This window comes from Primulina tabacum, chromosome 2 (genome assembly GCF_025594145.1).
Source record: "Primulina tabacum isolate GXHZ01 chromosome 2, ASM2559414v2, whole genome shotgun sequence".
Taxonomy (NCBI): domain Eukaryota; kingdom Viridiplantae; phylum Streptophyta; class Magnoliopsida; order Lamiales; family Gesneriaceae; genus Primulina; species Primulina tabacum.
Window position 1 is genome coordinate 4809864 of NC_134551.1, and position 71216 is coordinate 4881079.

Consider the following 71216-nt stretch of genomic DNA (forward strand, 5'->3'; position numbering starts at 1 on the left):
CTAAGCATTGAACTTTTTGAAATACTTAGTTTTACTTGCGAAATACCTAATTTCAGTTTTAAAATACTTAAATTGGTAAATGAGATACTCTGAATGAGTATTAAAATACTAAATATTTGAATATGCAACGTAAGTTCACCAAGTGCTCGTATTTCCATCTAATATCCATTTGGATGACATGTTCATTTCATTTAATTATTTTTTTATTTTTAAAAAAAACAAATTCACAACTAAATATTGAACTTTTTCAAGTACTTAGTTTTACTTGCGAAATATCTAATTTCAGTTTTAAAATAATTGATTTGGTAAATGAGATACTCAGAATGAGTATTAAAATACTGGATATTCTAATATGCAACGCAAGTTCACCAAGTGCTCTTGGATGACTTGTTCATTTCATTTAATTTTTTTAATTAAAAAAAACAAATTCACAACTAAGCATTGAACTTTTTCAAGTACTTAGTTTTACTTGTGAAATACCTAATTTCAGTTTTAAAAAACTTGATTTGGTAAATGAGATACTCAGAATGAGTATTAAAATACTGGATATTCGAATATGCAACGCAAGTTCACCAAGTGCTCGTATTTCCATCCAAGATTCCATTTGGATGACTTGTTCATTTCATTTAATTATTTTTTTATTTTAAAAAAACAAATTCGCAACTAAGCATTGAACTTTTTCAATTACTTAGTTTTACTTGCGAAATACCTAATTTCAGTTTTAAAATACTTGATTTGATAATTGAGATACTCGTAAAAGTTAATAAAATACTGGATATTCTAGTAGGCAATGTAAGTTCACTAAGTGCTCGTATTTCCATTCAAGATGCATTTGGATGACATGTACATTTCATTTAAATATTTTTTTTTATTTTTAAAAGAAAAACAAATTCACAACTAAACATTGAACTTTTTGAATTACTTAGTTTTACTTGCGAAATACCTAATTTCAATTTTAAAATACTTGATTTGGTAAATAAAATACTCAGAATGAGTATTAAAATACTGGATATTAGAATATACAACGTAAGTTCACCAAATGCTCGTATTTCCATCCAAGATGCATTTGGATGATATGTTCATTTCATTTAATTATTTTTTTATTATTAAAAAAAACAAATTCGTAACTAAGCATTAAACATTTTCAAGTACTTAGTTTTACTTGCGAAACACCTAATTTAAAATACTTGATTTGGTAAATGAGCTACTCAGAATGGGTATTAAAATACTGGATATTCGAATATGCAACGTAAGTTCACCAAGTGTTGGTCTTTCCTTGGAAGATGCATTTGGACGACATATTCTTCTCATGTGATATCTATTTTGTAAAAAAAAAAATTCAAATTCTCAACTAAGCAAGAAACTTTTAAAGTATTTAGTTTATTTGATAAGTACCTAATTTCAGTTTCAAAATACTTGATTTCATAAATGAGATACTCAGAATAGGTAATAAAATACTGAATATTTCTAATATGCATTATGATGCAATTTCAATGCAATTGAAATTTTAACAAATACATTGTTCATCACTATCTATGAAATAAAAATAACAATTTATTTCGGTATACAAAGAAAGAACTTACTTTTACTCCAGGACAAGTATGCTACTATATTTTTGTTAAAAGTAAGTGCTTATTTTGATCTACAAACAACTTACTCTTACTTCACGATCAGTAATGAACTGTGTTCATTTCTATAAATGACATGAATAAGTATTCTAATGAATCTTAGTTGGAAAAACCAACCATGACTGAATTTACGTTGCATATTCGAATATCCAGTATTCTATCACATATTATGAGTATCTCACTTACCAAACCAAGTATTTTAAATTAAAATTAGGTATTTCGCAAGTAAAATAAGTACTTCAAAATGTTTCATACTTAGTGATCGAGCAAAACTTTAATTGTAAAATTCTTAGTAAAAATAAATAATATTCAAGCTCGAAATAATCGCAAGTGCACGATGTCAAGTAATAATATAGTGTACAAGAGTACGAGTATCGTTCCTCTAAGGACTGTATTTCTCAATTATTATTCTCAGTTATTCAATTTTTAGCAGTGATACTTCAGATGATTGTTTACTACTACGATTATTAAATAAAAACTCAATGAAATGGTTCAATGATTAAATGATGAAATAAATAAAGCTAGAATGATTGATTAAAGTTCAATGAGAAATGAATTTGTTGAGAATCTCGGTTCATCTACCCTCGCTAATCTTCTTAATTCGTTCGATAATGATCTATGCTTTTGACGAGATTTCCTATCAAGGGTGAATTGCATGTTGTTTTATTAAATCCCCTAGCTTTCGACCTACTGGACTATGACTATCGACATGTATCCGACTTCATATTTATATGTAAACTGTAAATCCATGAATTATGCTACTCGTTCCTATCACGGGCTATTATCTCGAAGAACATTGTCCGAAAATCTTCAAATCTTCGCTCCAAGCCTTTTTTCTCTTTCAAAGCCTTGTGGCTGTTAAAAAGTACTTGGACATGTTATCCAAATGCATCTTGGATGGAAATGCAAGCAGTTGGTGAACTTACGTTACATATTCGAATATCCAGTATTTTAATACTCATTACGAGTATCTCATTTACCAAATAAAGTATTTTAAAACTGAAATTAGGTATTTTGCAAGTAAAACTAAGAACTTGAAAAAGTTCAATGCTCAGTTGCGAATTTGTTTTTTTAACAATAAAAAAGTAATTAAGTGAAATGAACATGTCATCCAAATGTTTCTTGGATAGAAATGCGAGCACTTGATGAACTTACGTTGCATATTCGAATATCCAGTATTTTAATACCCATTCTGAGTATCTCATTTAACAAATCAAGTACTTTAAAATTGAAATTAGGTATTTCGCAAATAAAAGTAAGTACTTCAAAATGTTCTATGCTTAGGTTGCGAATTTGTTTTTTTTAAATAAAGAAAATAATTAAATGAAATGAACATGTCATCCAAATGCATCTCGGATGGAAATGAGAGCACTTGGTGAACTTACGTTGCATATTCGAATATTCAGTATTTTAATACTCATTCTGAGTATTTCATTTACCAAATCAATTATTTTAAAATTGAAATTAGATATTTCGCAAATAAAACTAAGTACTTGAAAAAGTTCAATGCTTAGTTATGAATTTTTTTTTAAATAAAAAAATAATTATATGAAATGAACAAGTCATCCAAATGGATCTTTGATGGAAATACGAGCACTTGGTGAACTTACGTTGCATATTCGAATATCCAATATTTTAATACTCATTCTGAGTATCTCATTTACCAAATCAAGTATTTTAAAATTGAAATTAGGTATTTCGCAAATAAAAGTAAGTACTTCAAAATGTTCTATGCTTAGTTGCGAATTTGTTTTTTTTTTTTTTAAATAAAAAATAATTAAATGAAATGAACAAGTCATCCAAGTGCATTTTGGATGTACATGCGAGCACATGGTGAACTTACGTTGCATATTCGAATATCTAGTATTTTAATACACATTCTGAGTATTTCATTTACCAAGTCAACTATTTTAAAATTTAAATTAGGTACTTCGCAAATAAAACTAATTACTTGAAAAACGTTCAATGCTTAGTTACGAATTTATTTTTTTAACAATAAAAAAAGAATTAAATGAAATGAACATGTCATCCAAATGCATCTTGGATGGAAATGCAAGCATTTGTTGAACTTACGTTGCCTATTCTTTTTTTTTTTTTTGAAAAGTACGTTGCATATTCTAATATCCTGTATTTTAATATTTATTCTGAGTATCTCATTTACCAAATTAAGTATTTTAAAACTGAAATTAGGTATTTCGCAAGTAAAACTAAGTACTTGAAAAAGTTCAATGCTTAGTTGCAAATTTGTTTTTTTTTAAAAATAAAAAAAAATAAATGAAATGAACAAGTCTTCCAAATGGATCTTGGATGGAAATACGAGCACTTGGTGAATTTGCATTGCATATTCGAATATCCAGTATTTTAATTCTCATTCTGAGTATCTCATTTACCAAATCAAGTATTTTAAAATTGAAATTAGGTATTTCGCAAGTAAAACTAATTACTTGAAAAGTTCAATGCTTAGTTGCGAATTTGTTTTTTTAAAAACAAAAAAATAATTAAATGAAATAAACATGTCATCCAAATGGATCTTGGATGGAAATACGAACACTTGGTGAACTTTCGTTACATATTCGAATATCCAGTGTTTTAATACATATTTTGAGTATGTTATTTACTGAATCAAGTATTTTAAAATTGAAATTAAGTATTTCGCAAGTAAAACTAAGTATTTCAAAGAGTTCAATGCTTAGTTGTGAATTTTTTTTTTAATAAAAAATATTTAATTCAATGTATATGTCATCCAAATGCATCGAAAATGATGAGTGGAAAGAGAATAGACCAACAAAAATAGAGGTTTATGTACTTTTTTATTTATTAAAAAGGGTAAAAAAGTAAAATGCTTGAAACATGTAGTAAAAACTAAGTTGGTCACTTGTCAGGTATTAAAATACAAAAAAAAATTGTTAGGTACTGAATCTTAAAAAAATGATTGACAGATGTATTTTTCTACAAATTACCCTTGTAATAATTTCTTTTTACAATTTATAAGCTAGCTAGTTAAACTTAAATGCAAAAAAATGTGTGAGACAGTCTCACAGGTCGTATTTTGTGATACGAATCTCTTATTTGAGTCATCCATGAAAAAATTATTATTTTTTATGCTAAAAGTATTACTTTTTATTGTGAATATCGGTATGGTTGACCAATCTCACAGATAAAGATTCGTGAGATCGTCTTACAAGATACTTACTCAAACTTAAAATAAAAGTTGGGTGATCCTAATTTATTTTTAATATATTATCTGAATAAAATTAGACACAAACTTCTTTGAGATCGTGTCACGTCTCAAATTTTGTGAGACAGATATATGATATAACATCATCCATTTATAGATATAAAATAATGAGATTACAAATTTTGAAATATGATAGGCCGTAAAAAGTTTTCTAATTTCAGGAACAAAACAAACTGTCAAACAAAAGCGGGACAGACAGATCATCGTATTACTAAATATTATTTGTATGATAAGATAATTACAGAAATAATTAAATTCCCCCATTGAAGATGCTAGGGTAATTTGTAGAAAAATACATCTGCCAATGATTTTTTTAAGATTCAGTACACAAAAGTTTTTTTTTGTATTTTAATACCTGACAGAAGACAAACTTAGTTTTTACTACATGTTTCATGTATTTTTACCTTGTTACCCTTTTTACTTAATAAAAAATTATATAAATCCCTTTTTTTGTTAGCCGTCTTCTCTTTCCACTCACCATTCCCGATGCATTTGGACCACATATACATTGAATTAAAATATTTTTTTATTTTTAAAAAATAATTCACAACTAAGCATTGAACTTTTTGAAATACTTAATTTTACTTGCGAAATACTTAATTTCAATTTTAAAATACTTGATTTAGTAAATGATATACTCATAATGTGTATTAAAATATTTGATATTCGAATATGAAACGCAAGTTCACCAAATGCTCGTATTTCCTTCCAAGATCCATTTGGATGACATGTTCATTTCATTTAATTATTTTTTTATTTTAAAAAACAAAACAAATTCGCAACTAAGCATTGAACTTTTTCAAGTACTTAGTTTTACTTGCGAAATACCTAATTGCAGTTTTAAAATACTTGATTTGGTAAATGAGATACTCATAATGAGTATTAAAATACTGGATATTCGAATATGCAACGCAAGTTCACCAAGTGCTCGTATTTCCATCCAAAATCTATTTAGATAACTTGTTCATTTCATTTAATTATTTTTTTTATTTTAAAAAAACAAATTCGCAACTAAGCATTGAAATTTTTTCAGTACCTAGTTTTACTTGCGAAATACCTAATTTCAGTTTTAAAATACTTGATTTGGTAAATGAGATACTCATAAAAGTTAATAAAATACTGGATATTCTAGTAGGCAACGTAAGTTCACCAAATGCTCGCATTTTCATCCAAGATGCATTTGGATGACATGTACATTCCATTTAAATATTTTTTATTTTTAAATTCACAACTAAGCATCGAACTTTTTGAAGTACTTAGTTTTACTTACGAAATACTTAATTTCAATTTTAAAATACTTGATTTGATAAATGAAATACTCAAAATGAATATTAAAATACTGGATATTAGAATATGCAACATAAATTCACCAAATTCTCGCATTTCCATCGAAGATGCATTTGGATGACATGTTCATTTTATTTAATTATTTTTTTATTGTTAAAAAAAACAAATTCGTAACTAAGCATTAAACATTTTCAAGTACTTAGTTTTACTTGCGAAACACCTAATTTCAATTTTAAAATACTTGATTTGGTAAATGAGATACTCAGAATATGTATTAAAATACTGGATATTCGAATATGCAAGGTAAGTTCACCAAGTGTTGGTCTTTCCTTAGAAGATGCATTTGGACGACATATTCTTATCGTGTGATATCTATTTTGTAAAAAAATATCAAATTCCTAACTAAACATGAAACTTTTAAAGTACTTAGTTTACTTGATAAGTATCTAATTTCAGTTTCAAAATACTTGATTTCATAAATGAGATACTCAGAATAGGTAATAAAATACTGGATATTTCTAATATGCATTATGATGCAATTTCAAAGCAATTGAAATTTTAACAAATACATTGTTCATCACTCCTCATGAAATAAAAATAACAATTTATTTCGATATACAAAGAAAGAACTTACTTTTACTCCGGAAAAAGTATGCTACTATATTTTTGTTAAAAGTAAGTGATTATTTTGATCTAAAAACAACTTACTCTTACTCCACGATCACTAATGAACTGTGTTCATTTCTTTAAATGACATGAATAAGTATTCTAATGAATCTTAGTTGGAAAACCAACCATGACTGAATTTACGTTGCATATTCGAATATCCAGTATTCTATCACATATTATGAGTATCTCATTTACCAAATCAAGTATTTTAAAATTAAAATTATGTATTTCGCAAGTAAAAGTAAGTATTTCAAAATGTTCTATGCTTAGTGATCGAGCAAAACTTTCATTGTAAAATTCTTAGTAAAAATCAATAATATTCAAGCTCGAAATAATCGCAAGTGCACGATGTCAAGTATTAATATAGTGTAAAAGAGTACGAGTATCGTTCATCTAAGGATTGTATTTCTCAATTATTATTCTCAGTTATTCAATTTTTAGCAGCGATACTTCAGATGATTGTTTACTACTACGATTATTAAATAAAAACTCAATGAAATGGTTCAAGGATTGAATGATGAAATAAATAAGCTAGAATGATTGATTAAAGTTCAATGAGAAATGAATTTGTTGAGAATCTCGGTTCACCTACCCCTCCTTAATCTACTTAATTCGTTCGACAATGATCTATGCTTTCGACGAGATTTCGTATTCAATTGAACATGCCCTCTCAAGCTATGCCAAACTAATTCAACTCAGTGAAGTAATTAAATCTCTTTAATTATTTGTCAAGGGCGAATTGCATGTCGTTTTATTAAATCCCCTAGTTTTCGACCTACTAGACTATGACTATCGACGTGTATCCGACTTCATATTTCTATGTAAATTGTAAATCCACGTATTATGCTACTCGTTCCTATCACGGGTTATTCGCTCGAAAAACATTGTCCGGAAATCTTCAAATCTTCGCTCCAAGCCTTTTTTCTCTTTCAATGCTTTGTGGCTGCTAAAAAGTCCTTGAACATGTCATCCAAATGCATCTTGGATGGAAACACGAGCACTTGGTAAACTTACGTTGCATATTAAAATATCCAGTATTTTAATACTTATTATGAGTATCTCATTTATCAAATCAAAGATTTTAAAACTGAAATTAGGTCTTTCGCAAGTAAAACTAAGTACTTGAAAAAGTTCAATGTTTAGTTGCGAATTTATTTTTTTAACAATAAAAAAACAATTAAATGAAATTAACATGTCATCCAAATGTATCTTAGATAGAAATGCGAGCACTTGGTGAACTTACGTTGCATATTCTAATATCCAGTATTTTAATACCCATTCTGAGTATCTCATTTATCAAATCAAGTATTTTAAAATTGAAATTAGATATTTCGCAAGTAAAAGTAAGTACTTCAAAATGTTCTATACTTAGTTGCGAATTTGTTTTTTTTTAAATAAAGAAAATAATTAAATGAAATGAACATGCCATCCAAATGCATCTTGGATGTAAATACGAGCACTTGGTGAACTTACGTTGCATATTCGAATATCCAGTATTTAATATTCATTCTGAGTATTTCATTTACTAAATCAAGTATTTTAAAATTTAAATTAGGTATTTTGCAAATAAAAGTAAGTACTTGAAAAAGTTCAATGCTTAGTTACGAATTTGTTTTTTAACAATAAAAAAATAATTAAATGAAATGAACATGTCATCCAAATGCATCTTGGATGGAAATGCGAGCATTTGGTGAACTTACGTTGCATATTCTAATATCCAGTATTTTAATACTCATTTTGAGTATCTCATTTACCAAATCAAGTATTTTAAAACTGAAATTAGGTATTTCGCAAGTGAAACTAAGTACTTGAAAAATTTCAATGCTTAGTTGCGAATTTGTTTTTTTAAAAATAAAAAAATAATTAAATGAAATGAACAAGTTATCTAAATAGATTTTGGATGGAAATACGAGCACTTGGTGAACTTGCGTTGCATATTCTTATATCCAGTATTTTAATACTCATTCTGAGTATCTCATTTACCAAATCAAGTATTTTAAAACTGCAATTATGTATTTCGCAAGTAAAACTAAGTACTTGAAAAAGTTCAATGCTTAGTTGCGAATTTGTTTTGTTTTTTAAAATAAAAAAATAATTAAATGAAATGAACATGTCATCCAAATGGAGATATCTTGGAAGGAAATACGAGCACTTGGTGAACTTGCGTTGCATATTCGAATATCAAATATTTTAATACACATTATTAGGTATGTCATTTACTAAATCAAGTATTTTAAAATTGAAATTAAGTATTTCGCAAGTAAAATTAAGTATTTCAAAAAGTTCAATGCTTAGTTGTGAATTGTTTTTTAAAATAAAAAAATATTTTAATTCAATGTATATGTGGTCCGAATGCATCGGGAATGGTGAGTGGAAAGAGAAGATGGCTAACAAAAAAAGGGATTTATATAATTTTTTATTAAGTAAAAAGGGTAAAAAGGTAAAAATACATGAAACATGTGGTAAAAACTAAGTTTGTCTTTTGTCAGGTATTAAAATACAAAAAAAAACTTATGTGTACTGAATCTTAAAAAAATAATTGACAGTTGTATTTTTCTACCGAATTACCGTAATCACCGTATTTGTTGAATTTATTTTAATACAGATTCCATAAATATTTTCCAAAAAACCCGATCTCCGCAGCATCCCACTCTCCTTCTCAAATCTACTCGCGAGAGGCGATCGCCACGTGGAGAAACATTCTCTTAGGAAACACGTGGCACCCATAACCCCGCGAGTGGAGTAGATTTATCGTTACGCGATTGGTGTCCAATTTAAGGAGAAAATCTTCAATTAATTTTGGTCTACAGGGATTAACCAGAGGGGCAGAACGGGAAGAGAAAAAGTGCGTAATTTTGCATGAAGAAGTCGAATACAGAGACAGAGATCAGCCGACGCTTGGCGAATTAGCGTGTTCGGTGCTCTAACCATCTCTCGCCAATTGTTAATATAAATCACTTTTCCGAGAAAAAAAAATCGCCTAAAATTACTCGATAACACGCAGTTGTTCACTCCCATATACGAACAAAAATTGTGTATGGCTCATACGTCACAGGAGGGGAAGGAATAAAAGAGGATCATCATTGAAGAGGCTGAGAGTTGTATATATAATTAGACTGACAAAATTAATGGTCTGGCTGCATAAAAAGTTATTTGCGTAATCGAGATATTGAATCGATTGGATTATGGAGATTTGATCTGGTTTTTGAGGAGGGTTTTTGTGGATTGATTGATGGAGGGAGGGTGTAAGAGGAGAGTGTGTTCATGCTGGAAAACGTCGTCGTCTTCGACGAGGCTCCAGGGTTTTATTCTTCCATTAATGGTTGTTTTGGGGGTGGTGGGTTTAATGGGTTCGAAGTCTTCCAGCTACGATCATCCTTGGGTGCGGAGTTCTCTTTTTCCTGGTTATAGTAGTAAAGGAGCGTTGAGTGTCGAGAAGGTTATTCCGCCGCCTGGAGACGGCGGCGAAGCTTTTGAGGTGTGGCGGACGGTGGTGGGTAGTGAAGAAAAGGAGGAGGCGCTTTCGGCTGACTACAATCTCAACCGCTCCGCGGCACCGCCGCTTGCCGTTGTAGCTACAAGGACCGTGCCACATGTGAGAAATCTTGTTTTATTATTTACTATTATTATTATTTTTCAAGTGTATTTGATTTTAGTATAAATTTTTATTAAAATTCTTGATTCCAAAATATTAAAAATTATTGGATTGCGTAATTTGAATTTAATATGAATTTTTCTCCGGATGAGTTTAGGTCCAAACCTTGTGTGAAATTTTAACATTATATATATATATACACACACACACACACACACACTTCGTTTAATATTTGGGTTGGTTAATGTCTAATTTTGCCATTTAAGATATCGAAAACGAAACCTATTTCCATATACTCTAATTAGCCAACAAATAACATGATTCTGGAAAAATTCCATGTGATAACGTTATATATTCAGAAGCAACTATTTTCTGGTCCCTAGTAGTTCTTTTTTGGAATGGTTGTTAATTATTTTTCTCGCCTTTATTCCGTTTGTGCAATTGTGACATTTCTTGCACTTGTAGGCAAAGAATCTTTAGTATTTTATCAGACAGTTGTTTTCCAAATTAAGGGATGAAAATATTTCAAATTTGACTTTCAGAATTTTTTTCATTCTTGGTTTTACACAAGGGCGATTTGAATATTTGGTTGTTTATCAAAATCATGAAATTAATAACTGATCTTTGGTCTAATATATAATCTTTTAATAATAATTATTATGTAAACAGGTAGAGGAGGGGGAAGAAAGTTCTATAATGTCTAAGAATGGATCTTATATTAATCCGTCATCAAATGAGACTTCCATCCTTTCAACAAGTCCGAGAATAAAAAGAAAGTTCAGCAATTTAGAAACTCTTGAAGCCCGACTCCAACGAGCTCGAGCCTCAATTCGAGATGCGAATAATGGAAATGGAACATATGACTCAGACTACATACCTAAAGGTGCAATCTATCGGAATCCACTGGCTTTTCACCGGTATGTTGCATTTGTTAGCTTTGTGACATGGTGTTATCAAACCCTCATCCTCGGTTTAATTGAAATTTAAAAAGTTTAGCAAATCATTAGATGTAACTTTGTTAATATATGCATGTGCGACTAAAATTTTTGGCAATCCTAACAGCAGTCTTGCTCAATGGGTTCAACAATATGCCTAATGGTCTCGGAATCGACCTTACTCACCTCGTATGAGGTGTCTAGGAATTTATGAAATTTTGTTACTTCGAGTGATGAGGTTCAGTTTTCCGAGTTCCTCTTGAGCTTCGGAGCATGGTGCTGCGTGTGATAGTTCGAGCTTCTGACACTTCTATCTTGCAACATGTAGCGAGATTCAATTTATGTTAATCGATGACAAATATTTCTTCATCCATTAATAATCTTCATTTGGCACATTAGGAGCTATTTGGAGATGGAAAAGCAGTTCAAAGTGTATGTCTATGGAGAAGGAGAGCAACCTATTTTCCACAATGGTCCTTGTGGTAGCATTTATTCCATGGAGGGAAACTTCATATATAAGATGGAAACTACAAAATTTCGGACTAGGGAACTTGAAAATGCGCATGTTTTCTTCCTTCCCTTCAGCGTGGCATCAATAGTCCACTTCATATATAATAAATCTCCAAAAGATCATTGGTTGCCAATGAAACAGACCGTGAAAGACTATGTCGATCTTGTCTCTAAGAAATATCCATATTGGAATCGAAGTCTTGGAGCCGATCATTTCATGCTGGCTTGCCACGATTGGGTAAATACATCTTGTCTTGTGTTTGTTTTTCTGTGTTTTTTGATTTTGTCGCGATGTCAATTTCCGTTACCGCATCAAATTATGGGTATTGTGATTTTTGTTAAAGGTATCGAACTATTGTTCAGGTCTCTTCCTAGAAATCTGAGATGGTTTTGTTTCCGATTGTTTATATTTTCATTGCAGGGGCCCGAGCTTTCTAAATCCGTTCCCTGGCTATTTAACAACTCAATTCGAGCTCTATGCAATGCAAACATGTCAGAAGGATTTCAACCCTCGAAAGACGTCTCCATACCAGAGATCAATCTACCTGGTCGTCATACCAATGGCTTGATCGGTGGTCCATCCCCCTCGAAACGACCGATCCTCGTTTTCTTTGCCGGTGGACTTCACGGTCCCATTAGGCCGATTCTTCTCCAACATTGGGAAAACAAAGACCAAGACGTTCAAGTTCACAAATACCTACGAAAGGATGTCTCTTACTTAGCCATGATGAGGAAAAGCAGGTACTGCATTTGCCCAAGCGGGTACGAAGTCGCGAGTCCAAGAATGGTCGAAGCCCTTTACACCGGTTGTGTTCCCGTGCTCATCAAGGATAACTATGTTCCCCCGTTTAGCGACGTCTTGAACTGGAAGTCGTTTTCTGTCGAAATATCGGTGACAGAGATCCCGAATCTTAAAAACATTTTGACCGGAATCTCTACGAGACAGTACATTACAATGCAGCGACGGGGCGTGCAAGCGAGACGACACTTCGAGGTGAATTTGACTCCTAAGAGGTACGATGTGTTTCATATGACACTTCATTCGATTTGGCTAAGGAGACTTAATGTTAGGCTACATGGGATTGAGGATTCATGACAAAGTTGTTTCACTAGTCCAAGAATCACATTAGGTGATGCGTATCATTGCACTGTAAAAAAATTGTGTTCGCTGTTGAATATTTGTATAAATTTTTGGTGGATTGATACATCAAAAATATGTAATATCATGTATTGGTTTCCAACTCTGTTATTATCATGGAGAATATCTGTAACAGAGACAAATAGTGTTTGGTCTGGTTTTTTTGTCTTTTGTTTTTCTTTTCATTTTGTATTGGATTCATTTAATACATTTCTAAATTTGCCATCACATTCTTCTCTTTTTGACGGAGCCATCATATTCTTTTGGATAAAACGATATGTAAAATATACGAACATGTACACAAATACTTGTATCGATGAGTCGTTGTTGATGAAATTTTTCGAAAATAAAGTTTCGAAATAATTTTTGCATGTTTGTTACATCATTATCTTGTAAATTGGATCTCGCAAGATTAAATTAAGACAAAAACTTGTGTGAGACAGTCTCACGTATCGTATTTTGTGAGACAGATCTTTTATTTGGATCATCAATGAAAAGTATTATTTTTTATGCTAAGAATATTACTTTTTATTGTGAATATCGATATGATTCACTCGTCTCACATAGTAAAAGTTTGTGAAATCAGTTTCACAATATACATGCGCTTAAAGTAACTATGAGATTTAACTTTTGGGGCATGATCAATGTCAATTACAGTGTCTTTTATCTGAAAATGTTTAATTTAATACCCCAAATGATTTATCTATTGTTCTCATTTCTCGACCAGTTGTTTATCTACTTTTAATTTGTAAAGAAAACTATTTCTGAATAAAAACACATGTCCGTATTATAACCATAACGTGGATTAGGTCTGCTTCTGGGTCGGAGGATGAAGTCCGCCGCCTCTCGAGACTTCTACATGTCATCCCAATCTAGCGCCACAGACACGCCACATGGCGTGGCGATGGAGTCCAACGACGCATCCATTTCTACCTGTCAGTCTCTGAAAAATCTAATTAATTTTTAAAGAATCACCTAGCCAGCATATATTCCCCCGCTTGGTGATAAGATCCCATAAATACCAACTAAAAGCTTGTGCCAAGTTAACAGCATTTCATCATATCATCTGTTTCGAGTGTTTTGTTTCAATTTAATAATTTAGTTTAATTCTGCGGTTACTAGAATGGCTTCAAGACAAGAAGAGAGGGCGGAAGCAGGTGCGAAGACAGAGGCGGAGGAGATGAGTGAAGCGATCAGGGAAAAGAGAGATCCGGAAGTTAAAATGGAAGAACAGCCGTGGCATTTAAATCAAACAGGTGGGAAGCAAGACGAGTGGGGGCCCGGGATCATCGAGAACCTGATCAGCACAGTGCAGGAAACAGTAGGGCAGGCTAAGGAAGCCGTACTGGGTAAGTCTCAAGAAGCTGCCGAAAGTACCCGTGAAACTGCGGTCAAGGCTGAAGAGAAAGGGAAGGAAATGAAGGACTCTGCCGCCCGGAAGGCTGAGGAGTACGAGGGCCATACGGCCGAGAAATCTAGAGACATGAAGGATTCTGCGTTAGAGAAGGCTACAGAGACCAAGGATTCTGCAGCAGAGGAGGGCAAAGGGACGAAAGATGCCGTGGAGGGGAAAGTTGGCGAATATAAAGACTATGCTGTGGATAAAGCGCAACAAGCGAAGGATTCAACAATGGATAAAACCAGAGAGACTAAAGATGCAACAATGGAGAAGGCCGGTGAGTACAACGATTATACTACTGCGAAAGCTAGGGAAGGACAGGATACAACTGTGGACAAGATCACCGAATTGAAAGATTCGGCAGCCGGCGCTGCTAGACGAGCTATGGATTACTTGATTGGAAAGAAAGAGGGGTCGAAGCAAGCGGCGGAAGAAACTGGCGAGACCGCGAAACACAAGGCGGGGGAAACAGTAGGGCAGGCTAAGGAAGCCGTACTGGGTAAGTCTCAAGAAGCTGCCGAAAGTACCCATGAGACTGCGGCCAAGGCTGAAGAGAAAGGGAAGGAAATGAAGGACTCTGCCGCCCAGAAGGCTGAGGAGTACGAAGGCCATACGGCCGAGAAATCTAAAGAGATGAAGGATTCTGCGTTAGAGAAGGCTACAGAGACCAAGGATTCTGCAGCGGAGGAGGGCAAAGGGACGAAAGATGCCGTGGAGGGGAAAGTTGGCGAATATAAAGACTATGCTGTGGATAAAGCGCAACAAGCGAAGGATTCAACAATGGATAAAGCCAGAGACACTAAAGATGCAACAATGGAGAAGGCCGGTGAGTACAAGGATTATACTACTGCGAAAGCCAGGGAAGGACAGGATAAAACTGTGGACACGATCACTGAATTGAAAGATTCGGCAGCCGGCGCTGCTAGACGAGCTATGGATTACTTGATTGGAAAGAAAGAGGAGACGAAGCAAGCGGCGGAAGAAACTGGCGAGACCGCGAAACACAAGGCGGGGGAAACTACAGAAGCAGCCAAGGTTAGCAGATTATGAGTTAATTCATTACGGAATATTGTTGGTTGTACTTCTTTGTATCATTTGTTTTCATGGTTCTGGAATAACGAATAAGAAAGATGTGTAATTTCTCGATGGCAAGATGAAATAGAGATCTAGTTTTATCCTAAAATTGAATCTGCCCTCCGGCATTTAATCCGCTGTAAATGTGATGCAGGAGAAATACGAAGAGACAAAGGAAGACGCGAGAAGGAAAATGGAAGAGATGAAGATCGAAGGAGAACGTGAGAAAGATGATGACAAGCAGCAAACAGAGAAAAGAGAGGTTACATATGGAGGCCACGGTGAGCCGAAGCCGGGGCATAGACTGGCGGTGGACAACGAAGGGACGCCGGTGGTGGTACCAGTGGAGGATACGACGGCTGGAAGCACCGCTTCCACCCTGAAAGAGTCGGATCAGCTCGCAGCTCAGACGTTCAACGACGTCGGACCGATGGATGAGGGGGGCGTGTCTCGGATACGTTTGAATCGTTCGGGGAGACGCCACGTGTCTTAAATGAAATATATTTTGTATATATCTGTATGTATTATGGGAATTTGTGTATGTCGGGGATTGTAATCTTTTGCTATTATATAAAATAAAATAAAGATTAATATTGAATCTTGTTTTTTGTTTTGATTCTTAATCTTTAGTTCTTGTTTTAATTTTTAATTTTGTTTAATTAATATTAACCATACTTCACATCTGCAATTACCAGGGGTACTTTTTTTATTACTTGGGCTTGCTGGAAAGTATAATAATATAGTAATTATATTAATGTTTTATTTGCATGAAATATATTAAATAGAAATTTGGTAATCTAAAGTTTAATTTTAATTCTTTTGTCCCTAATCACGTTTTATTTTTGTGCGCTATGCAAATTAGCAAAAGCTATACTTCCGTAGTGGGTCCTAAATCAAATGTACGTTGCTTGATCATCGTGAAACATTTCTTTTTGTAAAGGTGAGACTTTTTTATTATCGGTATCAGTATTAATATTATCATATTAAAGTTTCTTAAAAATTTAGGTTTTCTGTTAAATAATAATATTTAAAATTATATATAATCGAGTATAAATAACTGGAAATTTAGAACAAATTTCAATTTAAAAGAATGACAAATTGTGTGAGATAGTCTTACGAGTTATATTTTGTGAGACGGATCTCTTATTTAGATCATCCATAAAAATTTATCATTTTTTATGTTAAGAATATTATTTTTTATTGTGAGTATCGGTACATGTCTTAAAGATAAAAATTCGTAAAAATATTTCACAAGACGTTTATTCTTTAAAATTTATGAATCGATACGGTGACATTTTGTTAGTTTTCACCGTCTCAACGCAATCTCTGGATAGCACTGTTTTACCCTTGACTCTTGCTGTAGAAGTTGTTCATTTAGTAATTTCTTAATGCAAAATTTAAAAACAGTTCTTTAAAATTGTAAATACTTAATTTTTTAAAAGTCTGTATGGATTTATTGAAAAAGTTTGAAATTATTTAGTTAGAACAAGAAAAATATTAATACAAAAACTTCTATGAAATGTCACTAGTCAATTTCTTATTTAATTTATAAAAAATATAATTTTTTATATCAAAATATTAATTTTTTATCATATATTAAGTCAATCTATATCACGAATGAACAAACATGACAGTACTCAAAAATTGTATCAAAATATTAATTTTTTTATCATATATTAAGTCAATCTATATCACGAATGAACAAACATGACAGTACTCAAAAATTGTAGCACCCGTAATAGTAAGAGGATATTTTAATAAAGAAAAGGTCCATACAACAGAAGCGGGTAAATGAAGTCCAGTTGGTTAAGTGAATTGGGCTGAACATCTGCATTCGAGATTAATGTGTTCATTCAAATTGTCACCACTTTTTTTAGCCCACGAGATTTATGCTTGTAGAGGCTAGCAATAAACTGTCGGCCAAAGTTGGAATAGTTTCTCAAAAACTGGTATCAAAATTGAGGATTTATGATTTGCTTTTAATTCAACAAGGTAGGAATATTATACCAAAGATCTCTTGATCTTTGGTTTCAGTTCCTCTTCTGCCGAAACCGAAACCGGAATCGTCGATTTTCGATCCGTTGAGTTTGGTGGGGATCTTGGCTTAGAAAGGATGCACAACATCTTAGTTGACGAAGCACGACTCCCTGGATGCTGCATTGGGAGTAAATTCCCCGTTGCATTACCCACTTTTTGATGGAACGAAACCTTCGTGCGCTAAGTAAGAACCAAAATGGGACAATCCTATGCAAATTTTGTTTCGAGTCCTCGAAGACTGCCTGATCCACACCGCATCAATCCCCACTCACATGCCTATAATAAATTTAAACATTTTGTGTAATTTTTTTTTTAAAGAAAAGAAGATATCATTTTAGTACTTGTCTAAAAAGTGTGAGTGTCATTTCTAATTGGCTTGTTTTGATATTTCTGGAATGTGCATATTTAGTTTTATTAGTGTTTAATTTCTAATGTTGTTGGTTTAAGCTATTGAAGATATCTTTTGGTCGGTTGTTTTTTGATGATGTGTATAGCTTTATTCTATATTAGTTGAACTGATAAGTTTATATTAAAGACGTGTATAGGTTTGTATTGATAATATTTTAAACTCTTGATTAAATAATGATAAAATGTAATCAAAATTTTATGACAAGATTTCGTGAAGACATAGGCTTGTGTATCACTTGAAGCACACGACTTTTAATTTGGAGAAGAAACTCTAAATTGTTCATTTCGTGTAGTTATTACAAAAAGGTGATGATACTTTATTATTCGGGAGAGGAATTTGAAGTTCTCAGGAGAGAACAATCTGTTGTATCAAAGAGAATTCGATTGAGGCAGATCGTAAAGACGAGTGGTGCTCACCGAGTGAAATGTACTGAATGTGTGTTATAGATGCGTCATTCGAAAAAAGAAAGTTTTTTAGTTTGAATAAGTCCATGTATGATTATAACATTTTATGTTTAGTAGATTCACTTGACATCTGGACATAACCTCATAGAAGTAGGTTTTTGACCGAACTTATTTTATAGAGAGATCAAAATTCACATAGAGATGGAATTTCGAAGGTATAATTGGATGTATAAGTCTTCATTGTTTAGTTTACTAAAAACTCATCTCATTAAAATGGATGAAATTTGAACAGATTTGGATTTTAAAAATAAATTTTGAACAAAAATCCCTTTTTTAATTATGAATATTTCTTTTCTTCTACCTACCTTAAATGTATTTTTTAATTTTTTTTAAAAAAAGAAAGAAATATCGCAAACAATATTAATTTCATCTCGAATATAAATTCTATTGTAATTTCCGCAGGAGAAAGGGTTCTAACGGCCCAGGTCAGATAAATACTTTTTAATTTAAGTCCCCTGAAAAATTAAAATAATAAATACGTGGGTAAAATTTTTTCCCGATGTTAGATATTTATGAAATTTCCCATCAATTATTTTCTTTTTAATCTATTAGATTCATTCATCTGGAAATCGAGGATCATTTCAGGCTTCAGTCACACCAAATAATTACAAGCTTCCAAATTTCGTTTTCAAATAACTTATAATAAATTTATATATCTTTAATATATTGATCCACGTATAAAGTCTCGAAAATATATATAATATAATATAATAAAACAAAAAATATATATAATCTAATGACCTGAAACCAATATGAATCGGATGAAAATCAGTGCAAGATTTGTGAATTTTCTCTCAATCCTAATTTCTCTGCGTCAATGGAAGACCGCACTAGTGAGATTCTAATGAGAGTTTTTATTTTGTCATCAACTTTATTACATTTTTTTTCCTCTTTTACCAAATTTCTCAATTCAATATATTTTGTTCAATATTTTATTTTAAATTCGATTAGTATTTAAAATTACATATATTAAAATAACTAACTAAGATTTGAGGTTACCATGCATTTCCACTTGGTATGTTTTATTTAAATTTAAAAATTCACACACACACATGTTTATCTATACTAATGATATTAATATATAAAGAATGAGTAGGTTTTTCATAAAACGATCTCACGGATCTTTATCCGTGAGACATATCAATTATATCCATATTTACAATAAAAAGTAATATATTTGACATAAAAAGTAATACTTTTTCGTCGGTTGACCCATATAGAATATCTGTTTCACAAAATTGACCCGTGAGACCGTCTTATATGAGTTTTTGTGATAAAGAATTTGTCAAAAATAAAAGCAAAACAAAAGATTACACCAAAATTTTTTAAAAAAATTATCATTATAATTTATTTTTAATATTATATCTATCAAATTTTGCTGTAGTCTCTCTCTAATTTCTACAATTTTGATATGATAAAATAAATAAATTAAAAAAATATTTTACAACTACAAGTTAATATATATAAAAAAGAAAATGTACCACGTGCATTTCATTGTCTTGAAATGTTCATGTGTCTGATCCTCATCCACACCAAAAAAATAACCCAATAAATAGTATACAATTATTATGCCGACTGAATGACTGACTGATTGACGATATTTACCAAATGTATATTTCTATATTAATATAACTACATTTTCATGCCTTCTTATAAATATTTATTCATATATCATTAATTCTCAAATTTTCATTAAATATATTATATATTTTTAAAGATCAGATGTTAATTTTTTCGTTTTAATTACTAAGCATTTTAATATTTATTTTGCTTCAGTTTTTATACTAATGAGACATTTAAGAATATCCTGTCATTTATTAGTTTAAGTTAATGATACTAATCTCCCGACGAAATAAGATTCTCAAGATTCGAAAGTATATATGTTTCCAAAAAACAGAAGATTCCAAAGAATATTTTAAATTTTGTGGACCATTTAAAATTTGCCATGTTCACCGCTGGTAACCTTCATGTTTCCTTTTTCAGTGTCATTTGGAGATTATTTTATTTTATATTTTGAGTATTTATCTGCTTATGATGATATCGGGGTCTTGGAATAGAAGAAAAACCATTCCGGATAAGCATGGGGAGATCGCAGCCACCTTTCTCTCACCTGTAGCATTGGCCATTGGTGCAGCTACCCATATCACATGTGTCGGGGATTACTCCTTTTTTTTCTCTCTGCCTATATAAATCGGACTCCATATTCTATCCAAGTGTAGTGGAAATTTCTACGTTGTTTTATTTCCTGGGTGAAGGTGAAAGGACATGGCCGCGAAGGGGTTGGCTGTGTACTTGTTGACAGGCTTTTCTTTGGCTGTTATCTCTGTACATTTAGTCAACAATAACTCCAATGGCGGCGACAAGGGAAACCCATATCTTCTTTCTGCTTCTAATCCCGATATGTTGTCCAGAAAAGATGGGTCTGAAGATAAAGTTTGGCCGGTGAGTATATGTATTCTCGTTTTGTATTCTGCATGCGTGAGCGAGAATGAATTTTTTTTTTTTTTTTTGAAAACGAGATTTTGTTGTTCTATGACTAAAGATGGGATTTTTTCGGGAACTGGTTTAATTGGTTTGCGGCAGGAATTGAGGTTTAGTTGGAAGATTGTGTTGGCTACGGTGATAGGCTTCTTGGGCTCTGCGTGTGGAACAGTGGGCGGTGTTGGAGGCGGTGGCATTTTTGTCCCTATGCTAACTTTGATAGTTGGCTTCGATACCAAGTCTGCTGCTGCTATCTCCAAGTGTAAGAACTTTAGCAAACAGCAGTTCTTGAACATTTTTGCTTGTTGATTCAAGATTTGGAATGGAGAAATGTTATTATATTATAAGATTTGTAGCTTTTTCTTTTTAAAGTGTAAAGGCCAAGAATTTGTACCTAAAGATGACTGATTTTGAACTTGATCTGTGGTGTAGGCATGATAATGGGGGCTTCAGCATCTTCTGTTTGGTACAATTTAAGAGTTCCTCATCCATGCAGAGAAGTGCCAATAATTGACTATGATTTGGCCCTTTTATTCCAGCCTATGCTTATGCTTGGAATCACAATTGGTGTATCTTTGAGTGTTTTTTTCCCCTATTGGCTTATCACTGTGTTGATCATAATCTTGTTCGTGGGTATGTAGTGGCATAGCACTTCTTTGCAACATTCTTTTGGATTTCATCCTACTTAATGATCAAGAACGCAGATTAGTGTAAAACAATTTAATCGAGAGTTAATTTTTTTTGTCTTGAGTGGGAGATTCATTACTATCTGTACTCATCCTAGGCAATAAATCTTTGATTCGTTAAATTTCGATGTGTTATTTACAGGGACTTCTTCCAAGTCCTTTCTCAGGGCAATTGAGATGTGGAAGGACGAGACCATTCTCAAGGTTGGTTGCTCTTACAAATAGTGTCTATAGACCTATTTTGTGATCAATTTTATTGATTTTAATATGTTCCAAAACACTCTAATTGCAGAAAGCCATGACAGATAAACGAACTTTTGTGAATTCTCGTGGCGAGTGTAAGTAGCGGATTATATGTAAGAATTATATTTTGTTACAAATTTCCGGGATAGAGTTGATCTTTTCATTTCCTTGTTTCACCGCTTTGATCAGTGCTGATCGACACTCATGAACCATTGATTCCCAGAGAGGAGAAAACAGCTTTGGTGAGTAAACTTCACTTCAATATCTTTCGTCTGTTTCAGCACTAGCTGTTTAAGACATTGAGGTTGATTTCGTACATGCTATGTTTCAGCAAACTGTGAGAGATAACCTTAATATCAAAAGAATTTTAGTCCTACTACTTGTGTGGATTTGCTTCCTACTTCTTCAAGTGATCAAGGCAAGCAAATATATACACATGCTATCTAAAATCTTCCTTTCTGTAAGTTTAGCAACTTGTTTTCAGTGATATTTATCGATATGATTTATTGGTTAGTAGAACAATACGAAAGCTTGCAGTACATTGTATTGGGTGCTCAACTTGTTACAGGTACATCAACATTTATTGGGATAAATTTAATCCATTTATGTGTTTGACAGTTTGAGCCATCTGTCTCAAGAATTAGTTCTCTATTTTGTCTTCAGTTCCCTGTTGCTCTTGCTGTGTTTGGATATGAATGTTCCAAACTGTACAAGGAGAGCAAGAAAAGGAGAATGGCTGGAAATTCGGAACTTGTATGTGAGGCCGCCATAGAATGGACGGCTACAAATCTTGCGTTTTGTGCACTTTGTGGCATCTTAGGTGGTACTGTTGGCGGCTTATTAGGATCCGGTGGTGGTTTCATTCTTGGTCCTCTTCTGCTAGAGATTGGAGTAATCCCACAGGTATGGCAGTTTTCAGGCTATCATATATAGTTTTTGAATATGTGATCCTCAACACATATGCTACGATACCATGTTTGAATCCAAGCTTTCGTTTCTAGCCAATGAATCTCATTGTATATTTCTTTGGTGATGTCCAACTTGTGAGAGTGAAATGTCCATCTGAACTGGTAACAGATCAATTTTTTTGTTATTTCAGGTGGCTAGCGCGACAGCAACATTTGTGATGACATTTTCATCTTCCTTGTCTGTGGTGGAGTTCTATCTCCTCAAAAGGTTTCCCATTCCCTATGGTATGTATATGATTTTTCATTTTGCATGATCACAATTATTTCGTATTTAATAGAAAACTCCAAGAATCATATATAATTGATTTTAAAACCAAGAAATATTTGTCGTGCAGGATTATACCTCATGTCGGTGTCAATCTTGGCTGGCTTCTGGGGCCAGTTTTTCATAAGAAAGATGACTACAATTTTAGGGAGAGCTTCGATCATTGTATTCATTCTCGCCAGTGTCATTTTCGCTAGTGCCCTCACAATGGGTAACCAACCACAAGATTCAATATCTCTTTATTTTAATTTTTTTCATATAGAAATGTATAATTGAAGGATAACAAACACATCCTCCATGTCAAAATTTAATCCTGGCGTCATTTAATTTCAAAAGGGATTTTTTAGAGCCAAAAATGTTTGCGATCGATCCTTGATCTTTTCTTGTTTCTCGCAGGCATGGTCGGTATAGACAAAAGCATCAAGATGATACACAACCATGAATTCATGGGGTTCTTGGATTTCTGCAGCAACCAGTAATTTCATCCGGGAAAAGTAAAATATTTGAAGAAGCTAATTAGTTATATCAAAATCAAGAAAGCTTGTGTTTATGAAGTAAACATAAATTAGGGGTGTTGGCCAATGCCTAATTGACCAAATCCGTCGGGGTGTTCCCTTGTGTTGTGTGCCTACAAGAGTTTGGATTTGCGATTAGCCATTTTTGTTCAATAAAAAGATCATGCGAGTGTTTGAATATATTTGTTGGTGAATATATTTGAAAGAATTTGTATTTGTTATTTGGTCAATACCCATCGATTCAAAGTAAAAATTTAAAAATTAAAACAGCAAAGAAACTGTACTACAAAAAAATAAAATAAAATCTAGTAATAGTATGATTAAAATGGTTAAAATCAAAGAAAACTCAACTGTAAAAATAAATAAAAGTGAAGAGAAAAAACACAAGGGTAAAACTGATATACTGACAATGTCAGTTGTCACGCATAAGAAGAGCTTGGCAAAGTCGTTGGCATGGATTTGCGTATTCAATTTTGTTTTGATATGAGATTTTGTATGGTTGCAACAGCATCTAAATATCAAATCACAAAAATAAAGTATAAAATATAAAATATATATGTGGATAATAAATCTAAATCCACCACGTTTCTAACACTTTTTTTTCGGACATCGATCCAATAATTAAGATCGAGGTGTCTTATATTTGAGTTCTGCTGATTTCGTGTAATTTTTTTAATTTATTTAATTATATTTAATTGTTTCTTTATATTTTTTTATATGAAATAAGCTAGTCTTAGGTCCATAATCAAGTAGTCTTCGTCTCAAAAAAAAAAAAAAAAAAAAAAAATCAAGTAGTCTTGCCAGTAATAAAAACAATTACATTATATTTTTGTAGTTTAAAACAATACCATACTTATATTCTTAAAAAATTATTTTTTCCCGTTATTATAATATAAATTTTATTTATTTACAATATAAAAAAACATTTCATTTAGAATTATATTTAGATAGAAAGTATTTATCCTATTTTATTAAAAAATAGTATTATATTTACTATTAAATCAACTTAATTCATTCTATTTAATAATTTCATATGCTCAAATTTTCAAACCTAAAATAATGACATGAGCTTTCATATTATTAATTGTTAATAACATGTTAGGGCCAGCAAATTAAAAAGAAAATATAATTTGAGACCCACGTGTATTCAAGAAGACATCGACCATTTGGTCAATTACATAATGGACCCTCAATTTTGCGGTTTTCTATTACTTTAGCCCCTAGTATTGATTCTTTCATATCACCCCAAACAAATAAAATGACCAATTTAGAATGCTACTTTTCGGTATTTAAAAAAAGAAGTAAAATTTCTCTCAGTGTCAAAAATTCGAAGTTTAGGATCTCTGATCTTAGGTACAAGCAAAAAGTGAACAAAACTATGTCAATTACAAAAGCACAAAAATTACAAGGACAGAGGACACATACCTAGCAAAAAGATTTAGATGACATCCTCCAAGTTTAAATGATCTTCAGAAGCTAACACCTATGACAAACCCGAAAAAAGAACCCGCCACATAACTACAGAATACATATATGCATCGTAGCCTTTACTTCAAAATGCCTGTTTTCCTAGGCCCATTCGACTCGCTGGGGATTATCGATACGGAATCAACACAAAGTCCTCCTTTGGAATGAGTGCAATCGATCTGTTTCATTGAGAATTTAACTTCTGTTGGCGGATCGGATTCGCCGACAATAAATTCACCTACCTTGTACTCTATCCAAGAACCCCGTTTATGATTTCCATAAGGGTCATCATTTCCTATATCTTCTAACAAGGATTCGCTCGATGCTTGCTGCCCATCTGAAGTAGTTAGTTCGAACTGCACGGGTTTGATATCCCAACCATGAGTTTGATCAAAATAGGAAACACGGCGTCCAAGCCTTTTGGAGAATCTTCCGAGGTGAATTCTAAATGACAAAGTGTATATATCTGGTGGGAGAGGGAATTTTACTGTCCCGTCTACTTCAAACCACCATACTTGCTGCAAATAGGCTATGACATTAAATCTGCAAAAAGGATCAGCACAAGAAACAATAGGAATCAAATTTAAAATCAGCTCCGTTCGAATCCAATTGAAATATAACGAAACAAAAGCAAGATGGTTAAATCAAACGATAGTATAGTTTGGGGCCATAATGTTTATTGTGAAGCACATCTGTTGAAATTCACTTCAAAATGGGATATTTCAAGTTTTAGTAGAGGTAAGCAACATTGAAGTGTTTTGCCCCCAAAAAATGAAAACATTGGATTGTTTCACAAAAAACAAAAGGCAACATTGGAGTGTCAACGCAATTATAACTAAGAAAAATTGAATTGCAAATAACCTTTACAAAAGTATAACTGAAAGAAAGTTGCATGAATATGTTTTAGGTTTTTCCTGGACCAATTACTTCAACCAGATGGCGTATTAAACTGTCTCTGTTCTGGCAATTTATTATGTGTTGTCCAGCAAAGTGAGCAAATTCTGCTTTCAACATTTGATTTACTTATGTTTCTTTTTTCATTTTTTAATTTGGAATGGGATTTACTTATGTTTCTGCGATTATTATCAAATTAAAAATGCAGCAAAGATCAATCGAGTACACCAAGTCTTAGAGCCAAATTGGTTTGGATCCAACATGATAGGCAAGTGCACCACTCTGAACCACGTTGATTTAAATTTTACACCAACAGCATGACTCAAGCTGAAGCACTGGACATGTTTCATACCCCATGCTTCTGACAAATATAATGAATGTCCAAAGCAGACTAAACAAGAATAATGACGAGAGTGAAAACAGAAGTTCCTGCAGCAACATGTCGATATGAGCAACATTTTTTTATTTTTTTCAATCAAACAACTTTCACAAATCCCATTGAATTCACTTGTGAACCAATTCTACCAAAAGGGCCGAGTTCATAGGACATGACTCAAGAATGCATTTATACCTAAACACAATCCCTGATGTATAAGCCAGAAATTTGGTAATATAGGACCGTGACTATTACTATTAAAGGCATACACAGGCACATTAGTCTTGGTCGGACAACAAACAACAAAGATCACCCAAGAAAACCTCATTGAAATCTATAGGGTTTTAAGCACCAAAGGTTTTAACCTGTGTATCTTGATGGTCCTAAGACTTTGAGCTATGAAGAGATGACACAACAACACTGTTTATACTTCTCACAAATGGGACCAGTAATAAACTCAAATTCATGAAAACTCGTTTCCTAGAAAGTTTTGCCGCAATTATCCCGTCGACGACCACTCATCATTGAAAGACGGAACACAGACACAACTTCGAGTTCAAGCGCATCGAGATTAAACAAGAGTTCATGGAAACAATAATATTTGAATATTTGAAAACAGCACCAACTTCATGCCACAAAATAGCAACATTGTATCCAGAAGTAGAGAGTATTCAATATCATGCAACAAAAATCATCGATACTAACCTAGATTCTTCTGTTGGAACCCAACTCCAATATCTCCGGTCCTCAATACCCGTAATTGCCATAGCCTTGGCCGATATAGACACACAAACTCTCCCAGTAACTCTGTCCACCCATGCTACCTGTAGATCCAGGTGTGAATATAATAAGTATACACAAATACTGAGTGAAAACCCGGATAAAAAACAAAACAAAGTTATTCTTAGTCATGACTCAATAAACTAATACTATGTCAGATGAATTAGATGCGCAACCCATATACATTTTCTGTTCTAGATGCGCAACCCATATGATCACCAAACCAGAAAATCATACAAATAATTTCAAAACTTCACGCAGAAAACATCAAACATAGTTCCAGAAATTCAAGGTAGAATATAACTGTACAATCCTCAACAACAAATTTCTCCACGTTATCAAACAAAATAGCTATACAACAAATTTCTCCACGTTATCAAACAAAATAGCTATACATCCTTGATCCCAATTGAAAAACAAGCCCATATCATCTTCCCCATAAGAAATTTTGACGAACAATCGGAATTATTGATAAACCAATGAAAACTTGCAGACCAAATCGGTATTACAAATCAAGTAGCTGCAAGTAAACTAATTTCTAATTCCAGCAGAAGCAACCAAGACATCACTTTCCCGAGACAACAGACGTCAAAATCGCAGAATACTGAAGAAATGTAGAGCGATAATTCCAAAAATAAACACCAAATTAGAGCCGAGGAAATCAAGTAGCATACCTTGTGCCCGTCGTCGAAGGGAAGGGGGCGGGAGAGGAGGGCAAATATGTCTTTTTTGGAGAGTGCTCGATAGACTTCTGGATTGGATAAGAGGTGAAGGAGGTCGTGGTAATTGGAAGGTAACTTGGACTCCCAAACAGCGTCGGATGAGGCAGCACCGCGGAAGGCGCGGTTGAGTCGAGCCAAGTTGCATATCTCCGGTGGCGTAAGATAGAGGAACACGCACGCCACGCAGCTCTCCGGTATGTCCCCAAGACCCGGCACCCCGTTGCCCAACCCGTTTTCGGTTAAATTGGATAACGATGAACCCATATATACGTAGCGGCGGGGCTTAAATTCAGCAATTGGGGCGGATCACCTCCGTGTAGGGGCAACGGAAGATGGTGGGAACAATGGGTGTCGAAGTTTGCTTGGTTTTATGCCTACACAATTAGTCGTCCTTCTGCTTTGTCTGTCTGCTCAGTTCAGTTGTATTCGTTTTTCTTTCCCTGGTCTTGTTTAGATATTTTTAATTTAATTAATTAATATCTTCGTGATTTTTATGCTATTACATGAAGAAATATTTATTATGTTATAAAATGTGATTTTCCAATCGCATTTTAAAAAAAAATTAATTATCAAAAATTTGGACAAAAAGATTGAAGCTTTTTAAAGATTCTTGCCACAAGTTCAAGTTAGAGTTATGTTTTTGGCTTGATTGGTGACTCTCGTTGCCTACCCAATAAAGGTTATTTTCAGATTACGAGTATCAGTCAATTCATACACTTTAAGGTTTCATGAATTTTGAAACTAATTACAGTAATGAAATTAACTAAAAGAATGTCCACACTATTCGCCTAAGAACATGAGACTGTTGGAATTTCTTCCTCGTAAAAAGAAGTTATTATTATGTCAATATCATTAGATCGAACGAGTCTTTTACATTTTATAAAAATTGACATCCTACATGTAATATATATGTTTCACAATGATTTTTGGAACAGAGAACAATACGAGTTGAGGCAAGAAAAATCCTTTTTCCGCAAGACGAATTTGCCCGTATTCACGTGCTATACGAAATGACAATCGTCTCTAAGATACAACAACTCTAATACAGAAACTGCAGCACTACAAGTTACGGATGGCAGCTAACAAAGATATCCCGAAGCTTTTAAGTTTGGAAGAAAAGAATACAACAAAAATATGTATGGTCGAATAAGTAAGAAAATCTGATGAATGCATATAGAGGGACTATTTAAAGTGAGAACCTCATAAGCCAAGGGACACATCCAGAGGACACACCTTTCTGCAATGAGTCATGAGACACACCCTTCAAGGCAAAGGACGCACGGTTTAATGCAAAGGGACGCGGTGCAACACCAAAAGGCAGTCACACGAGACACACTGTTTGAATTGAAGCACCACACTGATTCGGACTAAGCACTGACTGAAGTGTGCAAACATCGGATTGTTTCGAAAAATATTATTCCAAATAAACTTTGTCCAAAAAGATTAATATGGTCAAGAAACCAAACGAAACCAACCAAAACCAAACCAAACCGCGTCGCGCCGAGCGGAGCGCAGCGCGCGTGTTTTTCCGAGATCCAGCCTGCCAGCGTCCTCTCCCTTTCCAAAAAACTTCTGGTACCCTTTGGGACTCAAACTCATAGCTCAAACATAGAACTAATAAGGAATCTTTTATTGGCACATTTTCCAACGTGAAACTTTTGGCACACTTCCCAATGTTCATTCACACACTTACACTTTTACTTATCTAACACTACATTCATAATCCAAGAGCTAAAATTTGTGCATCCAGTGAAACCAACAGGTGAGAACCGTTTAGCTGAATGGATGGGTGAGACCCCCCAAGAAATGTTCTGTTCCTTATGCCCAAATTCGAAATCGACCTCCCCATGGGAATTTCGAAATCTAGATAGGCTGTTTTTTGATGGGTTAACTGGTGTTCGAGTCAAAGCAAAATTGTTGCGAATAAGATAATTTCCGTGAATCTGCTCATTGTCTTTAATTCCTTCAACGTAACCAATCTGGTTAATCCCATATACATTCTTGATCCTCTCAACAATCGTAAATAAAGATCTGAGAAGAATTCGGACTGTGTAGTCATATGTTTTGACCCAAGGAGACATCTCACGAAGATTCTACTCTTGCTGGTGTTGCCGCAGTACCTTCTGTTGAAACTCAAGCACTTGGACCTCACCTAAATCTGCACCAGCTTGCATTCGCTTTAGATTCTGCTCAAGCTCGGCCAACACTTCGAGCTCTTGGTACATTTGTTCTGTTGCCGCCAACTTTCTTTTCCATTTTCTTGATCCTATATTTCTACCTGCATCATTTGGGATCAATCTCCCCAAGGTCATAAAAAACTCGATCAAGATTGTGATAAGTACGGATGTAAACAATCCAAACCAAACAGTATCAGGCTTGAGCTTGGTTCGTTTAGGATTGTTTGAGGCTCGAGCTCGATTCGAGCTTCTATTATCAAGCTCGAGTTCGGTTTGTATTGAAATTACGAAGCTCGAAAAAAACTCGAGCTCGGCTCGTTAAAAGCTCGTTTATCATGTTAATCAAGCTGGGCTCGAGCTTGATTCCTTAATAGCTCGTTTATCATGTTTAACAAGTCTGGCTTGAGCTCGGCTCGTTTTTGAGCTCGTAAAACATAGAATTGAGCTCGAGTTTGAGCTTGATTTGAACTTGTTAAAAATTAAATATATCTATGAACTAATTTTAAATCAGACATAAAAATATAAATTCATTCATAAACAACCAAAACGACAAAAAGAACAACTAAAAAATATAAACTCATTATATGAACATAAGCGTGTCGTGTAAAATCGTAACGTGTCAAAACATGTCTCATCATGTTATCATATCGTATGCGTAACTGTGACTTTCGTATCATCATGTCATCATGTCAGTCGATGGATCCATCTACGTGTAACCGTGGTACCCGACGGCGGGGGACATCAGCGACAGTCTCACCCGTCAACTGAGTCCGAGCCTATCATGTCATCATATCGTGTCAATGGAAATACGATCGTCGGGCTCCCTCTGGGACCTTCTCCCGTAAACGGGCTCCCTCTGGGGCCTTTTCCCTCACGATATCTCCAATCATATCATCGTGTCAGTCACAACTAAATCACTTCCTTCAAAATGTGTCATCATATTCATCATCACTTAATAAAAGCATGCATATACATAATTTTTCATTTAAACCAAGCATGTACCGTATTTATCATAATTGCGTAAAAATCGTAAATATGATGCATGGACATTTAAAATATCATGAATTTGTGCTCAGGGCGCTGCCAGGACCAAAATCTCACTCTGGATGCAAAATAACCATTTTGCCCCTGAAAACCCAAAAATTACAGTTTTGCCCCTAGACGTCTAAAATTGACCCGAACCTTTCCTTAAAATATCTCAAAACATATTTTATAAGCATTCATAGACGTAAACTCTAGCTCATTTTACAAACTAACCGATTCGTTTTAAAACTTGGACCGGGGTCCCGGTTTTAACCCGAATCGGACCGAAACTTAACCAAAACTTTCCCAAATTTTTTACCATACCTTAAAAACATCTAAAAGGTCCTAAAAACCTCAAAACCAGACCTTTAGACACTCTAATAAGACCATGAACAGCTGCTGGAAATTCCAACAAGCCATCGCCCAACTCTAGCCGTGACCCTAGCATGCTTCTAACTACTTCATGCTTAAACCGACTCGAACCAGGCCCTAGACTCGACCCTTAGACAATACTTAAGACCATGGTTAAGCCCTTTTTAACTCAGAACCATCACCTAAGCCCCAAAAAAATCAGAACCGTGACAGCAGCTACAAGAGACTCAAATTGTGCAGCTTTCATGTTTCTGGTTGTACAGCTTTCTTTAGCCAACCAAGCCACAAACCACCTTAATTAGGCTCATCCTAGGACCCTTAGAGACTGCCTAAATCATAGCCAAGAGCCCCAACCCAGCTTCTAGCCGAAATCATAAGATCAAACACCTATAGCCCTTACATGCATACAAATCTGCGCAGCTGCACTTCTTCTCGTTCCAGCATACTTCCTGGCCAACAAGACCCCTAAACACCATAAATATACTCATCCGAGGACCATTAGAGACTGCCTAAACCATGGGCAAGAGCCCTGGACCAGCCATACACGGAACAACAAGATCCAACGCCTACAGCTCCTACACGAACCTTGCCACAAACGTCGACCTACAACCATAACTCCGATCTTTAACCCCCTAGGCTCGATCCGTTCATGATACCAGCAAGGTGTCCCCCTTTTTTTTTAAAGTCCTATCAGCCCTCTAACACCGAAAACCAGCAGCCCCTTGCAACTTACCAGAAAAAAAAACGTGAGTGGTGATCACAAGATGCAAGAATATACAAGAAAACCGAAAACTAGGATGGATCGAAATTTTAATTGTAAGAACACAATCATCAGCATGTATATGACGTAAATGATGCAGAAAGAAGGGTACGGGGCGTGCCTTGGTGATGTAGTCGCGAGGGGAATCGAAGAACGACCGCCGGAAGGATTCCTTTTGAAAGAACAAGCAATGGCCGAAGCCTCTTTAATGAATTCTTGCTGAAAGTCGATGTAAATATGGTGGGGGAAGGGGAGTGTCGGTTGGTGAGAGTGAAGTGTCGGCTGGACAATTATTGGGTTTAGGTTGAGAAGGGTTTAGGTGTTCATTATACAATGAACTAATAGATAATGGACCCTAATTTGATAATTACAAGTTTAAAAAGATAATTAAGTCCAATAAGTTTAAAAATTGGCCAATTGATCCCAAACACACTCCCGAAAAATATTTCGTGTTGAAAAGTTTTTGAAATTATCGGCCGAACCCTCAAAAAGTTCACCGATTCGATAAAATTTGCGCACCGTTAAAAATTAAAATCATGCGGGTAAAAATACCCAATAAATCTCAATTCTTTAAAAATACTTTTAAAACATCTTATATTAATTAATAAAAAATAATCATGTTATTAATAGAATTTTCCTGAAAATTCTCCGGTCTCCGTTCCTCGTTCGAGCTCGAAATGAAACTTAAAAATCTTTAATGAATGAACCTTTAAGATTTCATGAATTAAATTTTACCATGCATGAATTATGCATAAAATGCATAAAAATATTTAAACACAAATTAATGAAATAAAAATGCATTTAAAACTTTAAAACAATTTGATAAAATACCAAATAAATTTAATAACATGCATGCATGTGGTTCACATGGACCTTCAGATTTTCGGGGCGTTACAAATATAATATTTTAGGATAATAATTTTTAAAGTTACTCAACGTGTATATGACTTGGTGATGTAATTTTTTTGGGAAAAAAAAATAAGTTGATGTATTTATGTTAATTTATTATGTTTTAAAGAACATTTTAGTGTAATGATATGCAAGTAAGATAAAAAATGTAATTGTGACTATGTGGTGTAAATTAATCTTTTTTTTCAACTATATTTTGTGTTCAATTTCTTCCATTAACATTAGTACTAATATTTTTATTTGTCAACTCAACAAATGAGCCAAGTTCGAGCGGACGAGTCACCTCAACGAGTCGAGTTCGAGCTTACGAGCCACCTAAACAAATCGAGCTCGAGCTCGCGAGCCTATTATCAAGCATGTCTGCGAGCCTATTATCAAACATGTTTGCAAGCTCACGAGCCTAATATCCTTAGGCTTGAGCTTGGTTTGATTAAATTTTCGAGCTCGAAATCGAGCTTGAGTTTGGCTTGATATGATTAAAAAACAAACTCAAACGAGCTTTTTATCAAGCCGAGCTTCGAATAGCTCGCAAACGGTTTGGTTCATTTACATCTCTAATGATAAGTAGGGGTCCGCACATTTCTTTCCAAGTACGGCCACTGACTTTGATGCTTTCTCAAGATTCTCAAGTATATCTGCGAGAGCAAGATCCATAAGAAGGTCATCTTTTTCAGACACAAGCTTTTAAATGCCGACTGAATTTACCATCTCTTCTCTCAATCTAACAATCTGCTCATCAGATAGATATATTTTAACAATATTATTTAGCATGAAGTCATGAATCTCGATACTCCAAGTGATAAAATCCCTCTAGCTGGTTCGTCAAGCTCCTGCGATGTAGTCTTACACGAACTCTTCTATATATTACTAAACCACCACCCTGTATCTCGAAGGTATGAACATGGTGCTAGATATTTTTCTCAAAATCATGTTTTTACGTATACATGAACATGAAAAAACAATATGCGGAAGCTTAAATCGAGTGTTACCTTCGGCCATTGAAAATATTTTCGATTTTCTTCTCGGTTAATGCCTTTTAAGCACTCCACCCTCTCAATAGATGGTGTAAATGTTTCTTATGAGGTGTGTGCTTAGGCACCTCAATCGCTCTATTTATAGGCGTTTCTCATACCATCGATGAGTGTATCGGGAGCCGAGATTCAGAAGAAGAATCGTGTACGCATCTAAATTTTCTTGGCCGTCGCCAATTTCAATTTGTACACGCTACTTCTTTTAACATGTGTCATATTTCTTACATTCTCCCACTTGACACATATATCTCATTTACCATAGTAGAAAACAGAATACATGAATCATGGCGATAGTTCCTCTAGAAGCGAGTATTATCTTCCATGTATCACAATGCATTATGTATCTCAAATTGTATAACTTAATGAATAAACCTTATGTTTATTCGAGGTCCAACTTTAATGATATTTCTCGAATCAATGAATGTGTGCACAACAAATATGAGAAAATATCACATCATAATTTCATTAACTTTGTTCTTACAACAAAATTACATAAAGGATCCAAGTCCCATTTTTTCTGTATGATCCTTAAATTTCAATGGTGGCATACCCTTAGTCAAAGGATCCGCAATCATCAATTCAGTGCTAATGTGCTCGATAAGTAACTTCTTATCTTTAACACGTTCTCGTATGGCTAAATACTTAATGTCGATGTGCTTGCTTCGACTACCACTTTTGTTATTTTTAGACATAAAAACAGCAGCTGAATTGTCACAAAATATTCTTAATGGCCTGGATATAGAATCCATAATTCTAAGCCCCGAAATGAAACTCTTCAACCATACACCATGTGAGGTTGCCTCAAAACAAGATACGAACTCAGCTTCCATAGTGGAAGTAGCAGTCAATGTCTGCTTTGCACTTCTCCAAGATACAGCTCCACCAGCTAGCATGAAAATATATCATGAAGTGGATTTTCTTGAATCAATGCAGCCAGCGTAGTCTGAATCAGAGTAGCCAATTACTTCCAAATTCTCAGTTCGTCTGAACATAAGCATATAATCTTTGGTCCCTTGAAGGTACCCCTATGACTTTCTTTGCAGCTTTCCAATGGTCTAAACCTGGATTACTCTGATATCTTCCCAATATCCCAACAACAAATGCAATGTCAGGTCTAGTGCAAACCTGAGCATACATCAAGCTTCCGACAGCAGAAGCATAAGGAATGTTTTTCATTTGTTCCCGCTCTAGATCATTCTTTGGGCATTGGCTCAAATTGAATTTATCGTCTTTCACAACGGAAGCTATACTTGGTGAACAATCTTTCATCCGATATCCCTCTAAAACTTTGTTGATATAGGTTTCTTGAGACAGACCTATAATACCTCGAATTCTATCTCTATGTATCTTAATACCAATGACATAAGATGCATCGCCCATGTCCTTCATATCAAAGTTTCTAGAGAGGAATTGTTTCACCTCATATAACAGACCCTTATCATTGGTTGCAAGTAATATATCATCCACATATAGAATAAGGAAACAAATCTTGCTCCCACTGACCTTCTGGTATATACGTTGATCCATGAGGTTCTCAACAAATCCGAATGAAGAGATAACATCATGAAATTTTAAATATAATTGACGGGAAGCTTGTTTCAATCCATATATAGATTTTTTAAGCTTACAAACCAATTGCTCACCATTACTATAGAAGAATCCTTCAGGTTATTTCATATAAATCTCTTCTTCTAGTTCTCCATTGAGAAAAGCTGTTTTCACATCCATTTGTTGTAAATCGAGGTCAAAATGTGCAACTAATGCTAGAATGATACGGAGAGAATCTTTCTTAGATACAGGAGAAGAAGTCTCCTTATAATTGATTCCTTCCTGCTGAGTGAATTCTTTAGAAACGAGTCTTGATTTACACCTTTCAATGTTGCCTAATGAGTCTTTCTTTGTTTTGAAGACCCATTTACATCCAATGGCTTTTACACCATCAGGCAACTGAACAAGATCCCAGACTCCATTAAATGCCATATAATTCATCTCTTCTTTCATAGCATTAAACCATAGTTTTGACTCATTACAACTCATGGCTTGTGAAAACGTTTCAGGATCATTTTCGGCTCCGATGTTAAAATCCGATTCTTGTAAATACACAACATAATCACTAGATATTGCTGATCTTCTTATTCTAGTAGATCTCCTTAGGTTGTTTGGTTGATCAACAATTTCTTGTTGTTCTTCACTAACAAGTTGATCTACTGGATTTTCATCAGCAATTTGTGGAAGTTCAGTAACTGGTTGTCTAACACCCATTTGGTCTTGAGGGGTATGAATAACGACCAATCTGTCATTTGAATAAGAGGGTTGTGCATTAATGTGATCATTCTCAAAACCTACGTCATTTTAATAATCACTCCCACTAATCAAATCATTCTCAATAAATTTTAGTGTTGTGAGATGGATAATAGAATCTGTACCCTTTGGATTTTTCGGCATACCCAATGAAATATCCACTTATAGTTCTTGGGTCCAGTTTCTTTTCATATGGGTTGTAAACTCTTATTTCTGAAGGACAACCCCAAACACGTATATGTTGCAAACTCGGTTTCCAATCTTTAAATAACTCAAATGGCGTCTTTGGGACAGCCTTAGTTGGAACTCGATTTAATATATACACAGCTGTCTTAAGAGCTTCAATCCACAAGGATTTAGGAAGTTTAGAGCTACTAAACATGCTCCTCACCATGTCCAATAATGTTCGGTTTCTCCTCTCAGCTACGCCATTTTGGTCCGGAGAACCAGGCATAGTATATTGGGCAACATTCCCATGTTCTTGGAGAAACTTAGCAAACGGACCAGGTGCTTGTCCATTCTCAGTGTATCTACCGTAATATTCTCCATCTCTATCAGTTCTCACGATCTTAATATGTTTTCCACATTACTTCTCCACTTCAGCCATAAAAACCTTAAAGGCTTCAAGTGCTTCGTTTTTATTATGAAGCATGTAGATATACATGTATCGTGAGTAATCATCAATGAAAGAGATGAAGTATTTCGGACTTTGCATGTCCATATCTGGACAACAAATATCTGAATGTATGATTTCTAATATTTCTGTACTCCTCTTGGCACCCTTTTTAGACTTATTGGTCTACTTTCCCTTAATGCAGTCCACGCAAGTCTCAAAATCGGTAAAATCTAAAGTACTGAGTACTCCATCATTTACTAATCTTTTAATTCTCTCTATGGAGATGTGTCTCAATCTCCTATGCCACAATATAGAGGAACATTCATTTATAACACATCTTTTAATATCTCCTTGAACATGCATAGTGGTGTTATTATTTTGTAAAGAAATAGAGAAAAGACCATCAACCATTGTACCATTTCCAATAAGATTTGATTAGTAAAACAAATTTATTGATTTATCCAAAAACTGAAAGGAATAACCAAAAAGTACAAGTTTTGATACTGAAATTAAATTCCTAGAAAAACTAGGAATATAAAAGGTCTTTTCCAATTTTAAAATATAACCACTATTTAACACTAGGCAGCAAGTCCCAATAGCCTCCACATGCGAAGACATCTTGTTTCCTTAATAGATGCTCCGCTCATTTTCTATTGGCTTCCTTAGGTTTTGCATACCCTGCAAGGTATTTGTAACATGGATTGTAGAACCAGAATCAATCCACCATGTGTTATAAATCATATTAACCATATTAGATTCATAACAAACAAATGAAGTAGGAATACCTTTCTTTTCAAGTCAGTCCTTAAATTTATTACAATCTTTTTTCATGTCTCTCATCTTTTTACAGAAGAAACACTTGGATTCTTTCTTAATGTCAGGTTGGGGTGGAATTATTCCTCTCCATTTTCCCTTTACTTTGGCTTGCTTCTTGTACTTTCCTTGTGTAGTCATAAATATATTATCACTGGTTTCCATCAACAGTCTTCCTTCTTCTTGACCACACATGGTCATTAATTCATTAATCGACCATTTATCATTATGTGTATTGTAGGAAATTTTGAAGGGTCCATATTACTGTGGAAGAGTGCATAAAATGTAGTGCATAAGAAAAGTCTCAGACATTTCCACTTCAAGTGTCTTGAGCCGAGCCGCTATGTCCAGCATTTTCATGATGTGCTCTCGCACACCTCTCACACTGGTGAGCCTTAATGAAGAGAATTACATAATTAGAGTGCTTGCAAGAGCCTTTTTCTGAAGACTGAAACTGTTCATCAATAGCCTTCAGTGATTCTTTGACATTATTATGCTGGTCGACAGAACCACGCATGCCAGCAGAGATTTTGGTCTTTATGAACATTACGCAGAGTCGATTAGATCGCTCCCATTTTTCATAAAGATCAACATCATCCGGAATGCTGTTTTCAGTAATAGCATATGGTTCGTCTTTCCGTATAGCATAATCAATATCCATCCACCCCAATTGAAGAAGATTTCTTTCTTTCCAAATTTTATAATTATCGCCCTTTAGATCGGGAATGTCGCATTTCATATCAGAAAAAGTCGCAGGTTGCATAACTGCACAAAATATCATATACATAAAATTTTGAGACAATATCATGTTTTACAAATGTAATTCATGTTTTAAAAATCTAGTGACATAAAATTTGTCTGTGGGCTAAAATTTTAATTCAATAAGATTTTTCTGTAACTTTATGATAAAACTATCAAAATGTATTTTCCTTAACACCTGTGGGTAAATTAAGAAAAATATAATTTGATATTTTAACCTAATTAGTTATATAAATATAATAAAAATCCCTGTGGGGTAAATTTTATTATGTTTATATAATTAATTACAATTGATGTCCATTATGTGATCCAAATCCACTTAATGCATAATTTTTAATTAAGGATGTTGTGGCTATTCCTCAATTATTTAAAATTATACGGTTCACTAGACAAAATTTTGGCTTTACTTAATGCTTTATATAATAATTATTTCGCAATCAACACTTTCCAAGAGTGCTACCAGGAAAGATAGGTAGTGCTAAGGCCCTTTAAATACCTAACTCCTAGACAGAGCAATGTTCCTCAGGGAGACCAGTGGCTAGTCAAGGCAATTTAAACCGATCTATGAAGAACTCCCTCGGATCATGTTTTCTTACGTCACCTTATAATTATTATTCAACTTAATTATCCACATTTATATGAATATTTATAAGCCAAAATTTTTCATTAAATAACTTTATATTCACATTTTTACTTAATATGAATGAATACATTCTCCATCAGTTTTTCTCTTCAATCAGAGTAGTGATAAAGTGAGGATCGCATTTACATAAAAATGCGGGCTCCTCATCAGTTTTTCTCTTCAATCAGAGTAGTGATAAAGTGAGGATCGCATTTACATAAAAATGTGGGCTCCTCATCAGTTTTTCTCTTTTATCAGAGTAGTGATAAAGTGATAATTATTTGTTCATTTTTGAATATCTGAAATATTTTATTTTATAATTTTATATTCACATCTTACTTAATATGTTCATTTCAAATTATAAATTAATTAATATAATTTAATATGAACATAATGTGAATATTGATTTACCAAAATATTTTTCGATACAATTTGCATTAAAAAATAAATGCAAGTATAATATTAAATTTGCATGTACATATCAAACAATTATCCATAATATTTGACATTTTATCTAACATGCAAAAATAATTTTTAAACATGTATTAAAAATTACGTCGAACTTGGAATTATTTTAATGTGTACAAATTATTTAACCAAATGTTATATGTACACCGAATTATACATATAACTTAATAACACATTAATCATTATTTATTTATTTATTTATTATTAATTTTATTTAAATAATAAATAAATAAAAACGACAATTGGTATCAAATTTCAAATTAGTGTGGGCCTTACGTAATTAATTGTGGGTCCCACATTAATTAATTATTTTTAAAATTTTTTTTAATAACTGACACTTTGGAAAGGAACATCGTGTAGGCTTCTTTATTCAATGTATTGCATGATGTAAATTTAAATGGTATGGGCTCCGCATGCAATAATTCCACCACGAGATAATTGATTTCACATGCATGATTTTATACATAATTCGTCTTCAACCTTCGGCATTTTCTCTCATATATCATTTGTTCATCTTCTCCGAACAAAATCTCCAATTTTTAAAGATTTCAAGGAAGAAGTTTAAGATACAACCGAGAACAAAATTCTCAGGTAAGTTTCTTAATATCATTTTATCTGATTTTCAATTTCAAGTTTTTTTTATGCAAAACTTTCAGAAATCAAAATTTCAAGGCAGAGGTATCACGGCTCTGATACCAAATGTTAGATATTTTTCTCAAAATCATGTTTTTACATATACATGAACATGAAAAAACAATATGCGGAAGCTTAAATCGAGTGTTACCTCCGGCCATTGAAAATTTTGATATCTCTGATTTTCTTCTCGGTTGATGTCTTCTAAGCACTCCACCCTCTCAATAGATGGTGTAAATGTTTCTTATGAGGTGTGTGCTTAGGGACCTCAATCGCTCTATTTATAGGCGTTTCTCATACCATCGATGAGTGTATCGGGAGCCGAGATTCAGAAGAAGAATCGTGTACGCATCTAAATTTTCTTGGTCGTCGCCAATTTCAATTTGTACACGCTACTTCTTTTAACATATGTCATATTTCTTACACATGGAACACTTACCCAGCTATATCCAGTGAAATCAATCACAATTCAAAAGGAAACAAAAAGGCAACTTTGATGAAGAATATGGTTTGATTCCACAAATAATTGTTTTATAAATATGAATTATTTGTTGAAAATATGAAAAATATTTGTGTTGAAAATTATAATGTTGAATGTTGAAAATTATAATGTTGAATATTGAAAATTAGTGTGTGATGATGTATGTAATGATGAAATTGTTTTTGGATTGTTTTCCAAAGAAATCCTATAAATAGGTCTCCATTTGTAAAGATTTGATACAATTGAGTAGAGAAAAAAATATTATAAAGTGTGTAGTTTGGTAAATTTTGAGAGTTTGAGATTTTTACTTTTTACCATAAATTTTTACTTTTTCACAACACGTGGTAAATTTTGAGAGTTTGAGATTTTTACTTTTTACCATAAATTTTTACTTTTTCACAACACGTTATCAGTACGAAGCTCTAAAAGTCCTCCATACTTTTCCAAGCTCCAAACAGAAGAAAAAGATAATAAAAGTAATAATATTTATTTTACTGTTATTTATTTATTGTGTATATATTTAATATATAATATAATGTTATTATTATAAATAATAAAAATAAATTTTTCAAAAACTTGTAGTAAATCCTGGGAGGATGTTAAGACGACATCCCACACTCCCGGTAAGGGATACGACAAGTATAAAAGCCTATAAGGTTTTTAAACAAAATAACTTATGACACTTCATTATAATAATGTGATATGATATACATAATTATTTAAACATGACTAATATTATATACACCATATTATTACCATAAAATTATACAAATACATACATTTATTTTTTTGTACACCAACGGTCATAAATGGTAACAAAACGACTAGTTTTTACCCTATAAATATGATCTCACAAACTCTTTCAATCACTCCAACTTTCTCCTATTCTCTAAAAATTATTCTTCATCAAATTTTCGAAGAAAAAAGAAGATGGCTTTCTCAAGGTTATTTTTAATTATTTTGGTTATCATACTCGCGAGTCTTTTATTTATTGGAGAATATCCTGCTCGTGTGTTTTCTTTATTTTTACAAATGCGTGTACTTGTTGTTTATCCATTACTTTGTATTGCAATATTCATTAACTAATAAAATGCATCGTAATTTTTTTGTACCATCATGTCAAATTTGACAAAGCTCGAATTTGTTGCGCTTGACATCACGGGAAAAAATTATATGCCATGGACTCTCGATGTAGAAATGCATCTTGAGTCATTGGGTCTAAGCGAGACCATTAAAGAAAATGGTATATCTTCATCACAAGAAAAAGCAAAAGCTATAATATTTTTGCGTCGACATCTCGATGAAGGTTTAAAATGTGAATATCTCATCGAAAAAGATCTCATGGCTCCGTGGAAAGGATTGAAAGAAAGATTTGAACATATAAGGGAAGTTATACTTCCGACCGCCCGTGATGAATGGAATATGTTAAGATTCCAAGATTTTAAGAAAGTCAGTGATTATAATTCAGCGATGTATCGAATAATCTCGCAGCTAAAATTTTGTGGACATGAGGTTACAGAATCGGAAATGCTTGAAAAAACATTTTCCACGTTTCACGCATCAAATATAACTTTACAGCAACAATATAGAGTGCGTGGATTTGCGAGATATTCTGAACTCATCGCCTGTCTTCTTGTGGCGGAAAAGAACAATGAGCTATTAATGAGAAATCATCAGTCCCGACCCACTGGATCAACAGCATTTCCAGAAGTAAATGCTGTGAGTAAAAATGAATTTAAACCTGGAAACCAAAATCAAATCCAGAGGACAAGGTTTTGGTCGAGGTCGAGGTCGTGGTCGTGGTCGTGGACATGGACGTGGACGTGGAATTGGTCGTGGTCGTGATCGAGGCCGTGGTTTTGAAAATAATAGAGATAGTTATTTTTATAACTCATCTCAAAAGGGCGTCACGAACCATCCACAGAAAAGACATTATGAGAACATGAGTGTTAATGAAAATCACTCGAAAAGATTTGAAAGTTCTTGTTTCAGATGTGGCACTCCAGGACATTGGTCTCATATTTGTCGAGCCTATGAGCACCTTTGCAAGCTCTATAAAGACTCGATAAAGGGGAAAGAAAAAGAGATCAACTTCACTGAACGAAGTGACCGTTTGAGTGATTCAACTCATTTTGATGCTGCTGATTTTATGAATGATTTCTCTGGAAATGATCAATATGTTGGTGGGATAGAAATGAACAATATTGATGCTACAGATTTTCTCAATGATTTCTCTGAAAATGAACAATATAATGGTAGAATATAAATGTAAAATAATTTATTTTTCATGTATTCATATAATAATGTTTTATTGTACAATTATGATATGTGTTATATTTACATATATATTGTCAGTAATTTTATTTCATTGCATATATTTTTTTGAAGCTCAAATATGAAAAATGCTATGAGCAAAGCTGAAGTTTGCATACCCGATAGTGGTACAACGCACACTATCCTCCGAGATAAAAGATATTTCTTGGAACTAAAACCAACAAAAACAACGGTGAATACAATATCAGGTCCTGTAGATTTGATTAAAGGATGTGGTAAAGCACAATTTTTGTTACCTATTGGTACAAAAGTTTTGATCAATGATGCTTTATATTCATCACAATCGAAAAGAAATTTGTTGAGTTTTAATGATATATATTCTCATGGTTATGATACTCAAACAATGAATGAAGGGAATGAGAAGTATATGTGTCTTATCACATATAAATCAGGAAATAAATATGTGATTGAAAAACTACAAATGCTCCCTACTGGATTGCATTATACACATATAAATCCCATTGAATCAAACATGGTAGTTGATAATTCTTCAATATTAACCAATTGGCATGATCGATTAGGACATCCTGGTTCAACAATGATGCGAAGAATTATAGAAAATACACATGGTCATCCGCTGAAAGACCAGAAGATCTTTCAGAATAATAAGTTTCAATGTAAAGCATGTTCTCTTGGAAAACTTATTATAAGACCATCACCAGGCAAAATCCAAACTGAATCACCAATGTTTCTTGAACGTATTCAGGGTGATATTTGTGGACCAATCCATCCACCATGTGGACCATTCAGATACTTTATGGTATTGATTGATGCCTCAAGCAGATGGTCACATGTATATTTATTGTCAACTCGAAATGTTGCATTTGCAAAATTACTTGCTCAAATAATAAAATTGAGGAATCAATTTTTCGATTATACAATCAAGAAAATTAGACTTGATAATGCTGGTGAATTTACTTCCCAAACTTTCAATGATTATTGTATGTCTAGGGGAATCATTATTGAGCATCATGTTGCTCATATACATACACAGAATGGATTGGCTGAATCATTGATTAAACGTCTGCAAATGATTACTAGACCAATGATTATGAAAACAAAGCTCCCTATTTCTATATGGGGACATGCCATTTTACATGCTGCTTCATTAATTCGCATCAGACCAAGTGCATATCATAAATACTCCCCATTGCAGCTTGCATTTGATAAAGAACCAGACATTTCTCATCTGAGAATTTTTGGATGAATGGTGTATGTACCTATTGCACCACCACAACGAAAGAAAATGGGACCTCAAAGAAAGGTTGGAATTTATATCGATTATGATAGTCCATCAATCATTCGATATCTTGAACCTCAGACAGGTGACGTGTTCACAACACGTTTTGCTGATTGTCATTTTAACGAGGAAATCTTCCCAATGTTAGGGGGAGAACAGAAACATACCGAAAAAAATTACATGGTATGTATCATCATTGTTACATCTGGATCCAAGAACAAAACAATGTGAAAAAGACGTACATCAAATTGTGCACTTGCAAAGAATAGCAAATCAAATACCAGATGCATTTGCAGACACAAAAGGGGTAACTAAATCATATATACATGCTGCAAATGCCCCTGCTCGAATTTAAATTCGAAGAAACAAATTGAAGATACTCATGATGTCATTAAACGCCTGAAGCGTGGAAGGTCAGTCGGTTCCAAGGATAAAAATCCTCGAAAAAGAAAATTCATAGAGAAACACGATGATCACAAAATAAAGAATGATGTTCCTGAAGAAACACATGATGATCACAAAATAGAGAATGATGTTCCTGAAGAAACACATGATGATGAAAATGTTCTGTCAGAACCACAAACTGACGAGAATCATGAAATCTCTATCAATTATATTAATACTGGAAAAATATGGAACCGAAAAGATATAGAAGAAATTGATGATATATTTTCTTATAATGTGGCAATCGACATCATAAATAATAATGAAGATCATGAACCAAAATCTTTTGGAGAATGCAAAAATCGGCAGGATTGGATAAAATGGAAAGAAGCCATCCAGGTTGAATTGGATTCGCTAAATAAACGTAATGTTTTTGGACCTATAGTCCTTACACCTGAAGGTGTAAAACCTGTTGGATACAAATGTGTATTTATTCGAAAGCGAAATGAGAAAAATGAAATAGTAAGATATAAAGTTCGACTTGTTGCGCAAGGTTTTTCTCAAAGGCCTGGAATTGATTATGAAGAAACGTATTCTCCCGTGATGGATGCAATTACGTTTCGGTATTTGATTAGCTTGGCGGTATCTGAAAATTTAGAAATGCGTCTTATGGATGTTGTTACAGCTTACTTATATGGATCACTTGATAGTAATATATATATGAAAATCCCTGAAGGATTTAAGATGCCTGAAGCACAAAGTTCAAAACCCAGAGAATGTTATTTTGTGAAATTACAAAGATCATTATATGGGTTAAAGCAATCCGATCGAATGTGGTATAATTGACTAAGTGATCACTTGATGAAAAAGGGATATATAAATAATTCAATATGCCCTTGTGTTTTCATTAAGAAAACAACATCCGGATGCGTAATTATTGCTGTATATGTTGATGATTTAAACATCATTGGAACGAATAAGGAAATTCAAGAAGTTGTGTCATACTTGAAGGAAGAATTTGAAATGAAGAATCTTGGAAATACCAAGTATTGTTTGGGTTTACTAATTGAACAAAAAGAATGTGGAATATTTGTTCACCAGACAAATTATACAGAAAAGATCCTTAAACGTTTTAATATGGATAAATCAAATCCTTTAAGTACTCCAATGGTTGTTAGATCATTAAACATAGAAAAGGATCCATTCCGTCCATGTGAAGATGATGAAGATATTCTTGGTCCAGAAGTACCATATCTAAGTGTTATCGGTGCCCTTATGTATCTTACAAATTGTACAAGGCCTGATATATCTTTTGCCGTAAATTTGTTGGCAAGATTTAACACATATCCAATAAAGAGACACTAGAACGAAATTAAACATATATTCTGTTATCTACGAGGAACGACAGACTTGGGACTTTTGTATTCAAAAGATGCTAATCCAAGTATAATTGGTTATGCCGATGCTGGATACTTATCTGATCCACACAAGGTTATTGCAATACATGCCGAGATTATTGCAATACATGAAGCAAGCCGTGAATGTGTGTGGTTAAAATCAATGAGCCAACATATCCAAATCTCATATGGATTATCATTCGACGAGAAGCCTATGATACTATATGAAGATAATGCTGCATGTGTAGCTCAAATGAAAGAAGGATACATAAAAAACGATAGAACTAAACATATTCCTCCTAAGTTTTTCGCATTCACCAATGAGCTTGAGAAGAATAAATGTATTGATGTTCGTCACATTCAATCAAGTGAAAACTCATCAGATTTCTTCACAAAGGCACTTCCTACGACAATATTCAGAAAGCACATATATAATATTGGGATGCGCAATCTACGAAATTTGTGAAGAATTGTTCATGTCAACATGAGGGGGAGTTTACGTGACTGCACTCTTTTTTCCTTACTATGGTTTTTATCCCAATGGGTTTTTCCTAGTAAGGTTTTTAACGAGGCAGTACAAAATCACGTAATGAAGACATCATTGTATCATGATCATCATCACAAGGGGGAGTGTTGAAAATATGAAAAATATTTGTGTTGAAAATTATAATGTTGAATGTTGAAATTTAGGTAAAATTAGGTGTTGAATATTGAAAATTAGTGTGTGATGATGTATGTAATGATGAAATTGTTTTTGGATTGTTTTTCAAAGAAATCCTATAAATAGGTCTATGTTTGTAAAGATTTGATACAATTGAGTAGAGAGAAAAATATTATAAAGTGTGTAGTTTGGTAAATTTTGAGAGTTTGAGCTTTTACTTTTTACCAGAAATTTTTGTTTTTTCACAACATTATTCAAATTATTATATAAACTAATAAAAACTTGCGAGGACCACAGCCAGAAATTTTTATACGTTCATTAAATTCGATTTATTTTGATACTGCTTAAATACGGAAAGCTGTTGATATGATAGATCATATTTGTTTTATATATAATATTATTTGTTATAAGGCCAGCAACGGGGATGTAGCTCAGATGGTAGAGCGCTCGCTTAGCATGCGAGAGGTACGGGGATCGATACCCCGCATCTCCAACAAATTTTTTTAGCGTTAAAATTTTTAGCCCTTAATTTATAATTAATTAATTATTAACTGGACCTGGAAGCCTCTTAATATTGGACCTGGGCCTCCCAGTACATTTTAAATGGATGCCCAATAGACCAATGTGAAGCCCAAAACAAATTTATTTTCGCTAAAGCAGGGTCCAAATCCATTTGTTTTCCAGTAACTCCTCATTTGGCACTTAGTTTTTGGTTATATTTATTTAGATTTACTAATTTTCATAAATGAATATCGTATAACAAATTATATTTAATAACATTAATATAATTTAAATACTTCAAATTATACATAAATTAAACACTATATTTCGATCATCGTTTTACATTATACCTAAGCAACTATATATGATAATGAGGATGTTGTATTCAATTAACGATTCATCAATATTGGACTAAAATAAGTGAAGAAACGATTCGGTTTAAAATTACTAAGTCCAAGTTTTAGATAAATTATTTGAGTGTTTAATATGCATATTTTAGAATAATCTTCAAATGTTTAGTCGGATTATATTCTAGAATATGCTAAGTAAATATTTAGGTTACTAATTATTGATTTTGTGTTAGAACACTTTAAGAATACTAGGACTTTCAATTAAGTGCTAATTCAAACGTCTATTACTTTGTTAAAGCACAACACGGAGAATCAATCAAAAAAATATATCTAAAATTCCCCGTAAAGCGTCATAGACGAAACGCCGAAGAAATATTTAATGCCAAAAATATTTTTTCAAAATTTTCAGAAAGTTGAATTAGAGAGATTTTTAGATTGTGTGGTGAAGTTTTGTGAGGGGTACAAGTTTTATTTTATTTATATTACTAGTATTTTATATCATTTATTTATTTATTTGTGTATAATCCAATATAAGATAAGAGGAATACGATGTTTTACTCCGTATGGGGATGTTTTGAACTACTTTCTGCCCAACTAATCATCCGTATGTGGAGAGATTGTCATTTTTCGAATTAATTTCCGGATTAACATCAATTCAACCTTTTTAAAACTTTAAATCACATTATTTTTCCTTGTTTAATTATGAACACTGCCTACTTAAAGTTTTCATATAATGAATTAAAACTATCAATTATACAATTTATTCAGATAATATATATTCTAGAGATTTATTACAATTATAAACTACTGTGAGACAAAAAAATTTACAATCTAAAATTAAGTCGTTCCTTTAAATCGATGCAACTGACGACATTATTTTCTGAAATTTACATAACATATATAATAAATATCAATTTAAGTCAATTTAAATATGATTTCACAATAGATTTTATTTCAATGTAAATTTTAATCATACAAAAGTAATAATAATTATCATGCTAATAATAGATAATGTAAAGTCATACAATTGACAATTCGACCGTTGAAGTCAAGCTAATATTCACAATAATTTAAATTATGTACATCGAATCGAAAATAATAATAATAATAATAATAATAAATTTAAAAAAATATAGAAATGAAAAGGCCAAGGCAAAAAAAAAAAAAAAAAAAAAAAACCTGAAGCCCGAAAAGAGCTTCTTTATAAAGAGCGATTCTCTCTGTTTCTCTCTGCACCTCTCCATCCTTCCCCTCTCTCTGTCTCTCGTTAATCTATTTGTTTATATTTCTCCATTGCTTTCCCTCCATTTCCATTGGAACCTGAATTGTTCTTTACATTAATCAAAAGGGCAGAAACCTTAGTTTTCTTGCCTCTTTTTGGCGAAGAATTGTTCAACCTGTTTTGCCTTGATCTTTGGGTTTTATAAAAGGGTTTTACGTTTAATTCTTATACTTTTTCTGGGCTTGCATTTGAGATTCTTGCGTGTGATCTTTTTCTGAGAATAGGAGTACGTGGTGTGAGCGAGTGCTTTCTTGCATTCCAGCTCGTTTTGGATCGTATTGAAACAAAATTTAAAGAATTTTTACACATTTATTTCGGCAAAAATCTTGTGGGATCTTTATTTTTTCTGCAGAAACATCCCCTGTTTTCCTCTGGTTTCTTTTTCTAAAAACCGGGGGTAAATATTTCATAAATGGATCGATTTTCTACGGCGACCCTTTTGCCATATTCATTTTCGGGTGCAAAAGATGATATCTTGGACCAATTTATGATAATATGGGGACAGATTAGGTTGCCATTGATAGTTCCTTCGCTTCAAATCTTAGTTTTTTTGTGCTTGGCGATGTCATTTATGTTGTTTGTCGAGAGAGTTTACATGGGAATTGTCATTAGTTTGGTGAAAATATTTGGTAAAAAACCAGAAGAACTGTATAAATGGGAGCCGTTAAAGGACGATTTGGAGCTCGGAAACTCGTCTTATCCGATGGTTCTTGTTCAAATTCCAATGTTCAACGAAAAAGAGGTCTCTTTTTTCTCGTGTTCTCCTTCAAATTCGATTTAAGATCACAATTTTTGCGGGTTTCATATTTTGCTTAATTATCTCTGTTTTTTTCATGCATGTCGATCGAATCTTACGCAGGTGTATCAGCTGTCAATTGGAGCTGCATGTGGGCTTTCTTGGCCGTCCGATCGTATAATAATTCAAGTTCTTGATGATTCCACAGACCCCATCGTAAAGGTTTATACAAAAAATTATCATCCCTTTAGCATTTTCAAAATTTTTACAATTTAGCTTTTTCTTTTTTCAAATTTTGTGAACGTTGAGTTTGGAACTCCAAGATTCAAGTTACATAAATTGATTTTATGTATTCTGAGTTGGGAAATCATATTTTTCAAAATATTATGTACTCACGGACTTACTATTTTGACCGTAAAACAAGTAACATCATACTTTCCATAATGTAACATACAGTAAAAGTATTATGAATCCAAATTTTTTTACACAATAATGTCATATTATATTTCATCATGCATTAATATGTTCATTAAAATTAATAAATTCAAAATTTGAGCAAACAAATTACTCATAAGAATCACATCAATGTAACATGAACATGGTCATGTATGTGTAAATATAGGTGGTCATCATGACCGTCGTTAAGAAATTTTCTTGGTCGTTTGTGCCTTGAAATAGAATATGGTGGCAATCGAATGCCAAAGATGGGCAAGCAAAGGGATAAACATCAAGTACGAGATTCGGGACAATAGGAAAGGTTACAAAGCTGGAGCATTGAAGGAAGGCCTAACGCACTCCTACGTGAAGCAATGTGATTTCGTAGCCATTTTCGATGCAGATTTCCAACCCGAACCCGATTTTCTTTGGCGAAGTATCCCTTTTCTCGTCCACAATCCGGAACTTGCCCTCGTTCAAGCCCGCTGGAAGTTTGGTAAGAGTAATCCTACCGTGAAATTATCTCTCTTCTACGTAAATTACATATGCAAGGTCCTTAAAATGGAGCAACCCCACGTGCTGCATGAATGGTAAGACATCAGTTTCTGCTTCACCTGCCGACAGTGTCTCATTTATTTATGTTGCATCTACTTTGTGATATCCTATTTTAGCAGAATTTTGCAACAAATAATCATTATTTTTTTGCTAAATAATTGAAAAAAGTGTGCTCTGTTCATTGAAGTGGGATTTTTGCAGTGAATGCGGACGAATGCTTGATGACAAGAATGCAAGAAATGTCATTGGACTACCATTTTAGTGTGGAGCAAGAAGTAGGGTCATCCACCTTTGCTTTCTTTGGCTTCAATGGTACGCAAGTCGATTGAACATGATGCTAGCCCAAAAACTTGCAATCTAGCTAGACCCCTAACCATGGCTTTGTTCGGGCCGTGAACCGAAATCGGAACTGTAAAAATGGAAATTTTCATTTGATATTGAATTGAAATCGTCACTATATGCTGTGATATAATTAATATTGGTATTGAAATATAATTAGACTGATCGTTTTATAATTTCCAACAGACAAAGTTATTTCTCAACTTTGATCTCCTGGTAGATTGAAATCGAAACGCCGTGTCGTAATTTGTCCCTATGATGATCATAACTTGTACTTCTACATGTTATGCTTCAAAAAAACTAGGAACGGCTGGTGTCTGGAGAATCACAGCCATTGACGAAGCTGGGGGGTGGAAAGATCGAACGACGGTTGAGGACATGGACTTGGCTGTCCGAGCCAGTCTTAAAGGATGGAAATTCTTGTATCTTGGCTCTCTAAAGGTAAAATAAAAATTATGTTTGATTCTTTACTAAATATTTTTAGGTTAAAAAAATGAATTAGCAAACCAATTACATACATTGAAATTTATTTTCTATTTTTACTTTATTTCAGGTGAAAAATGAATTGCCAAGCACACTCAAGGCGTACCGTTACCAACAACACCGTTGGTCGTGTGGCCCTGCCAATCTTTTCAAAAAAATGTTTATGGAAATTATAAGAAACAAGGTTAAATCTCTTAATTGGGTTTATTTCATTCAAATGATTAATTGCTATATGAAAATTTTTAAATTCGAAAATCTGATTTCAAGGTTGTATGCTTTAAATAAAAATAAGCTGTTTAAAATATTTTAATTTATTAAACATTTTACGATAATTCTTTTTTAAAAAAATTATATAATATTTAAGTTATAAGCTCTAACAGTTTTTTCTTAAAATAGGTCATACCAGACAAACTTATAAATTTTAATTATATAAACCAAATAACTTAATTACGTATTCTCACGTCCAGAAATCATCTTCTAATCCATTGGTTTTTTTTTTTCCCGTTCTCCAATAATTTAATTTATCTTAATACTATTTAAAGAATTTAATTTCATAATAAAATGTTTTAAGAATTTAAGAACATACAAGTTATCTAAATATATTATAAGCTCTAAAAAAAATTAAAATGACAGCTTCTTCTTTGCACTGGTTTTTACAATGTTGCAGAAAGTAAGCTTGTGGAAGAAGGTTCATGTAATATACAGCTTCTTCTTTGTAAGAAAGATTGTTGCACATCTGGTCACCTTCGTATTCTACTGCGTCGTTTTACCGGCGACTGTGTTAGTACCCGAAGTTCAGATTCCTAAATGGGGGGCCGTTTACATTCCCTCCGTTGTCACTATCCTCAATGCATTCGGAACTCCTAGGTTCTGTATTTTATCGTTATTCTAATGTAGCATAAATCTTTGGATACTCGGGTTTCATTTTTTATCATGTTGTCGGTGAATGCACGGTCTGTGTTAACACAGAGTACCTTTTGTGCGTGCGTGTGTGTGTGTAGGTCGCTCCATTTGCTGGTGTTTTGGATCCTTTTCGAGAACGTGTTGTCGCTACACCGTGCAAAAGCAACGTTGATCGGGCTGCTGGAGGCAGGCAGAGTAAACGAATGGATCGTCACGGAGAAACTTGGCGACGGTCACAAGTTAAAATCTGTGATTAAAGCTTCTCACCGACCAAGACTCAGGATTGGTGAAAGGTACGAATTCTCGCAATTTGGAATCGAAGCGTGTGTGCTTGGATAGATAATCTCTATAAGAAGAATTTAGAGAGTAACTTTTTTATATTCATGTTTAGAAACGAAGGTATTTAGATCTCGCCCCTCTGTATTGTTTTGTTTTTTTGTCGACAGACTCCATCTGCTGGAGCTTGCCTCGGGGGCGTACCTCTTGTTCTGCGGTTGTTACGACTTTGGGTTCGGGACAAATCACTATTACATCTACCTTTTCGCGCAAGCGCTTGCATTTTTTATCATGGGATTCGGCTATGTCGGAACATTCGTCCCCCGAACTTGACATGAATCTGTTTCATATTGTTCCTCGAGACAGCATTGAATTGGATCATGTGCCATTTTCAGGAGTATGAATTTGATTTGTTTTTGTTACTTATAGAAGTTGGACAAGTTGTCATTTAGTCTAGGCTAAATGCAAGAGTTCGAGCCTGGACTTGAATGAAATATTATTTGTAGCAGATATAATGAGACATAAAAACTTTGATGAGACGGTTTCATGACTCAATTTTGTGAGACAAATATTCTTTTTAGGTCATCCATGAAAAAATATAAATTTTAAGGTAAAAAATATTACTTATTATTATACAATCTCACTGATAAAAATCCGTAAAACCGTCTCACAAAATAACATATATTCGTTTCACTTGCTAAATTATTAATTGAGAAAACAATTCCTATACACTCTTTACAAATTATGTTTGCGTCCCCGCAAAACTTTTGGCAACTATTTCCTATCTTAGACAAATCATTACCATTTTTTATCTTAGGCAAATATCCTTTTAATTTATTCATATATTATTTTAGATGTAAAAAATATGATCAAATCAAATATCTTATAAAAAAATCTTTTTATATATAAAAATAATAACTAAACTAATTAATTGAAAAATAAAATATATATTATTATATGTAACATTTAATTCTAAAATAATTCATTTATAAGATTTAGAATATTTATTTTATTTTTTCTAATATTAAATATTTAACTACTAGATAATGCAGTTATTTATAACTATATAAATATTATGCTATTGAGTCTTATATCTTATTTATTTTTATAGAATATTTCTATAATCAAATACCTTAAAAAAATTTACATGATAATTAATATTTATGTGGGGACCCGGACGCTAATCAAGTTCTTAATCATCTTTGGGATTAATTACTCAATTATAATAAACAGGGTCTAGATTTTTTTTTTTAAATACAAAGCGGAAAACTTTATGTAAATCAATCTGAATTACATATTAAATATAAACATACAAGTCCTATATGGTCTACAATAATCCAACTAGGTTCAACTACATATCAGTGCCGACTCCTAATTTATTTCTGAGCCCGGATCTCCACGCTATCTAGTCCAGCCTCGTTCTCTTCTTGACCCTGATCATGTCCCACCTGTCGTCATGCACACATACAAACAAGACAACAGCCGGATAACTCCGGTGAGAATTATATTCCCAGTATAAATCATGTATACATGCCTTTCATATAAACAATATAAAAGCATGAAATAAACATTCATAACATGTATCAAAATCCGAACATGAATCAAATATTCATCACATGTATTATAATCCTAAACATGAATCAATATCAAGAATAAATTATATTCTAAACATATATCATCATCAGGAACATAATTCCATATCAAGCAATGAATCACTCTCCGTGATTCTTAGACTCAGACTTGACTCGGTCCTAATCTAGGGATCCCGATCGGAATAAGAACATACACCCACCTACACTCCCGATCGGGGTGGTGGCATGTTCTTATTGACGAACTTTGGCTCTTTCCATATCGAACACCAGTAATAGAAGAAACTCCAATTCTATCCACTCCGATATAGCCAAACGTCCGGTGTCTTGACCTAACCGTCACAGACTTTGGCATTTTCACCAATATCCTATCTTGTGACATCGTGCAATGTGCCCGTGGCGATCCCACCACTATCAGGCGCTTCTGTCACAAGATCACTCGTGTACGACTAGACGTATCCGCCTATGATTCCGTACATCAATCAATAAATCAAAGATATCAATATCATTCAATTGCAAATAACAATGCAATAAAGTAAAGTATGTGATTTCGGGAGACTCAAGTCAAACCTTACTCGAGTTGTGCAATCCCAACTCAACATTAATTTATACCTTTATCTTCTCGGTCTGACGAAGTCGAAGTCTCAAAGTCAAATATGTCCATATCAATCTGAAATACAATATCGCATAGGCACAATCTCAATATGCAACTCAATTCAAAATCTATTCTGATCAATATCGAACCAAGATACAATCTAATTCATATCGACGATATCCCGATATAATTGAAATCACTACTGAATCTGATCAATATCAATTTACTGATTTTCGACGGTATAACAATACAGTCTCGATAACCCCGTCAATCTCAACATCACAGATATAATACCCGAATTCATAATCAATATCGGTACAACTTATAATCAATAACAATACAGTTCTGATATTGAATCTCAATCAAATCAACTCCGAAAATCATAACAAATACATACATAGTCTGTTCTTCAATCTGACTTCAATTATACGATGTCTATTATATCAGAAACACCATATAGGATTCATATTCAATTCTGACAATACCATAATTTCAAATCATATCTAAACGTAACAAAACTTACGTCCAGTTATAGCCTGCGTCGATAGGAACTCAGTACTGAAGTCGGATTCAAAATCTGACGGACGGATTTCTCGTAAATCTCAATTTCCCACGCCGAAGCAACTTGAAGCCTTTTTCCCCGTAATCTCTCGGCTGCTGAATGAAGATTGGCATGTGTGTATATATATATATATATATATATATATAATCCTTCAACCTGCACGTCTCGCGCATATGCGCGACATCACTCGGCGCATATGCGCGAGACAATATGTCTCGGCGCGTTTGACTCACGGCAGCTCGCGCATATGCGCGAGACCTACTGTCTCGTGCAATGCAACTCGCGCATATGCGCGCCTCTATCCGGCGCATATGCGCCAACTTCTCTGGACATTTCGCGCATGTGCGCGCAACTCTCTGCCTACCTCGCGCATGTGCGCGCAATGTTCTGTTCCAGCCCCTTGGCTACTGGGCACCTTGCGCATATGCGCGCCCTCACGCCGCGCATATGCGTGGGGTCTTCTGCCAAACCCGCGCATGTGTGCGCACCAGATCGCGCATGTGCGCGGATGGCATCTCCCTCGCACATACTTCGCGTCTTTTCTCGTCTTTCCCGGTCTGATTCATTCCATCTATAATCACATCAATTAATCACTAAATCATTTCAGATTAACAGGATAAATTTCTCGGGCCTTACAATTTATATAATATATTATATACACGATACGCGTGTACCATGTTTACTAGTATGTTTAACGAATCACATTTTTTTCTAGAGGCAGATAATTCAATGCAATTGTTTAAAAATACTAATTTTCAGTTCTCTTGAGAGAGTAGTTAGAGTCATTGATGATGATTGCAAATTATTCATGCTTTGAATCATAAGTTTGGAATTCCCTTGCGTCTCTATGTAGAGTTGCATATAAGAAACGTGTTTTGATAAGTTTTTTAAAAGGGTTTAAAATATTTTAAAAAAATTGAATTAAATTGTGTTTATATTTAAATATTTATTAATGAAAACATTTTTTCTTATATTTTTTTTAAGTTGAAATTAAACAAAAAAAAAATTCATTGTGAATTTTTATTAAATTCATAATCGCAAAGTATATATATTATCGAAGAATATAAAACCTACTTGACCACAAATTTAATGGACTGGACCAGAAGCTTGGATCCTTACTCCACCGTCCCCAGAGTCTAGGCCCAGGACCAGGCCTAGGCCCAAATAATTGCAAAATTAAAAAGGGTCCTTCAGGCGTTCAGAGCTGAAAGCAGAGTCAAAATGGCGAGGCGTCTTCCCCCTGTCCTTCCCTCCAAATTCCGTTCTCCACCTCCCTCCCAAGCCTTCTACTGCTCCTACGCCGTAGCCTCGGAAACTCATACCCCGATACAAGAGGAGCTGCGGAAGTTCGGGGTTTTAGTTCACCAAAACCGCACCGAAACAGCAAAAAGGCTCCTCCAAGAACTCACCGTTGGACACTCTGTTTCGCAACTCTTTGCTGCCTTCTCGCAGTCCTCTCCTCCTGCAAGTGTGAAGCCTGTTTTTTCCAATACGCTGTTAACGATTTATGCTGAATCCAAGCTCTCCAATGAGGCTGGCGAACTGTACTGTTTGATTAGAAGAGATGGTAATTTCCCTTCCCTATCTGCTTTTAATTTGTTTCTGGAATCTTTGGTGAACTTGAGTCAGTTTAAAAAAGCCATAGAGATATTTAATGAAGTTGTCAATGCTGGTATTTGGGTGGATGCGTTTAGTTACGGAAAAGCTATACAATCGGTGGTGAAGTTGGGAGATTTAAAGAAAGGTTTGGATTTGTTGAATCAGATGAAGAGATGCGGGGTGATGCCCAATGGTTTTGTGTATAATGTATTGATTGGCGGGTTGTGCAAGGAAAGAAAAGTGGACGATGCGAAGAAGTTGTTCGATGAAATGCTTAAGAGGAATGTCAGGCCAAATAGAGTGACTTATAATAGTCTAATTGATGGGTGTTGTAAAGCTGGGGATTTAGAGGGGGCATTTGATTTCAGAGAGAAGATGAAAAATGATAAAGTGGAAACTAATATTTCAACTTATAACACTTTGCTTAGTGGGCTTTGTAAAATGGGGAGAATGGAGGAATCCAACAGGATTTTGGAGGAAATGGCAGCCCATGGGTTTGGGCCTGATGGATTTACTTATAGTATTCTTTTTGATGGGCATGTGAGGGGTGGGAATGCAGAGGCTTCATTGGCATTATATGAAGATGCTACAAGACACGGGGTGAAGATTAATGAGTATACCTGTAGCATTTTGTTGAATGGATTATGCAAAGAAGTGAAAATGGATAAAGCAGAGGAGTTATTGAGAAAGTTTAAGGAATCGGGGGTTGTTTTGACTGAGGTGATGATGAACACCATTCTTAACGGTTACTGCAAACTAGGGCTTATTGACAAGGCATTTCGGATTATTGATGAAATGGGAATTGCAGGGGTGAAGCCTAGTTGCATCACATATAATACAGTGATCGGCATGTTCTGTAGTTTAGGACAGATGGATAATGCAAATGAGTGGTTCACGAAGATGGTAGCTGCTGGAATTTGTCCAAGTGTGCAGACATATAACATCTTAATAAATGGCTATGGAGATAGTTGTCAGTTTGAAAGATGTTTAGAGATTCTCGAGGAAATGGAAAATAATGGGATCAAGCCTACTGTTGTCACCTATGGTTCTGTGATAAATAATTTATCCAAGAAGGGGAGGCGTCTTGAAGCAGAAGTCATTTACCATGACATGCTGAACAGAGGCATTTCTCCAAATGTGCAAATATACAATATGCTGATAGACAACCATTGCATGGGAGGGAGTATTAAAGATGCTTTCAATGTTTTGGATGAGATGGTAAAAAGTGACATATTGCCAACCATTGTGACGTACAATGCGCTAATCAATGGGCTCTGCAAAAAGGGTAGGGTTGTAGAGGCTGAAGAAATTGCCTCTAATATAATGAGTAAAGGTTTAAGCCCTGATGTCATCACATATAATTCATTAATATCTGGTTTCTCAGATGCTGGAGACCTAGACAAGTGTTTGAATTTATACGAGAAGATGAAAACTTCAGGCATTAAGCCTACAGTAAACACATATCATCCTCTTATAAGAATATGCAAAAAGGAAGGATTAGGTCTCGTGGAGAAAATTGTTCAAGAAATGTGCCAGAGATATCTGATTCCAGATCGAATTTTGTACAACGAACTCATCCGTTTTTGTGTTGAGCAAGGTGACATTCATAAAGCAACTGCCTGGTACAGTGAGATGTTGAATCGGGAAATTCCTCCGGACAAGATGACTTATACTAGCTTGATCATGAAATGCTTAAAAGAGAGAAACCTGCAAGGTGCGAGGGATCATTTTGATGAAATGTGTATCAAAGGATTGGCCCCCAATGATGAGACTTTTAATACACTAATTGTTGGACATTGCAAGCTTCAGGATTTTGATGGGGCATGCCTGTGGTACAAAGAAATGTTGAAGACTGGCTTTCTACCATCTGTTCATGTTTGTAACGAGCTACTTTCTGGTCTTAAAGAGGAAGGAAGATTAAAGGAGATTGAAACCATCTGCGCTGAAATGAGTATCAAGGGAGTTAATGTTTTGAGATCGAATGAGGATCCTTCAGCTGCTGTGAAAATGTAGTCTTGAGGTTTTTCAGATTCTAGTTCTGTTTCCTTTATGGCTCACATGTGCTCTACGAGATTGTGTTCTTTCATGCCGGTAGAAGCTGGATAAAAATATGTGACCCCCCACAACTTTCACCAATTTTAATATCCTAACTGTAGGAGTGTTGTTCTTTTCTGTTTCCACTTGCAGGCAGTGAACTACCAATGTTGTACTCCCGTGTGACATTTGATTTTAAAAAAATTTGGTTGATAAACTAATAGAGCATGACAATCTCTCAACTATCAATTACAAGGAGCAGAGCATCGGTGTTTCTGAGGTTGATGAATGGTTTGGAAAGTTGAATCAATGTAAGTTAGTCAATACAAGTTCCAGGTAAGATTAAAATCGCTCTTTCAGTTCTTACAGTTATTTTAAGTTGTTTATGTTGAGATACATGTGTTTTCGCCTTTGAGAAAAGGCAATTGAAAGAGAGAAAACTATCCTCATCGTTGTTCCCTGGTCCTCCACCCCAAGTTGCTTGCAGAAACATCTTCCGGGATTTGTGGAAAAAGCTGCCGACTTTAAGGCAAAAGGGGTGGACACTATCGCTTGTATTTTGGTCAACAATGCATTTGTGATGAAGGCGTGGAAGGAGAATTTGAAAATGGGTGATGAAATGCCGTTGCGGAGGGACGGAAATGGGACTTTCAAGAAGCCAATTGGTTGTGATTATTTTGGTCAACGGTGCATTTGTGATTATTTTAATTTCAGAGAACATGTGTATTTATAGAACTAAAATTTATCAAATCTGTATATATTAAATATCTAGTAGAAACAAAAAAAATCATATCATATTCTTTGTGAAAAACTCTTTCTTCTCCATTCAAAGAAATTCAAAAGAATTGCTTACTATTGTATATCAGTGACTATTAAATTCTCTGTGAGAAATTTTTTCCTTTCTTCTTTCAAGAAATCAACGAAGTTGCTCCTATTATTTGTTGGTGATTCATGTATGTAATTAATTATATTCGTGTTTTCTTAGGAAATCCATATTAATTACTTGCGTGTATAATTTTTTTATTTATTCTTTTACACTTATTCCAAAATAGATCATGAAATTTCACCAATTTTTTTTAACAACCCGAAGTGATTCACTTACATTATTTACAAAGATAACAACTTGTGTGAGACGGTCTCACGAGTCATATTTTGTTAGACGGATCTCTTATTGTGAATATCGGTAACGTTGACTCGTCTCACAGATAAAGATTTGTGATATCGTCTCACAAGAGACCTATTCATTTACAAAAGGACAAAATAGAAGAAAAAACGTTAATATTGTTTCTTTAAACTCTTTGATCAGCAATCCATGTAACCTATTGGCATTGATGTTTCTGATACATTTTTGTTCCACGCATCATAATAAACTTTTCTTCAATACTCGATATGAAAAAAATCCAAATTAGTTGCTTCATAGGACATCGAATATGCATGGCAACGATTTTCCAAATTTTGATTTGTCATTAATGTTTATTGTTGATCGCTTAGCGCATGTAATACTGAAATTAGCTTCGTAATGAACCAAAATCAAACGTATTTTATTTTATTTTTATCAGATATTGAACTTTCCAAGGTGATGAACAAAAATACTATCTTGAACGAGAATCTTACGTGTCGTAGGTTGAACTTTGAGCAAGAAAATATTATATCAGTTATATTTAAGAATCAAGATAAAAATATCAACGAAAAAGTTTGTGAAAATTTAAATAATTATTATCATGCTAAGATTCTGAGTAGAATAATTCTGGAAGTTGGTATGGAATTTGAGAGTGAAGAAGCCTAGGATAAATATGGATATATTCTCAATAGAATATTTTGTTGTTTGTGCCAAGGTCGAAGAGAGAAGGATAAGCGAGATATTTGTATTAATTTGGTGCAACATTATTATACGATGAAATTGTTCGAAATTTCATGTGAACTTTTCGATACTTTTGCTAAAACCATGCATGGAAAAACACCAATAACCATGCTCACTGATCAAGATGCAGCAATATTGGCAAAAGCTATGGCAGAAAAATGGCCCGAAACTTATCATCGCTCGTGTATTTGGCATATTTATCAAAACACATGGAATGCACTATTTAATAAGTATGATCTTCAACGCAACCAATGGAAAAATCGTCGCTTGTGTATCAAAGGCAAATTTTTTGTGCAGATATGACTAACCACTCAACAAAACGAGAGCATGAATAGTGTTGTGAAAAAATATGTAAATTTTAAAAACAATCTTTGACAGTTTTTATAACATTTTCAGGAGTTACATCATGATCGTCTCTACTAATAATTAAAAGTTGATTTGATGACAAATCATATTGCTCCAATACTGTCTTTTTCCGATTGACATTCCTGAGGTACGGTAAGTGTTCACACATACGAAACTTTTTCAGTTATTTCATAATGAGTTACGCTTGGAACACGATTCAAACTTAGAAGTTTTTTGTTGACTCATAAATCATATCTCATTACAAGATCAAACTTTTTAATAAACAATACTATAATTCTTTTGATGATAAAGTTTCTCGCGGTTGCAAAAAGTTTTGAGTTTTCCTCGAATTTTTTTGTTCTCGTGCACTCAAAGTTTATGCTTTCACAATATTGTGAGAATTTCTGAGTTTTACATTAAAAATGCAGACGAAACACGCAAAAAAAAAAAAAAAAAATGGATTGTTGATTCTTCTAAACGGCTTAGTTGACATGAGTTTGGGAAACAGAGGAATGTCCAAGCAAAATGTCAGTCTCAAAGTAAGCAAGGAAAATCAAAGCTTGGAGAATGAATGCAATCAAATTACAGTGAAAGGGATTTGATTATTTGATTTATCGTATTTATTTTGATTTAACAATCGGTGTTGGATTTATGTTATTTGTTTGTTTTTCTATATGTATTTTTCGTTGTTGATTTATGGGTTTCTTATTTGGTGTTTATGTATACAAAAATTTATAATTTATATATTCTTATCAAACTCAATAATTTTATTTATTAAAAAATATACCTGCTCTCTTAAATTTAATTAATCAACATTATAAATGGTACTTCCTTCAAGTTTTGTGTTTCTAATTTAATGGATGAAAATACAGTTTGTTAAATTTTTATTTGAGTAGGTCTCTTGTGTGACGAGCTCACGAATCTTTATCTGTGAGACGGGTCAACCCTACTAATATTCACAATAAAAAGTAATATTCTTAACATAAAAATAATATTTTTTCATGGATGACCCAAATAAGATATTCACTGTCACAAAATACGAGCCGTGAGACCGTTTCACATAAATTTTTGTCTTCTTATTTCGGTTTACTAGAAATGATATGGAAAAATTTCCCTTTTATTTTTCGAAATGTAACTAGGAAATAATTGACAATTGCGTCGAGCTAATATAAAAAAAAAATTAAAAATATGTTACAAATTCTGTTTCTCAAATATTTAATCAAAGGCGTCTATATAATAATTGTTTTGAAATACTGAATTAAAATTTTAAAAATTAAATCCAAATAGTTTATTCAAATTTCTGTGTGTAATTTGGAGAAAACCAAACTCAGAGGGTCAAAATACGAATTTACTTCATTGTTACGTCCGCCGAATACTCCAAATCCATCCGCCGAAGCCAACCACCCCACATTTTCCGAACCCAAAACATTTTCTCCTTCGGAAAACCGCATAAAATGGCAGCCTCCACCGCGACGACAGCTTCAATCGCCATCGCAAAGCTCTTCACTCCATCCTCTTCCAAGTTCAAACAACCCCTTTGCGCCTTCGCCCAGTTCAAGACTCCTACCTCCCTCTTTTCCTCATCTTTCGCCGGTCTGCCCCTCCACCCCCACCGCCGCACCCGCCCTCCATTCTTGAGATTCTCCACTGCTCCTAAGATCTCCGCCACCATCTCTGTCGGTGACAAGCTTCCGGACGCCACACTATCCTACTTCGACTCGTCCGACGAGCTCCAAACCATCTCCATTTCCGACCTCACCGCCAAAAAGAAAACTATACTCATAGCCGTTCCGGGGGCTTTCACTCCGACTTGCTCGCAGAAACATCTTCCTGGATTTGCGGAAAAAGCTGCCGAGTTTAAGGCGAAAGGTGTGGACACTATTGCTTGCATTTCGGTCAACGATGCATTTGTGATGAAGGCGTGGAAGGAGAATTTGCAAGTGGGTGATGAAGTGCTGTTACTGAGCGACGGAAATGGGGATTTTACGAAGGCGATTGGTTGTGAACTGGATTTGAGTGATAAGCCAGTGGGGCTGGGTGTGAGGTCGAGGAGGTACGCTATCTATTTGGAAGATGGGGTTGTGAAAATCTTGAATCTGGAGGAGGGTGGTGCTTTCAATGTGAGCAGTGCAGAGGATATGCTCAAGGCTCTTTAATTTCATGGTTTCGGTTCTACTTCTGAGATTGAGTGCTCGTTTTTCATTCCAGTTCTTTTGAGTTTTGATGGTGAAGTGACATCTTACTTTCTTACTTCTTAGTTTAATAAATTGGGAAATTATCATCTAGAGAACTGTTATCATGGATCATGATGCAATGCTAAGGCTTGTTGTTGTGCATGATTTTTAATGGTTTATTTCGTTGCTTATTTGTCTTCTACTATTTTAATCCATATGCTTGGATTGATTGGTTCTTGTTTCTATCATTGAACCAAGAAAAGCATGTAGGACAACGAATATGTGTGAATATAGGTGCATATGAGCTATTGCTTGTCTATTCAAATCCACTCTTATAAGTAGAATTGACTTTCTTTGAAAATATCTTCTGTTGAATGAAGTCTGTTATGTCTGGAAGCCAGTGCTATGGAGTATCCAAAATTTGACATAATGCTTTTCTAAGGACATGTTGGAAAACTATATACAGCAAATTCTGTATTCATAGTGTTCTCTAATATCCAAAATTTAACATACTGGTTTATCTAATTTGTATATGTATTTAAGCTGACTGCTTGAACGAGCTGAGTGTAATTGGAACACATGACCATATAGTGGTCTTGTGTATGTTCTTAAAGGTGTTGTCCAATGGCTTTATTTCATGAAATATGCGAGTGATTCTTCTAAATTGGTTGGGACTAATGGAATTTGAGGAGTTACTACTAAAATTTTGAACCTGATATTGTTGGTTTAGAGTTCAAGTGTAGATACAGCTGCATTAGCTGATTCCTGGTCTTGAAATCAGTTTGTTATAGGCTAAGAAGCACCCTCCATGAGTCCTTAAATGGATGTGGGAATGCTCAGATTTTGTGGTTCGGCCATGAGACCACGATAGTTGGATGTGATGGGAATATTCTTAGCATGACCTAAAGTTGTATTTGGATTCATGAATTTCAAATTCATGGATCTCAAATATATATATTTTTATTGTTTTAGAGAAGCTAGATCATAAGTTTCAAATCAATCTCTATTTTTATTTAATGTTTCATGTTAATTATAGTGGATTTTAAGATCACCCAATAATTGAAGAATTTGAAATTCATTATATTTTGTGTAACTAATGTGTAAATAAGTAAGATATGAATTTGATATGTAATATGTAGATTCTCAAATTTTGGTTTTTCCTTGTTTTTCTCGAAACTCCGTGTAATGTGTGGGTTGAGGTGAGGTCTATGATACTGAATATATGCCCAAATTGTTCCTGATTATGGTTTTGCTATTTTGGTTGTGTTTAGTTTCTCTACTTGGTACACTGTCAGAGTAAAACCATGAGTTGATTATTGTTTAATCATTTGGAAATTTCAAATTCTGACTAGAAATTGTCATTTTATTTGTATGATATTGTCCATCTCTACTCTTATCGGAGAAGAATTATAAAAATTTGGGCCCTGTTTGGACAAATATTATTTAAATTTGAAAGCATGAAGTTATGAATATAACGGAGGAGCGGATGAGCCATACTGTCGTCGCTTAGTATGCGACCGCTGATCCCTCTTATTCTAGTTTTTCATTTTTACGAATGATAATCGAGAATCTGAGTTCCAGGTTACTGTTTTGGTTTTGAAGATGATTTTTTCGATACAAAGCGTGAATTTATCTAAACATAACATAACTAATTATACATCTGACTCAGCTAATGAGATTTGAACCCAAGATCATCAGGGTCTTTGGATCTCGGCCTTGTCACTAAATGAATACTTATAATTTACAATTTTGAGAGAAAATTCCGATTTGAATTCACAGTTAAACATGTATCAGTTTGGTCATATTCATAATCATATCAATACACTTGGATATACAAATTTATTTTTCCCCGATATCTATTACAAAACTCAACCTTCATAATGAAGTATTTTTGTTGGTATTTTTAATCACACATGAAATTTTGTGAAATCATCTTAAGACTCAATTTTGTGTGATAGATTTTCGATCCGATCTAAATCAAGAAAAAATATTATTTTTATTGTTAAAAATATTATTTTTCATGAAAAATATAGATGAAATGATCCGTATGAGATAACACTCTTTTAATGTGATTCATAATAATTATTTTAAAATAAATAATTGTGCCAAAATATGGAATATTATAATAATGATAATAACAATAATGAATATGACAGTGGCCGGGTTCGAACAGCGGAAGCACGTAGAACCAACAGTTTCAGGTTAAACAGCACAGCAACCTTAATCAAGATCGAACCAACGGCTGAGATTAAGCCTAATATATTCCATAAATACGTGTCCTGTCTTCCCTAACCTTCTTCAGTCTTCACTCCCAATTAGAAAGCATTCAACCTAGATCCAATCTCTCTCTAATGGCGACTATCAAGAGCGTTAAGGCCCGTCAGATCTTCGACAGCCGTGGCAATCCCACAGTCGAGGTTCGTCCTTCACCCCGCCCAAATCTCGTAGCCTAACCTTATCGATCAGCTCCGGGCTTTTGTTCAGTGGGTTTCATGAGATTTGTATTTTTATTTTCTGAAATCGCCATTTGATGCATGGACTTGCATATTTATTGATAATCTGTACTTTACGTTGTCGAGTTAATGTGAAGAAATCGTTGATTTATATAAGAATTGCAGATTTTGGTGTAATAATGATGTTTAATGGGTTCGTGCGACTGCAGGTTGATATTCACTTATCGAATGGAATTTATTCTAGAGCCGCTGTCCCCAGTGGTGCATCCACTGGTAAGATCTACTGGCATGCATTAATGTCTTTCATTTCTACTATATTGGCGATTAATCTTTCGTAATTATATTCGTTTGCATGATGCGGATTCAATTAATCCGATCTTCATATTCCTTGATTTGTTATAGTGGCTTAAAGTTTCAAATGTAGGGACCATGAATCCGAGGTGAAACGAAATTTCAAATTTGGTTTGCGTGGTGTTTACTTTGTCAATATTTAGATTCTATCACATTAGATATTTGACCTCGCTTAAAGACAGCTACCTTGCTGCACCTTGAGCTTTTAGTAACAACGGGTGAAGTGTATTTTTGGTGCACACACCCTTAAGGGTCTCACATTTAATATTCTATTGCAGATATGGTGTGTATTTTTTTATTATTACTATCGTCGACAGTAAAATAACGTACCCGGGAGCATCAACACCAATGATTAGTTGATTCTCTTGATATAGTTGCTATAATTGAGATCAAAGATGTGTCATAATTTTTTTATAAGTTGTCCAATGATTTTTTAATTGACCTTTTGTAAAATTCTTCAGGAATTTATGAGGCTCTTGAACTGAGAGATGGGGGTTCTGATTATCTTGGAAAGGGTGTATCCAAGGTCAGAATTTGTTGTCAATTATTTATTACCGGCCTTTTAAATTTTGCCCACAAATTGCTTTTGTTTTGATGCATTGGATTGGTCATGCAGGCTGTTAACAATGTCAATTCAATTATTGGCCCAGCCCTAGTTGGCAAGGTTTGTTTTGTCAATTTTGCATGAATCGTGTTTGTTAATTGAATTTCATCTCTAAAATTCTGTATAACCTGCTGCAACTGAGCCAATTATGCATTCATTACAGGACCCAACTGATCAGACTGGCATTGATAATTTCATGGTTCAACAACTCGATGGAACTCAAAACGAATGGGGTTGGTGCAAGCAAAAGGTATTTTTAAGGCATTTATAACAATCCAAGCGTGGTTCTTATTTTCTGAAATAGTACTTTAATCAACATTTGTACTTTCCAATTTTAAAGCTTGGAGCAAACGCCATTCTGGCCGTGTCTCTTGCTGTGTGCAAAGCTGGAGCTGCTGTCCTCAATATCCCCCTGTATAAGGTTGAAGTTTATTTATTGTCACAAGTTGTGATCAATTTCTAGCTTGGTAGTACAAATATGTTACAGTAATTTTGTCAATTTTTGGTTGTGTTATGAATCAGCACATTGCCAACCTGGCTGGCAACAAGAAGCTGGTTTTACCTGTTCCTGCATTCAATGTCATCAACGGTGGATCACATGCCGGAAACAAACTTGCTATGCAGGCATGTTTTTCTTACATATGTGCATTTGTGATGTTTATCAAGAGATGAAATTTTAACTTTTTGTTTACAGGAATTCATGATTCTTCCTGTTGGAGCTGGATCATTCAAGGAGGCCATGAAGATGGGAGTGGAAGTATATCATCACTTAAAAGTAAGTGATCTCATTTGACATACTTGAATCCCGTGATGGTTAATTTTGGATACATTTCATGTTTTCAATTAAATAATTATGTTTGTGTTTGGTTTTAATGGAAATTATGAGTATTCTTGTAAATTATCCCATTTTAAGGATGTAAAGAAACTAATTTTATACTCCTATTCCTAGTGACCTCCACGTTCTCTCTGTTTTCTCTTCTTTTTTTTCTTTAAAAATCATGTCATGGTTTTCTTCCACTGACCAAATGCTGGGTAGTTAATTCTATACTCAGATCAGCGCTGTGTTCCTGGCCGGAAGTGTGAGGATGAAATTTGATTATTTTATTTGTCAATAAGAAGATTCCATGTGGATGTGTATCATCTTGTAGCAATATCTTACATATGGCAGTAGCTCAATGTATAATCCATGGTCGATTGATCTTTGGAAATTTTCTGGGAGACCTTTTAAGAATTATTTATCTTTTCAGTGTATCCTTAGATAATTTCATCAGTTTAATTTATATGCTTCATTCAATTTTTTATTTTTTTGTTGTGAGTGCACTCCTAGCTACACTGTTATATTTTGAAACCATCGATGTCCTAAATGTGCTTCATTTAACCATTTCATTTTTAAAATTTATTTTAGTCTGTTATTAAGAAGAAATATGGTCAAGATGCCACCAATGTTGGTGATGAGGGCGGCTTTGCTCCGAACATTCAGGTAACTCTCTTTAATGGTGGCACCATACTTTCACCGTGCTTCCATTGTATGATATTTAACGAGTTTCGTGATTGCTACTTCAGGAAAACGAGGAAGGTCTCGAACTTCTAAAGACAGCTATCGCTAAAGCGGGTTACACAGAGAAAGTGAGCCCTTTCCTGAGATTGTTTCCCCTTATATATTATTCCTTTGTTTGAGTTGCTTATTTAATGTTTATTGAATGTGTAGGTTGTTATTGGAATGGATGTTGCTGCGTCTGAGTTTTATGGATCAGATAAGACCTACGATCTGAACTTCAAAGAAGAGGCAAGTCCCAAATCTGAATTCTTGAATCCTGTGTGGAAATTTGTCATGAGAGTGGATGACCGTTGTTGCTCATGCAAATTAAACACTTAAAAATTGCTTGTGCTGCAATACTTACATATTTGTTATTGTTCTTGCCAGGGCAATGATGGCTCACAGAAGATATCGGGTGACCAACTCAAAGACGTATACAAGTCATTTGTAGCCAAATACCCGATTGTCTCGATTGAGGATCCATTCGACCAGGATGACTGGGGGACCTATGCGAAACTTACCGGAGAAATCGGTGCCAAAGTACAGATTGTGGGAGATGATCTCCTTGTCACCAATCCCAAGGTGATTTTTTGCCTATGTGGCTCATACTTCTACATTTGCAGTGGAGACTCATTACTCATTCATCGTAGTTGATAAGGAATTGTGCTAGTGTTATTTAACCTTTTGGTTGTATCCATGGCTGCAGAGAGTGGAGAAGGCCATCAAGGAGAAGACATGCAATGCTCTTCTTCTCAAGGTATATTGTGGCTATATGATGTTTCATGTTCCTAAAAGTGATTGTGTATCATGTTGGATATTTCTCGGCCACGCAGATACTTTGAAAATTTTATCTAAACTTAAAATCGTGGCTGTATCCAATTTCCAACATGATTGATTGTACCAAATATGACAGTTGGCTATTTTTAGAAAGTTGAGGATTTTTTGGAAACAATTGTGAATGAGAAAAAATAAGTAAAGGTGAGTAAGAGCTATTGGAAAGGGTGATTTGGGGTTTTTCTCATATGTAGTATCATATTGTTTGCTGTCATTGTAATACATCGCATCATACATAGAAATTACAACATATAATTGTTGCGAATTTTGCTTAATTCTGTGCATGGTATTTTTATTATTATTATCAGACACACGTGTGTACACACATTTTACCTTTTCACATGTAATATAGTCTCTCTCTCACATGAGGTATTTTAAACTTTTGAAATAACCATATCTCGTATCCATGTCCCTGTGTCTATATCCGTGTCAATTGTCACGTAGTTGTAGTTCTTACTTTCTCCATGACACTAAGTCCGTTTTTCACCTCTCAGCACCTGAAATTTCGCTCTATTTTGATTTGTCTGATTACCAGGTTAATCAAATCGGATCGGTGACTGAAAGTATTGAAGCTGTAAAAATGTCCAAGCATGCTGGCTGGGGTGTGATGGCCAGTCATCGCAGGTATCAGCCTTTGAATCGTGTATCACGGCAGATCTATAATATGAGAAGGGTGAGATGATAATACGATCTATATTTTGTGGATGCAGTGGAGAAACAGAGGACACTTTCATTGCTGATCTCTCTGTTGGGTTGGCTACGGTAAAGTCCATTCGTAACTCTTAATACTATTTATTATGTCCAATGAATGCTCTGTTGTAGTCCAGCGGACCTGGGAACTCCACTGGATACTCGGATGCTGTAACATTGACATCCCTTTCTTGGACAGGGCCAAATCAAGACTGGAGCCCCATGCAGATCAGAACGGCTTGCGAAGTACAACCAGGTAAAAGCTTCACACTTCGTACTCCGCATTTTACTTGGTTTTCTCGTTTCTTTTAAACTAAGATGATGTGGAATAATCTTTCCCAATATGATAAATGCAGCTGTTGAGAATCGAAGAGGAACTCGGCTCAGGTGCAGTATATGCCGGAGCTAGCTTCCGTGCACCCGTTGAACCGTACTAAACATGGTGTTGAGTAGTAAGATGGACTCGAATGAATAATGTCTGAATGATGAACCATCCTCATAGATAACCGAGACTGATTTTTAATATCCAACAAAGTTTTGTTCCACCTTCATCGAGATTTGGACGTATGTAATCCGAAAACTTTAGCTTGCATCTTACATCTGAATATCAAGTTTTATTTCTTTTGTTCCTTTTCTTCTTTCTATGTTATGGTATTCGGTTTGTGAATTTAAGCTTTCCGGGGTCGATGCCAATTGACGCCAAATATGTTATATTAGATCATCTCCTGACTATTTCAGTGCAGCTCTAAAAACTAATATTTTAAAATATTTCATATTACTTTATTTACAATAATTATTTTTAAGTTAAATTATTTATTTTATTAAATACTAAATCATGTAATATTTTTTTATTAACATTAAATAATAAATATACTTAATTTATTTCAAATAATAGATATAAAAGATAAATATTCAATTATTTATTAAGTGTTTATATATATAATTTAATTCAATGATAAAATTATTTTATACACAATTAACTAAAATATAGACTTAATTTAAAAATAATTATAAAACTTTTTAAGAAAGAAAAAAAACAAAACAAAAAACAAATGGTCGGTCCATGGGCAAACCAATGAACTAAAGATTTCCCCTGTTTCTACTCAGTCACAAGCATATTTTTATAATATCATAATGACATGAGATCGTAATCCAAAATCCACGAAACAAAACCCAAAAATATTTCTAGATTGATATCCGTACCCCAAAATGATAGAGATAATTTCGACATTCCATTGACATCACTCATATAGGTAAAATCTCAAAATGGCTGCATCCTGCATTATTTTTCACCGTGCTTAGCTTTCGAGTGCGACTCCAAAGCTTTATCCGAACCAAATGTCCTACAGGTGAAAATTTTTAGCGTT

General features: G+C 34.0%; 9 protein-coding genes and 1 non-coding gene across 12 annotated transcripts in view; 8 read left to right on the forward strand and 2 right to left on the reverse strand.

Annotated features, from left to right (window-relative positions):
- Positions 1-9659: 9659 nt before the first annotated feature.
- On the forward strand, positions 9660-13217 carry LOC142526950 (putative glycosyltransferase At5g03795). Of its 2 annotated transcripts, none has more exons than XM_075631653.1 (4): positions 9660-10417; positions 11096-11334; positions 11752-12100; positions 12284-13217. In XM_075631653.1, exons 1-4 carry the CDS (start codon positions 10055-10057, stop codon positions 12956-12958), a joined length of 1626 nt encoding a protein of 541 aa, XP_075487768.1. In that variant the 5' UTR covers positions 9660-10054; the 3' UTR covers positions 12959-13217. The 2 variants fall into 2 exon arrangements, with proteins under 2 accessions (XP_075487768.1, XP_075487760.1); XM_075631645.1 differs by having other exon boundaries at positions 11087-11334; positions 12284-13216.
- A 672-nt stretch (positions 13218-13889) lies between these two features.
- On the forward strand, positions 13890-16071 carry LOC142526991 (uncharacterized). Its single transcript, XM_075631700.1, has 2 exons — positions 13890-15434; positions 15628-16071. The coding sequence occupies exons 1-2, from the start codon at positions 14124-14126 to the stop codon at positions 15964-15966; spliced, it is 1650 nt and encodes a 549-aa protein (XP_075487815.1). The 5' UTR covers positions 13890-14123; the 3' UTR covers positions 15967-16071.
- A 4340-nt stretch (positions 16072-20411) lies between these two features.
- LOC142527000 (sulfite exporter TauE/SafE family protein 4-like) lies at positions 20412-23761 on the forward strand. The gene is made up of 12 exons (XM_075631710.1): positions 20412-20825; positions 20967-21126; positions 21297-21497; positions 21693-21754; positions 21843-21888; positions 21983-22035; positions 22125-22211; positions 22311-22361; positions 22457-22696; positions 22893-22986; positions 23097-23237; positions 23423-23761. The coding sequence occupies exons 1-12, from the start codon at positions 20649-20651 to the stop codon at positions 23503-23505; spliced, it is 1395 nt and encodes a 464-aa protein (XP_075487825.1). The 5' UTR covers positions 20412-20648; the 3' UTR covers positions 23506-23761.
- Positions 23762-24908: 1147 nt separating this feature from the next.
- Positions 24909-32364, reverse strand: LOC142527009 (F-box protein PP2-A15-like). 2 transcript variants are annotated; one of them, XM_075631718.1, is made up of 4 exons: positions 32234-32364; positions 27733-30058; positions 26984-27102; positions 24909-25551 (listed from the first exon to the last, which is right to left on the reverse strand). In XM_075631718.1, exons 2-4 carry the CDS (start codon positions 28042-28044, stop codon positions 25089-25091), a joined length of 894 nt encoding a protein of 297 aa, XP_075487833.1. In that variant the 5' UTR covers positions 28045-30058; positions 32234-32364; the 3' UTR covers positions 24909-25088. The 2 variants fall into 2 exon arrangements, with proteins under 2 accessions (XP_075487833.1, XP_075487830.1); XM_075631715.1 differs by having other exon boundaries at positions 27733-32359.
- A 14817-nt stretch (positions 32365-47181) lies between these two features.
- On the forward strand, positions 47182-47254 carry TRNAA-AGC (transfer RNA alanine (anticodon AGC)). The gene has a single exon. It is a non-coding gene; the product is annotated as a tRNA-Ala (tRNA).
- Positions 47255-48863: 1609 nt separating this feature from the next.
- LOC142537316 (glucomannan 4-beta-mannosyltransferase 9-like) lies at positions 48864-53151 on the forward strand. Its single transcript, XM_075642856.1, has 9 exons — positions 48864-49636; positions 49754-49852; positions 50309-50561; positions 50822-50932; positions 51264-51400; positions 51513-51626; positions 52110-52309; positions 52444-52638; positions 52792-53151. Exons 1-9 carry the CDS (start codon positions 49307-49309, stop codon positions 52952-52954), a joined length of 1602 nt encoding a protein of 533 aa, XP_075498971.1. The 5' UTR covers positions 48864-49306; the 3' UTR covers positions 52955-53151.
- Positions 53152-56553: 3402 nt separating this feature from the next.
- Positions 56554-59767, forward strand: LOC142527022 (uncharacterized). Its single transcript, XM_075631726.1, has 2 exons — positions 56554-59336; positions 59488-59767. The coding sequence occupies exon 1, from the start codon at positions 56589-56591 to the stop codon at positions 58977-58979; it is 2391 nt and encodes a 796-aa protein (XP_075487841.1). The 5' UTR covers positions 56554-56588; the 3' UTR covers positions 58980-59336; positions 59488-59767.
- Positions 59768-62565: 2798 nt separating this feature from the next.
- Positions 62566-63571, forward strand: LOC142527030 (peroxiredoxin-2E-1, chloroplastic). The gene has a single exon (XM_075631739.1). The coding sequence runs from the start codon at positions 62661-62663 to the stop codon at positions 63360-63362; it is 702 nt and encodes a 233-aa protein (XP_075487854.1). The 5' UTR covers positions 62566-62660; the 3' UTR covers positions 63363-63571.
- A 2007-nt stretch (positions 63572-65578) lies between these two features.
- On the forward strand, positions 65579-70474 carry LOC142527038 (enolase). The gene is made up of 17 exons (XM_075631745.1): positions 65579-65797; positions 66043-66106; positions 66646-66710; positions 66801-66848; positions 66952-67038; positions 67129-67209; positions 67311-67412; positions 67483-67563; positions 68194-68268; positions 68352-68414; positions 68497-68574; positions 68713-68907; positions 69032-69082; positions 69695-69783; positions 69870-69921; positions 70049-70105; positions 70206-70474. The coding sequence occupies exons 1-17, from the start codon at positions 65732-65734 to the stop codon at positions 70284-70286; spliced, it is 1335 nt and encodes a 444-aa protein (XP_075487860.1). The 5' UTR covers positions 65579-65731; the 3' UTR covers positions 70287-70474.
- Positions 70475-70965: 491 nt separating this feature from the next.
- LOC142527045 (histone deacetylase HDT1-like) overlaps positions 70966-71216 on the reverse strand; it is a 3042-nt gene continuing 2791 nt past the window's right edge. Inside the window, exon 10 of the mRNA XM_075631754.1 lies at positions 70966-71192. Within this exon, the coding sequence (XP_075487869.1) occupies positions 71132-71192 (61 nt within the window). The 3' untranslated portion in view covers positions 70966-71131. The remainder of the gene's footprint in view (positions 71193-71216) is intronic.

Coding starts and splice junctions, on each gene's coding strand:
- LOC142527000 (XM_075631710.1), top strand. CDS start 20,649: ATGGCCGCGAAGGGGTTGGCTGTGTACTTGTTGACAGGCTTTTCTTTG. Junction 21,889..21,982: donor TGTGAATTCTCGTGGCGAGT/GTAAGTAGCGGA, acceptor CGCTTTGATCAG/TGCTGATCGACACTCATGAA. Junction 22,697..22,892: donor AGATTGGAGTAATCCCACAG/GTATGGCAGTTT, acceptor TTGTTATTTCAG/GTGGCTAGCGCGACAGCAAC.
- LOC142526991 (XM_075631700.1), top strand. CDS start 14,124: ATGGCTTCAAGACAAGAAGAGAGGGCGGAAGCAGGTGCGAAGACAGAG. Junction 15,435..15,627: donor AAACTACAGAAGCAGCCAAG/GTTAGCAGATTA, acceptor AATGTGATGCAG/GAGAAATACGAAGAGACAAA.
- LOC142527022 (XM_075631726.1), top strand. CDS start 56,589: ATGGCGAGGCGTCTTCCCCCTGTCCTTCCCTCCAAATTCCGTTCTCCA.
- LOC142526950 (XM_075631645.1), top strand. CDS start 10,055: ATGGAGGGAGGGTGTAAGAGGAGAGTGTGTTCATGCTGGAAAACGTCG. Junction 10,418..11,086: donor CTACAAGGACCGTGCCACAT/GTGAGAAATCTT, acceptor TTATGTAAACAG/GTAGAGGAGGGGGAAGAAAG. Junction 11,335..11,751: donor AATCCACTGGCTTTTCACCG/GTATGTTGCATT, acceptor TTGGCACATTAG/GAGCTATTTGGAGATGGAAA.
- LOC142537316 (XM_075642856.1), top strand. CDS start 49,307: ATGGATCGATTTTCTACGGCGACCCTTTTGCCATATTCATTTTCGGGT. Junction 50,933..51,263: donor TGCTTTCTTTGGCTTCAATG/GTACGCAAGTCG, acceptor CAAAAAAACTAG/GAACGGCTGGTGTCTGGAGA. Junction 51,401..51,512: donor TGTATCTTGGCTCTCTAAAG/GTAAAATAAAAA, acceptor ACTTTATTTCAG/GTGAAAAATGAATTGCCAAG.
- LOC142527038 (XM_075631745.1), top strand. CDS start 65,732: ATGGCGACTATCAAGAGCGTTAAGGCCCGTCAGATCTTCGACAGCCGT. Junction 66,849..66,951: donor GCCCAGCCCTAGTTGGCAAG/GTTTGTTTTGTC, acceptor CATTCATTACAG/GACCCAACTGATCAGACTGG. Junction 68,269..68,351: donor GCTTTGCTCCGAACATTCAG/GTAACTCTCTTT, acceptor TTGCTACTTCAG/GAAAACGAGGAAGGTCTCGA.
- LOC142527030 (XM_075631739.1), top strand. CDS start 62,661: ATGGCAGCCTCCACCGCGACGACAGCTTCAATCGCCATCGCAAAGCTC.
- LOC142527009 (XM_075631718.1), bottom strand. CDS start 28,044: ATGGGTTCATCGTTATCCAATTTAACCGAAAACGGGTTGGGCAACGGG. Junction 27,103..27,732: donor CCTTCGACGACGGGCACAAG/GTATGCTACTTG, acceptor CTGGATCTACAG/GTAGCATGGGTGGACAGAGT. Junction 25,552..26,983: donor GTTCCAACAGAAGAATCTAG/GTTAGTATCGAT, acceptor TCCTTTTTGCAG/ATTTAATGTCATAGCCTATT.